The sequence below is a fragment of the Coenobita brevimanus genome, chromosome 63 (assembly GCF_032717465.1).
Source record: "Coenobita brevimanus isolate Jiangsu-jjx chromosome 63, ASM3271746v2, whole genome shotgun sequence".
Lineage (NCBI taxonomy): Eukaryota > Metazoa > Arthropoda > Malacostraca > Decapoda > Coenobitidae > Coenobita > Coenobita brevimanus.
Genome location: NC_137016.1, coordinates 27,884,926 through 27,957,014, shown reverse-complemented (window position 1 = coordinate 27,957,014; position 72,089 = coordinate 27,884,926). Strand labels below are relative to the sequence as shown.

The 72,089-nt window shown below is 43.2% G+C and overlaps 2 protein-coding genes and 1 non-coding gene across 4 annotated transcripts in view; 2 read left to right on the top strand and 1 right to left on the bottom strand.

Moving 5' to 3' along the window:
* Positions 1-7,205, bottom strand: part of PIG-N (Phosphatidylinositol glycan anchor biosynthesis class N) — a 216,271-nt gene extending 209,066 nt beyond the window's left edge. The window contains exons 1-2 of the mRNA XM_080276011.1: positions 6,991-7,205; positions 4,245-4,465 (exon numbers count right to left, since the gene is read on the bottom strand). Coding sequence (XP_080132137.1) covers positions 4,245-4,465; positions 6,991-7,205 — 436 coding nt within the window. The remainder of the gene's footprint in view (positions 1-4,244; positions 4,466-6,990) is intronic.
* Positions 7,206-12,731: 5,526 nt separating this feature from the next.
* MagR (Iron-sulfur cluster assembly 1 homolog MagR) lies at positions 12,732-67,203 on the top strand. Of its 2 annotated transcripts, none has more exons than XM_080276013.1 (4): positions 12,732-12,873; positions 31,615-31,635; positions 66,102-66,207; positions 66,368-67,203. In XM_080276013.1, the coding sequence occupies exons 1-4, from the start codon at positions 12,796-12,798 to the stop codon at positions 66,514-66,516; spliced, it is 354 nt and encodes a 117-aa protein (XP_080132139.1). In that variant the 5' UTR covers positions 12,732-12,795; the 3' UTR covers positions 66,517-67,203. The 2 variants fall into 2 exon arrangements, with proteins under 2 accessions (XP_080132139.1, XP_080132138.1); XM_080276012.1 differs by having other exon boundaries at positions 31,615-31,668.
* LOC145404531 (5S ribosomal RNA) lies at positions 39,838-39,956 on the top strand. The gene has a single exon (XR_013898188.1). It is a non-coding gene; the product is annotated as a 5S ribosomal RNA (ribosomal RNA).
* Positions 67,204-72,089: the final 4,886 nt, after the last annotated feature.

The window sequence follows — 72,089 nt, the reverse complement described above, 5'->3', positions numbered from 1 at the left end:
CTGACTAGGGTAAAAATAATCTTATTGTTTTTAATGCATCAAAGATTCAGTTTTTACACTAATCAAGCTGACAAAATCTTCCACAGGTGTACCCACTAATGTTTAATAATATTCAGCTTAATCCTGCATCATCCTTGAACATGCTCAGGGTATCATTAACTCAGGACTTATCTTGGAAAGATCATATTGCATCTCTTGTAAAATCTGCTTCTAAGAGATTAGGTGTGCTAAACCGACTCCATTTCTTTTTTACCCCTGCACAATTGTTGACTCTATGCAGGGGTTATATCTGCCCCTGTGTGGAGTACAACTCTCATGTGTGGGGAGGCTCCCCACATTCAGCTCTTCTCAATAAGGTGGAGTCAAACACTTGTAGTCTTGAAACTGAGGGCAGGGGTTACCCTTCCCTCACCCCACTCGAGGTGGAAGCTCACACCTTCAATGTAAGTGGTAATCTTGAAAGCGGGAGAGCGCACCCCTTCGTGTGGGTAGGCGCGGCAAAGAGTTGGTAACAATGATTAATTTTAAAATTCAAAATCTTAAAATAAAAAAATACATATGACAGTTTCTAAGATTCACACACAATATAATCTATTAATGATTGCAAGTCGTACCTTTTCACTTATTAAAGACTGGCATTTGTTCTTAAATACTCTGTATAGGAGTATGCATACAGGATTTGGAGATCTTGTGCCACAGGAAAAATTCTGTGTCAGACATAGCTTCAAAGAAATTCGTGCGGTCAGTAATAACCCTACGAATACGCCTTGGCTGGTCATACCGATTTTTACTATATTTCTGCCCCAAATGCTTGTTTTTGCCACTCTTCTCACCCAGAACCCCGAAATCCCACCCCCCAAGACACAGGGTGGGGGGTTAATTTGAAAACCAATAATGAACACCGAAAATAAAAGCCAAATTCGTTCAGATCACACCAAAATACACCAGAAAAATATACTGCCAAACCAAAACACAATAGTGCGGACTTGTAAAAGCTCACCAAACGCAAACATGAGACTTCGTAATTCAAACCAACTAGCTGTGCACTAGTCTGTTTAGGTAGTACTCGGCCGTTCTTTACTGTAGGAATTATTTCACGTACTAATCAAACTAATTATAAAAGTATCATGCACCATATCTGATAAACAGCTTGGCAGAAATATTGAGAAATAAAATGGAAGTGGATACAGTATCTCATCTTTGTTTTAATCTCGTCATAAATTATCCATCCCTGGAGAAGTGATGAAGTCTTTTAAAATGATAAAAATATTAAACGCTTATTTTTTCTTTACACGATGTTTTTATCTTTAAATTAAAATTCCTATCACACACACACCATAGGGCCCTTCAAATTCTACATAGTTTTCTTTGCACAAGGCTGCTATAATATGATGAAGGGGCATGCGAACGGGTGCTACAAGACCCCCCTCGGATTGCAGTACTACACTGGGGTAATCCTCTCCCGTTCACCGGGGAATGCTCTCCCTTTCGTGCGTTAAGGCTACCAAAAGATGCGGATAGGGCAGGGTGAACGCTTTCCCACAGTTTAAGACTACGGCCGAAAGGCTTTTCGTCTCATTAACTCTCCTCCTCTTACTGACTCCCTTCAACCTCTGTCTCTTCATCGCACTGTTGCATCTTTACCTCTTTTCTATCGCTAGTTCAATGGTCACTGCTCCTCTGAACTGTCTGCATGCATTCCTCCACCTCTACGACGGGCGTGTAGCACCCATCTGGCAGCAAATTCTCATCCCTTTTCTGTCCAACTCTCTAATGCAAGAATTAACTGTTACTCCCAGTCCTTCATTTATGCAACAGGTCAACTCTGGAACTGTCTCCTTCTGTTTGTATTTCTTGCTTCCTATGACCTCCAGTATTTCAAATGCAGTGTGTCCCGGCATCTCGAAATGATTGGATCTTGAATTTGGCTCTCTCTTGTATTTTGTTTTTCTCTTGGATGAAACAATAATTGCGGGCTCGCGGCCTTTGGTTCCTTCTTCCTCGCTAAAAAAAAAAAAAAAAAAAAACAGTAAGTGGTGGTCAAAAAGTCCACTCCCCCAACCTCTATATGCTCTTGCATCCATTACACACCTTCTCATCCTTTCATCCACACACACACATAATCAGTCATCGCCTTCCGTTCATTCAGTTCACCACCCACCCTTTTCATCACTCACCATGTATACCTATGGATCATTTTGTGCCTGAAGAGGGTATTGGCTATCACCAACCCCCTCCTGGCACAAAAGTCCACAAATGGGATTGTTGGATGGAAACTCAAAGATTCTGCAGATCAAATGGTGCTGCCAATTTATGATATTACAGTAAGTGCTCACTTAACACAGCCGAGTTCCCCATACACTACAAAAAGGCACATGTGGTGCCATTTATAAAGGAAGTGATAAAAAAGTCCCACTTAATTATACACCAGTATCCCTCACCAGTGAAGTTTGCAAACTGAAAAATTTATAAGAAGAATATGAGGTAATAATGACAAAAGTGCGGATTCAGGGAAGGCTCATCATATATCACAAACCTGCTGAGTTTTTACGGCAGCAGCTGATATCATACATGAAAGACTGGGCTAGATAGATTGTGTCTACCTGGATGTGAAGAAGGCATTTCATAAATGCCACACATAAGATTGCTGTGGAAATCAAGAACTACTGGAGGAGTGAATGCGAAATAGCTAAAATGAATGGAAAATTATTTACCCTAGTGGGAAGACAAAAGAAAATAGTTATAAGAGACAAATATTCTCAATGAAAGAGTGTGACTTGTGGAGTGCCACAAGGATCAGTTTTGGCTTCTTTTTTATATATGTTCATGATATGCTAGAAGGCCTAAATAGTCCTATGAAAATGTTTGCAGATGATCCACAAATTATGAAGCAAATTCAGTATGGTGACAGTTGTAAGCAGCTGCAAAATGAATTGGTTTGGAGCCTGACTTGGAAAATAGATTTTACTGGGGTGGGGGGGGAATTGCTATGTCCTGGGGAATAAATGGCAAAATGAGAAAAGTGAAGATCAGTCAAGCAAGGGAGAAGAAAGATCTAGGATTGACCATACTGGATATAATATAATATAATACAGTGTAGTCTCTTTTATCCGAATATCATGGGACTTTCAAAGTTTCATTTAATCGATTATTTTGGATAAAAGATACTGTAATAATGTGTAGGATACAAGGGAACAGTAGTGTACTCACCCATCACTCATATCTGGCGATGTCTAGCCCACCACCACTATCAGCACCCCAAAAGCCACTCAACCATCACCAAAACACTTAATACACTGTAGTAACTATGTATGTAACTGCACTTTTGTAACCGTAATAGAAACTGCCAACTTAAATAAATCTTCACTCAAATAAACTTAAATAAACCTTCACCAAAACAATTACGTAATTCACTGTGAACAATTCGAACAAAAAAAGTCTTACATTTAATTGTTTTTTCATATTTTCTGTTTCCTTATTCAATCATTTCCACACCATCCACATCGTCTCCCACATCACCCAAATCTTCCGAGGTGGTGGATGGGGGCTGCCGCAACCAACGCTTGCTCTAGTGACTAGCAGAGCAACCGTAAACTAAAGCTAGTGGCACGAAACAGGCCCGCCGTGTTTGAATTTTCAGAAAGATTTCAGATTTTTGCAGTAAACTGAAATAAGAACGTTTTAGTAAAACTTTAGGTTAAAAGAATTTCGGATAAAAGAGACACTTGACCTTCTGCCAACCCACTTGCTGACACACAGGAAAATCTATCTATCTATCTATTGCCAGACGCCATACTCCCGTTAGGATTGGCCATTTGACTTTGAGTTTTTTGTTTTACAGTGAGGGGCACTAACCCTCCACCAACCCACTTGCTGACACGTACGGAGCACGTATGGTTTGGTTATATGGTTACCACCCAGCATTGTAAATGGTTTCATGGTTTACAGGAAATCATTTGGCTTATCACTCAATGTAAAACCACTTGTAAAGGAAAGTAAAGCAATAAGAAGTGACAGGAAAGATGGGAGAAATAGGAGGAGAGGAGGGCAGACACAGAAAAAGAATGATAAAGGCTAAGGAAGAAGCAGGCAGCACTACATCAAGTGAGTGGATTATGGTCGCCGCCAGGAAAATACAACTAGGTAAATACACCCATGCAGACACACAAACAGTATACACTTTGCATCCCAGATTAAAATAAAGAAAACATGAGGCCAACACTGTTTTTACAATGTTCACCAACCTGCAGCAAACATGGGAAGGATGTCTGGGCTGCCCCAACACCAAGTATGGCGGCTCTGGTTGAAGACTGAATCAAATTCCACCGGATTTTCCTTCCAGCCACGAGCAATGGCACTGGGGTCCTCATACAGGCCAGCAATGATTGCTACGTGGCCTGGCCGTGACTCTGTTGGGACACGGGTGTGAGAAACACCCCAGGTCCCATTATGCTCGATCACAGATCTACAAGGACAAAGAATGACAGTGGTTGATGGCACTATGTAGGAACAGACAGTGGGTGACTATGAATAAAGTACAGCTGTTGCTGTTTCTCAACCCCAGTAGCTACACCTCATCGAGCAGATCTGTCAACCGCAGGTCAGCAACTGCCCTTATGGGGTTCCCCATAGGTTCCTTATACCACTGATGTTGTGTCCGAGTATTAGCGTGGCATGTGCTGTGCAGTGCTCAAGTATGTGTACTATGATGCGTGGGCCCATTCTACAAGCAGGGCACGTATCATCTGTGATCCCACCTAACCCAAATCTAAATTGGTAGCTGAGGGGGGCTGGGTGATGTTGTGCTCTAAGTCTTGCTAGGTGAACCTGATCATCTCTATTTAAGGATGCCTCTGATGGGCAGATGTCAGGGGGGTGGCTTGTAGTATAGTGTTATGGTCGAACTGTTGTACTGTCCTGCGCATTAAGTAAGTATGTATGTGTTTCTTCACTGCTAGTGTGGGAATGTCTGGAGGTGGGATATTGTTGTAAAGGGTTTGATAACGTTTGTGTGATGACTGTTTTATGTGTGTATGCGTGTTGTATGTCAGTCACATAGTCACAGGTGTCATGTATTGGTACGGTACAAGCAGCTGTATAGAACTGTGTGCCCATCATATCAAGGTAGTCTCTAACAGGGAGGACTTTAGTTTCAGGGAGCAAGTATACTGAGCGAGTGGTTTTGGTGGACCCAATGGTCATGAATAGGGCACTGTTTTTGCAAGGTGCTGTGATGAATATTAGATAGGATGGGAGCCAATACCAGGGAAGCATAGGATATATCTAAAGCACTGTTTGTAGAGTAAGAAGAGTACTGTATTTCTATTTGTTGCCCAAAGTCTGGCCCTGTAGTTTCTCTGAGTGCAAAGAGTCTGAAAATGTACCACCTCTTGATGTTTTGTGCATGAGTCACAGTTTAACTGGGCCTCTTTAAGAAGTCTTGAGTACCCATATCTGTATTTCTGAGGATATATTACAGATAATGAAACCTGTTTCTAACCCCTTCAATATAAAGCCCTTCTTATGATATCACATAATGATATTAATATGCAAAATTAATCTACCACACCTTAACCTGATAAACCTTGCCTAACCAAGCTTAAACTAAGGTGGCCTACCTGTAATTTTAATATTGCCTACTGGGTAAACGAGACATTGGACAGAGCTATAGTTTATTTGATTGACCTGTGCAACTGAGATGTATGCGGCAAGTAGGGTGTGTTTGATACGTGGCTGCTGCTTGGCCGCCGATGATGTCATTGAAGTAAATGTAGGCATGTATTGTAGTACAACATGCGGACGTAGGTGTACACTGTGGGTGGATATTATAGCGCAACATGGAGACATGGGTGTACACTGTGTGTAGATGTAGTGCAATGTGCAGATGTGCATGTACATCATGGATGGATAATTTATTTCAAACATCACTCATCGTTTTTTGAAACTTTATAATCAACTTTTTCTTTTATAACAGTAAACTTTGAACACTATATTTGACCTCTTCAGCTTCAGAAATTATTCCGTATTCAATCTGGCAGCTTGTATTGAAGGCAGTTTAAAAATATAAGCATAATTGTGTTAAAATAAGAAGAGGTGTAGATTTAAATCACAAGTGCCCAATCAGCAGCCACGATTCAAACACACCCTACTCAACCCATGCGTCTCAGCAGCAAAGGTCAATCAAATAGACTACAGAAGCTGGAAACTCCTAACAAATCAAATTAATTCTTTACCAAACAGCTGCAGCCTTCCCATATATTCTATTGAGATGAGTGTTTCACAAGTTACTTATTATTCCTGGATTACCATAGCTAGTGGGGATTTTTATAAACTTACCTCTAAAAGCTATAAATGAGGATTTAGAATGCATAAATATTCCACCACAATCTGGCAGCAGCCGGCCATATTTAACACTTATCATGTATTTTTAAATCTGAAAGCTAGATGTCAATGGCCGTCAAACACATGTGAGATTAGTTTGGACTAGATTTAGTTGATTAGGTTAAATCATTAAGTTTCCCATTGCTCTGACAAGGGATACACTGACATGTCCAGTCAGAGCAATGGTCGGTAACCAACGCAGCCAGTCGGAGATCATCAGTAAACATTACCACGGGCAACCTGGCTACTTCCTTTACCGTAATACCACAAAATAGGTATAATTTGTCTTTTTCCCATCACTTCTTGCAGCCACAATAGAACAGTTAACTATATGTGGTGCTTATGTACCAAAATTACTTACCGTACCCTGAGATTGTAAGTCTGTTATAGGTGGAATCACTGTGCCCGTTTCATAAAGAATTACCTAAGTTAATTTACTGCAATAGGTATTAAATAAAACACTGTGATGGAAAGGAAACTGAATATAGCTTAGATTCAATAATTCCACAAATAAACAATACAAATATGCAAAAGGACGTTCAATGCAAAACTGCAAAAATACACTACCGGTACTTGTGAAACAAATCAAGATTTGTTTAAGGGGCCTACCTGATAAAAGGAGCTCTGGAAGTGGTATTGGTGAGGGAGAAAAATATATCTGCCCTCAACCCGTCTGCCACAATCAGAACCAACCTAGAGGCAGCAGGTTCCATGGGGTGAACCTGGGGCGTCATACCATGGCTGATGGGCGTCCGGAAGTATATGTCAAACACGGATAAGAAGAATATCAGATGAACTATAAAGCCAACCGCAAAAAGCCACATCCTCAAAACAGTGCAAGACCGTAGCCTTGAACTAGAGAAGTGTCACCTTTCCTTCATTCCGATCAAAACATACTCGGTAGTTTCACCAACCACCGAATTCAGAATAAATAAAAAATCTTTATATCAGTATTTCTATATTCTAATTAATCATATACAAATTAACAATGTACGAGAAGTGAATTAAATTTATACACGCCGAGTACAGGTAAACTGGTACCCATGTTTTTGTCCATTATTTGTAAATATGATGGCAAAGTACAATTATCATTGAAAAATCTTTCGGGATGTCTCTGAGTGGATTTACACCCACTGGCGTACGAACATTACCAAACCATACAGCTCAGTGGACCAAACCAAACGCTATCACATGTAGTTTATACGCAACTGATTTGGCGAGCATAAAGCAACCTGAACTAATGTTCGAATGAGCATCGGTACATCGTGTTTTCTTTCAAGAGCCCATGGATGACTGATTCCAACACATGCAGCTACCTTGCCTTCCCTCATTCTATGTGAGTAAATGCAATGGGAATAGTGATGCTTGCTTTACTGCGAAGGCTCCAGGACGTAATGCTCACTGGAGCATTTGCAATCATATACTCCAATGTTCGTTGGGCTGTATATTTTGCGTTCGTTCGCAAAGATTATGAAATACCAACACCAAGGGGAGACCACAGGGAGGCGCGGAAAGGGCCCGAGCGAGACGGGCATACATCCCCCGCCACCATGCGCCCCTCTTCCCCTCAACGGAGCCCGCGGGAGGTACACCAACCCGCCGCACTACTATCTAACCAGACCAACACTCGCCAGGATCGGGGTGGGACTCGTGTAACCACAGTCCCAAGAAGGACCGCGACGACGCCCACCGTGCTCGTCAGGGAAAGGACGTCCACCATACTCTTTTCGCCTACTACCCCCGATAGAATCACGACGATGCCCACCGTGCTCATCAGGGAGAGAATGTCCACCATACTTCCCTCACCTACAGACCCAAGCAGGACCACAGCGATGCCCACTGTGTTCGTTGGGGAGGGAATGTCCACCATACTTGCCTCGCCTGCAGCCCCTCCTGGGAGCAGGACCGTGGCGACGCCCACCGTGCTCACCGAGGAGAGGATGGCCACCGTACTCCTCTCATCTGTAGTCCCAGGGCAAGGCAGAACCGTGGCAGTGCCCACCATGCCTGTTGGGGAGGGAACATCCACTGTACTTCTCTCACCTGCAGCCCCCACAGGGAGCAGGACTGCGGCAACATCCACCATGCTCACCGGGGAGAGGACGGCCACTGTCCTCCTCTCACTTGCAGTCCCAGGGTCTAGTGCAACTGCGGTGGCGCCCACTGTGCCTGCTGGGGAGGGAATGTCCATCGTTCTTCCCTCATCTGCTACCCCTGTGACACCCACCGAAGGCAACGTCCCTTGCTCGCCTCACTCCTCCAGAGGCTGAGTGGGACACCCCTCTCACTCTCCCCACACCCCAAAGGGCAGAACTAGTTCCTTATTCGGAGTTACAGCTGGAGAGGGCCAGGAGCGGTCCCATAGTGAGCCTAGGGATCCGCTCACTGCAGCCAGCGCCCCTACATCACCCATCGCTGCTGGACTCCCAGAGGAAGAGATACCACAGGCAGCCCCTGACGGTCTCTCGGCAGAGACGAGGCCGCAACCCTCAGTCACCAAGCGATGCCCCCCAGGTCTCCAAGCCAAGACCTTCCCAGACCAGCCGGCGAGCCGGCCTCCACCAAGGGTAGGTGCAAGGCAGTGCACCTACTCACCCTGTTCAGCCCCAGTCCTGACGGCTGACACATCCACCGAGGCCTCTCCAGGGAAAGGCCTTCCTCTATGCTGCCCCACAGCCCACAACGGACGATCCGGCCTACGACAGTGGTCCCATGCCCCTTCAGAAAGCGCACACCTGATGGGACCCCTCCCACACCAGGGCGACACCTGCAGCTACCCTGTCACCTGTAGTCACAACTCTTGTCCTTTGTGTCCATCATTGTGTGTATAATCTGCCCATTTGTATTGTGCCCAGTACAGTGTTTGTATGGTAATATACGTGTAAGATTGGTTGGCCTGTGTTTCTGAGCCCTGTTCCTCTGGTTGCATGCTCTAGATCCGGTCTTGAAAAGTACCCCAGAGTGGTTACTCGTACTCAGGGAGCAAGAGGTTGAGCCTTGAGTATGTTGCATAATATTAAATCCACCGTACTGTCTTCTATCAAGGTTTGTTATTTCACATTTTGTGGACGTGACTGAGCCATTTGCCTTATTTGAAATACTCTGCATTAAAGTAGTATCATAATGAACAGTCATCAGTCCACTCCTTAGACGATAGCTGCATCTTCGTCCTTGGGTTGATTCCAATTTCCAAGACTGCCAGAGGGCAGAATAGTTGTGTGATAAGTTAATGTACACAGGAGTGCTCTTATGTGCTTTGGCCATCGGAGGCTCCCCTCCATGCCGATGGTTCGATCAGCTTGCAGGAGAACCTCTCATCCTTCATACCCGGCACAAGTTTCTGGTCCTCCATCTGGATAGTCCCCATCTCACCTGGGCCCCCCACATTGACCATCTTCAATCAGCATGCCTTAGTCTCCTGACCATGAAGTGTATTACAGGAGTTTGCTGGGGTGCTGATCGAATCACTCTCCTCCGCCAGTATCTGGCCTTCATCCGCAGCAAAATCTCGTATGATACCACCCTTTACGGATCGGGTGCCCAGACCCACCTATAAAAAGTTGGATGTTGTCCAGAACACAGTACTTCGCATTGCCCTAGGTGCCTTCAAGTCCACCCCAATCACTTAGCTTCATGTGGAGTCTGGGGTGGTGCCCCTCTCCATCTACCATATGGAACTGGAATGTCGGCTGCTCCACTGCATTTCAGCCCTTCCCTCCAGCCACCTAGTCTCCTCCCTCTGCTGCCTCTCCACAGTCCTTTGTCAGCCCCCAGCTTGGCTACATGTGAGGTTACTGTATGTTATCTTTAACATCCAGGCCTGCCACACCATGTCTCTCGATCTGCCCAGGCCTGCCCCAGTGGCCCCTCTCCCCCCTTGGATGGATTTGTCTCCATATGTCTCCCCGTATCTCCCACTACCGTTCCTGAAGTCGACAGATGCAGTCTTGGCATGACAGTACTTTCACAGCATGGACTCTGAAATACCAGCACCAGGAAGGACAGCCCCAAGGGGAGCCCACAGAGAGGCACAGGAAGGGCCCAAGCCAAACGGGCATATGTCCCTTACCACCAGGCGCCCCTCTTCCCCTCAACGGAGCCTGTGAGGAGTATGCCACCCTGCCACACTATTTTGGGGCCAGACCAGCACTTGCCAGGATCAGGGTGGGATTTGCTCTTTGCCAGTCCCAGGTAGAACCGCGACGACAATCACCATCCGCATCAGGGAAAAGTCGGCCATCGTATACTTCTTACCTACCACCCCCCACAGGACCGCAGCAACGGCCACCGTCCGCGCCGGGGAAGGACCGGCCACCATCCATCCTTCACCTACAGCCTCCACTGGGAGCTGAACCACGGCGATGAACACCGTCCGCACTGGGGAGAGAACAGCCACCATCCTTCTCTCGTCTGCAGTCCCAGAGCAAGGCATAACTGCGGTGATGGCCACCATCTGCTCCAGGGAAGGATTGGCCACCATCTGTCCTTCGTGTGCCATCCCCACAGGGAGCAGAACCATGGCGACGGCCACTGTCCCCACTGGGGAGTGAATGGCCACTGTCCTTCTCTCACCTACTGTCCCAGGGTCAAGCAGAACCCCGGTGACAGCCACCGTCTGCACTGGGGAGGGATCAGCCACCATCCCTCCCTCGTCTGCTACCCCTGTGATGCCCCTCAAGGGGAACGTCCCTTGCTCGCCTCACCCCTCCAGAGGCACAGTGGGACATCCCTCTCGCTCTCCCCACAGAGCCAGCCCCTCAACAGAGTCGCAGTTGGAGCAGCCACATAGTGAGTCCGGGATCCGCTCCCTGCAGCCAGCGCCCCCACGTCACCCCTCACTGCAGGACTCCCAGAGGAAGAGACGCTGCAGGCAGCCCCTGATGGCCTCTTGACCCAAGGAGGCCACAGCCCCCAGCCACCCAGGGGCGTCCCGAGGGCTCCAGGTTGAGACCTCCCCCACCCCACTGGTGAGCAGTCCTCCTCCAGGTGCAGGGAAGAATGCCTGCTCACCATGTTCGGCCCCGTTCCTGAGGGCCAACCTACCCACCAAGGCCCCATAAGGGAAAGGCCTCCCTCTGTACCGCCCAGCAGCCCACCTCGGACGACCCAGCTCCTGACGGTGGTTCCATGTCTCCTGCGGGAAGTATGCCTGACGGGACCCCTCCCACACCAGGATGACACCTGTAGTAGCCCAGTCATCAGTATCCCAACCCGAGTCTTCCTGTCTCAGAAAGTGTGTTAATCTGCATGCTGTATTGTGTTTGGCATTGTGTATCTCTGTAGCAATATACGTATAAGGTTGGCTGCCCCGAATTTTTATGCCCTGTTCCTCTAGTTACATGCTCTAGACCCGGTCTTGAAAGGAACCCCAGATCAGTCGCTCTTGTCCAGAGAACAAGGAGTTGAGCTCGACTCGTAGCGACTCCTCTGTTTATTAGGACTCCCTGAGAATTTACACGGATGTGTCTCACTCCCCTCCATCTTCTTTTGCCTAAGCGGCCTATTTTGATCTTTCCATATGCCAGACTTGGTCGTTCAGCGGGCGGTATGATGTCCTAATGTCCTAACCGCAGAACTCATAGCCATTCTCCAGGCCCTAGAGTTTGTCCGTTGTCATATACTTTCCTCCAGCATCAACCGGAGGTTTTATACACTGACTCAAAGTCCTCACTTCTCTTCTCCTCTCAGATCGTCCTGTGACTCATGTCAGGATTATTCATGCTATTATGGAGCACCTTCTGCTCCTTGTTACTCCCTGGCACCTCCGCCTTCAATGGATTCCCTCGCATGTAGGCATCCGTGGCAGTCAGCAACAGAGCGAGCACTGACCTCCAGTACACCGGTCTATGTGACACCAGACAGTGCCACATTCCCTAATCTTGCATGCAGCGCCTTGGCATACCATACTGGAATGCAAAACTTGAGACCACCCTACCTGCCTCCCACCTGGGGCGTTTTCGCTCTGACTCATCTGAACACCCATGGGCACGCCATCCCAGTAGGGACGTTGATGTTGCCATCACTAGCGGTTGGGCCACACACAGGCCTCGGAAGTCACCTGTACCGTTTGGGTATGATGGAGCACCCTTGGTGCCAATATTGTCCTCAGGTTGAAGAAATCATAGTATTCGCACACTTTTGCGGGATCGTTTGGCACCTCTGGGAGTTTTCAATTTCTTTCTCCACACCCTCCTGGGAGGAGGTGCTGGGGACCCTTGGTTACGACAAGTCGTGCGGTGCACGTCTGATTTTATCCGAAAATCTAGGCAGCTGTCCCGTATATAACGTGAGGCCCAAAATAGTTTGCATTGGAAGGGCATTTGGCTGCGGCCCTTAAACAAGAAGAAGAAGATAGTTGTGCGACTCCGTAGCGCAGCGCTTCTGCAGAGTGCAGGCTGCTGTTTCATAACAAATATGGCGTCAGTTGCGACGGCTACTGTAAGAGCTGCTAAAGGAAGGCGATTGATACCCACCAGGGCAGCTCTTGTCCTGGTAAGAATCGTGAATGATCTGTTCAGAATGTTGAGATTGGTGTTTGTCGTCCAAGTTTTTGTTGACGCCTTCACCCAACCAAATTTTGTCTCCTGACAAGATGACCTTTTTCTTCCCTCTTGCTTTTTATTTACATGACTGAAATGTTTATTGTTGTAAATGTATAGAGAGTACATATACAACCGGAGGTAGTGGGTCTTGCCACTACAGTACATATACGGTACAATAGTAGGTAGTGGGTCTTTCAACCATAATGGGTCTTGCGACTACAGTACCTATACGGTATAAATGGGGATTTGGGTCTTGCCACAATAGTACATATGTGGTACAGCAGGAGGTAGTGGGTCTTGCCACACACACCCTTTAACAGTCAGTGGTTACAAACTTGTGCGTTCAGTGGGTTGTACAACAAAAAGAGATGGTGGGGCTTGCCACACACACCGTCAGCAAACAGGAATGTAGATGTAACAGTGGATATAGTATATACTATAAAATATAAGGAAATTCATAAGGTATATCACTTAGAAGAGAAATGGGTCCCGTCCACACAAGTGGGCAGTGCCTGATGGGCACTGCCCCGTGAGCGTATATCCCTCGCTTCTTTAGCAGTGTTACCAGATTGAGCAGTTTCTGGCGGCCATTGGTCACTACCGGGCACACTTGTTGGTCAATTTTTACATGTTGCCCTCATCTGATTTTTTCATCCAACCTGAGTGTTTCCTGTTGTTTTCGGTGTGATTCGATCGATTTTGACCTTCGTTTCTATCGCAAGTCGCTAGTTTTTGTTGAACGCGGTTGAAAGGACCGGTCCAAATCAACAAAAATCACACCAAAAACAACAGAAAACACTCAGATTGGATGCCTGTTATCACCTGAAATGTTTTATTTTGCGGTTCTTCCCTCTCCCCCAAAGAATACTGGGGGACCTGTGGGAAACCGGGGTTTTGGGTGGGGGGAAAAACGCAAAAGTGAGTGATTTCCTACTGGAACTGTTATCAAAATCAAACGAAAAACACTAAAATCCTTCAGAAGAAAATAATTTTAAGCTCCTTAGGGAGTTCATGTTTCCTAAGTGGGGGGCATTGCCCCCCAGACCCCCCAACCCTAGCTTTGCTTCCTAACCCCCCATGACATTAACCAAACCTCATCTAACCTAACCTAACCGCGTGTAAATAAGAAATAATGCATTTACTTAGCAGTTTACAGTTCCTCGTCTGCATCTGAAGAGTCGTCTGTAGCTGTAACGGCAACTGGTGATGGGCGACAGCACAACACTTTCTGATCCTCACGTAAAATGAGATTTTTGCCTTGATTCAGGTACTTTGTTCCTGTTGATGGTAAAATACCATGCGATTGCACAAAGGCTACAACTTTATCTTCTTGCTGGTAGAACTGTGAAATAGCAGTGAAGTACCGGTAATAAATTTTGCAGGCTTCCCAGTCCATGGTTGGAGACGAACTGACTTTCAAATCTTGCAGGCCCTAGCATGGGGCATTTGAAATTATACTTTGTGATTGGCTGATTCATGTGCTATGCATGCACTTTATCCACCCACACACCAACGAATGCACACAACTGTCCGACCATGGCAGGAAAACTCTCTCCCATAGAAAATTTCATTCATTCATTGCCAGACGCCATGTATCCCAAACGGGGTGGCCAATGGCTTAGAGTTAATTGTTTTACAGGGAGGGGCACTAATCCTCCACCAACCCCACTTGACACGTAGGGATGCCAACAGCATCTGGTGTTCCCAGGCAGTCACCCATCCAAGTACTAAGCAGACCCAAACCTTATCGTTTGGTGACATAATATATGTAGGATGTACGATGTTTTATATATACAGTAATATAAAACAATTTCACCCATTTAGAAACCTAACAGAATGGAGGCACCCTAGGATTATGATGTAGAATATTCAGGTGCTGTATGCAGATGTGGCTGAAACAGATCTAAATCATGACGGGTGATTGGGGTTCTTGCCTACCTAGGCAATGGTGCGTGAAGACTGAGAGGATGTGAAATATGTATCAGCGTCCCATGTGTGACATTCAAATAAGTGCTGGTGCCCTGATTAATGAGCAACACATCGGCCCAGACTATACTCAATTCAACAAGTCCGACACCATCAGGAATGACATCAATGCCTCAGATGTTGATGACCTTACAGATATGGTGCCAGACAGGGTGAAAATGGCATATAGCCTGATTGTTTGTTGTACCCAGGGGTTATGGCCTCAAAAGTGTCCTCTGAGGTACATCCAACACCCACACGGCATATAATAAACATTTGTGATAAAAGTCATAAAAATGTAAATTCCAAAGACATTATTCAATAGAAAAAAATAGTAAAAAAACAACCACATGACTGTCACACGCACGGGCCGAGTGCATGTGATGGCTGGAACGTCCCCCCTTTGTGACATCTCGCCGTTCACCTTAAGTGCCTGTTGTGGGTTCACACGGTACACCCTAGGGCCAGGGCATAGCTTTTAAGACCACTTCTTAGCGACCCCCTGGACAGATGCCCATCCCCACACAACCACCACACGCATGGCGAATCGACATCAAATTGACACAAATTGGCGGGGAGTGTGTGTGTGTGCACTATTATAAGTACCCAGCCACCCAGACTTCACACGAAGAGAGACAGTGAGAGGGAGGGAATGGGGGGGGGGACATTTACTCAAATTAGCCAGTGAAAACACCTGAAATTCAGTACACTAAATGATACGATAATGAACCATACCATGTAAGGGCTTGGCAAATTTTTACGGCCGGATACCCAATCCTGACATCAACCCTCCCCAATTTATCCGGGCTTGGGACCGGCATTGAGTTAAGCTGCCTTTCTCCTGGGATCAAACGCAACTCAATGGCTGGGTTATAGAAAATAAGAAGTGTAATAAATTGCATAACTCATCAACGGTTGATTTAAGATGTAAGTGTCATAGAAGAAAAAATGAGTAGAATTTAAAGTATAAAGTGAGTTAGCCACTTTTGTTGTCAGTGAGTTGGGTGTAAGTACGAAATAATACCACCTATCTGTGATTGTGATTGACGGAAGTAAATCGCGTGTAACTCGTTTATTATCATTTTGTGAGAGAAATGTCATAGAAGGAAAGATTCTTAGAATGACTAATTCTACTAGAAAATGTTAACGAAAAGTCGGCAATCGGATGAGGGCAACGTGTAAAATTTGACCCACTTGTTTTGTTTCACACAGCAAGCATTGCTTCAACAACGGGCAAAGGTGTAATAGATGGTTTGTCAGTGGTTTCCCTGCTTATGACTTCATCTATGCTTGTGCCCGCCAGCCACCTTCTAAATGTGTGAAATGTGATTTGGTATCAGTGTTTGCCTGTCGGGCACTGCCTGCTCATGTGGATGGGACCTAAGAAATAGTAACTGGAATCAGTTTGTTGCACAGTTCCAGGTCAGCTTTCTTCTGTGATGATTCTTCTGCAAATAAAAAATAAGTAAGGTATTGTGGGGTCTCAAATGTGGTGTTAAGGCTTTGGAGACATTAACACCAACCTAGCTTTTTCTTTTTCTGTAATGGTGAAAATAAACAATTGCATTTTAGGGATTAACCTACCCAAATGCCATATATAACCTAACCAAGGGTAGATCTGTGTCATTCGAGCCTGAGACCAATTTCCAGTCTCACCCTAAGTCATTGGCAGAATTCATCTTGACTCTGGTTTCTAATTTGAAAACATGTGACAGATCCACTTCCAGCCCTCTGATTGGCTGAATCAAAACCATAATGTGCCAGTGAAAAAAGTGTGTAACCATTATGCACCACCAAGTAACAAACATGCATTGCTTTTAATGGATGAAACATAAGCAAACCCCCAGCACATGCACACATTAGAGACCCCACAATATCTCACTTATTTTAATTTGTGGAAAGAAACATAACAGAAGAAAGTTGTCTTAGAACTGTGCAACAAATTGATTCACTGTTCTTGTCTGACATGGTGATCGGTGCTTTTCTTTAAACTTCACTGATTTCTGTTAGCATTATTTCGTAGGAAACTGGTGTTCTAGTTTTGTAAACATTTTCTAAGAAAAGTAGCACTAGGGTAGTACATAAGTATAAGCATAGTGGCACTCACTTTAGCCCGAGTTATGTGAGTCAGTAAATGATGGCAAAAAGACATCCACTGACACGTACCTTCTCTCTCTCTCTGTAATTACTGGTAATTATATACCAAGTGGGCATGGCCTTTCCATATTTTCTATTGAAGTGAGTCTTTCACAGGTTACTTGTTATTATTCCTGGATTACCACAGCTACTGGGGAGTTTTATAAACTTACCGTTGAAAGCTATAAATGAGGATTTAGATTGCGTAAAGATTTTGCTGACATCTCGCAGTAGCTGGCCATATTTACTGTTCCTAACACACATTTTTAAATTTGAAAGCTGGCTGTCAAATGCAAGTGAGGCTAGGTTGGATTAGGTTTTGTTTTGTTAGGTTGAGTTTGGCTAAATCATTATTATTCACTCATAATTTGGTTAAATCATAATTATTTTACAAGTTGCCAATATGCAGTTTAGGAATATTACCACCATAAATGCATAGTACAGTACTCATCAAAATTATTCAGCGTTGTCCGCCGGGCGCGCAATACTTATGGCCAAAAAAGAATCACCCATTTTTGGGGGTAAAAATTGAGCCACAAGTAGCCTGAGGCTTTCCGACGCCCTGGTTGGTTCCCGCCTCAGTCGCCCACGAGCTGCCTGAGAGAGAGGAACTCCGCCGCTTGTCCCTCTCAAATTGCGCCATTTTTTACTGAGTGTCCCACAGTGTTTTGGGGTTCACCACTTTGTTATGGCACCTACCCATGAACTATCGAGTGAAATCATATCCCAGATCATTACTCTAAAGGAGGCAGGCCACCAGACAAAGGAAATTAGTGAATTGGTTGGTGTGGCACGATCGACAGTGCGTCGTTGGTGTGCGTGGTTTTGGTTGGAAAACAGCGATGAAGTTCCCACAAAGAAACCGAGGTCTGGTAGGCCTAGGAAAACTTCCCCAAGGTCTGTTAATGTTTTAAAACGTGCAGTGGAGTTTAATCCTCGTGTGAGTGCAAGGAAAATTAAGGAGAGCAACCCGGAAGTGTTTGGTGAGGTGTCTGTGAGAACAGTGTCTTGTAGGGTGCATGAGCTTGGTTACACAAGTCATAGGTCTGTGAAAAAGCCTCTTCTCACCAAGAGCCAGAGAATTCGTAGACTTGCCTTTGCTAATAAATATCTAAACTGGGGTGAGGAGCAATGGTTGTCAGTGTTGTGGTCTGATGAGGCAACGTTTATTGTTACCTGTAACAGAGGAGCATGTGTGTATCGACGCAAAGGTAGTGACCCACTCGACCCACGGTATGTAGAATGCGCAGTTAAACTTCCTGATTCACTCATGGTGTGGGCTTGTTTCTCGGGTCAAGGTTAGGGGAAGCTTGTTGTGCTTCCCAAGAATGTTAGAGTGAATCAGGATGTTTACCTGGAGCTTCTGTGTGGTCATTTACCAGACTCATTCGAGCTAACAGGTGCACGAGCATTTCAGCAGGATGGTGCACCCGCTCACAAGGCCAAATTGGTCACCAATTGGCTTCATGACTGCGAGGTATCATTCATGACAGACTGGCCAGGAAATAGCCCAGACCTCAACCCGATTGAAAACCTCTGGTACCTGGTAAAGAAGAGTCTCCAAGGGAAGGACGTTAGCTCTCTGCCTAAGCTGGAAGCTGCCATTCATGACTCCTGGGACAAAATACCCCTCTAGCACCTCAGGAGCCTCGCCCTTTCACTTCCAAGACGTCTCAGGTCCGTGAAGAAACGTAAAGGCTACCCTACGAAGCACTAAAGGTAAATAAAATGCATTATTTATATGTTTTTTCAATGTTGAAAGGTTTGTTTCTTAGGAGGGACGCAGGGCGCTCAATAATTCTGACGAGCACTGTATATGACCTAAGAATGATAACAAACCAACATAATCCCATTCGGAAATTGATATTTACGGAGATAATGAATTAACTTATAATTTCCCCAAAACCATACCTTGAATCTTCACTTGGCCAGTCCGTGTAAAAAATGCATGCATTCGTACATGTGTTTCTCTTTCCTTCGACTGGACATGCGTCTGCTAGGTCTGTTTTATCCACTCATAGGCATACTTTAGGTCACATGATGGTATTCTACCAATCACTTTGAAGCACGGTCTTTGATTCCTTTTGGGTAGAAAATTCAAATGTTTCTCGCCATTTCTTCTGAAGAAGAAGGACATGATCTGGGCCTCGGGTGTAATATTGATTATTTATGCGTTAATAAGCGTTTCCAGTTGGTGTTTTTTATGCGATTTGAGTGATTTTTGCTTGTTTTCTGTCGAAAGTGCTTCATTTCAGCTCCTCATCCAGTCAGAGTTCATGATTGGAAATGAGGTAAAATAAAGTATTTCTGACAAAAATGAAGGTCATCAAATCTTGTCAAAAACTACCAGAGATAAATATTGTACAACCTGGACCATTGTATCTCTAAGGTAAGCATTCCACTGCAGCAGGTTAGGTAGGTTAGGTTTGGTTAGATCAGGTCTGTTAGGTTAGGTTAGGTTTGGTTAGATCAGGTCTGTTAGGTTAGGTTAGGTTTGGTTAGATCAGGTCTGTTTGGTTAGGGTATCCATTTGTGCAGTAAGTTTTCTGGTGGTTTTTGATGTGATTTGAGTGATTTTTTGCCTTCATTTTCTGTCGGTTAGGTTAGGTTAGCTCTGCTTGGTTAGGTTAACTGGTTGCGCAGTATATTTTTCTGGTGTTTTTTTATGCGATTTGAGTTATTTTTGCCTTCATTTTCTGTCGAAGATGCTTCATTTTACCTCCTCATCGAAAGTTCATGATTGGAAAAGAGGCAAAATGAAGCATTTCCAACAAAAATGAAGGTCAAAATCACTCAGATCTCATCAAAAACTACCAGAAAAATATACAGCACAACCTGGAGGTTGTATTGGCAACTTGTAAAAATTTACCAGTTTCTCATTTCTCTGACACGAAATACACTAACGCGTCCAGTCAGAGCAACGGTTGGTAAACAATGTGGCCAAAGTTGACTGAATTCAGTCAGTCTGAGTGATCATTGGTAAACATTGCTGTGGGTGACCTGGCCTCTTTCTTAAATACCCCCAAATAGGTATATTTAGTAATTTTCCAATCACTTCCTGCACTCACAGGGGAACAGTTAATTATCTGTGTTGCTTATGTACCAAAATTAGTTACTTTGAGAGTGTGAGTTTGTTATAACATAGGTGGAATCATCATGTGTGGTAAATAATTACTGAGACTATTTGTTAAGGCTATAAAATAATTTTTGGCATCCTTACGGTACGATACATTATGCCACACCACGCAAGGCATTCTGAATCAACTCCTGAATTACGGTGCGTGGTTGGTATCCCTGGCCCTGTGTTGCTGGTGTGTGCTGATTCGTCTGCTGATGATGAAATCCAGTGGGAGAGGGAGAGAGGTACAGGGGTACCAACCACACCATGTTTTCTCACCTTCTGTAACAGTGATCATTGCAAAGGGTATCAGAGCAAGGGATGCTGAAAATTTTTTGAGAGGGTGTACATCACTGTACATGTCCCTTTATTGGTACAGTAGTGCTTACTCTTACAGTGGCTTAAGTAGTATAGTAAACCCTCGATATGCCAAACTCCCTTTTAACAAATATAGGTTTTAACGACTGCCATGTGCTGTCCGAATGTTGTGTTCATTTAATGAATTGTGTTTGGTAAAAGAATGGACACGCAGGAAACACAGACCAGCATAGCGTCCCCCCTCTCCCACACACACACACGCCCTTCCACATCCCGCAGAACACCACGTAAGTTTACACACAAGCTAGTAAATAGAGCATTTATTGAGAAAAAAAGCCATTCAGATCTAGCTGTATGTTACTGTGTGTGAGTGTATGGCCGAACAACGCTCAGCATTTAAGGATCTTTGGTCTACAAAAGCCACAACTCCTGGGAAATTACCAAACAGCATGGTGTTCTGCTTTTGCGTCAAGGGTCTGGTACCAGTTACCTAGTCTGTTGTGTCGAGGGTTTACCGTACTTGTTGGTGACTATGGCCGAGCTACACAAGGCACAATCTATGATGGAATTATACAAAGTACATAGAGTGTATTTAGAAATATAATTTATGTAGCATTTGCTGAGAAATGTGAGTACAGTACAGTAATACAGTAAAAAAAATTAAAAACAGCTACCTGTACTTACAACTGTACACTACTGAACTGTCAAACTAGTTAATCCCATATGCAGTAATCCTGATGAAATGTGAGACAAAGAACCTGCAAGCTAGGGGTGTGTGTGGGGGGGGGGGAGAAAGCTCATTACTATGCTGTCTTAACCCCTTCAATTCACTGGCATATTTTTTACCTTTATTTCTGGCACCTCCAGACAAGTTTTTTCAGCTTAAGGGAGACATCCTAGAATAAGGGGGTTAATGAAGGCTATCAGTAACTCCTCCAGGTGCAAAAGTCTCGAGCTGAATAAAATTGTTTGAAAGGTTGTATGAATAACATGAAAAATACATCATGGGAATCAAGTGTTTAACAGAATGCATTAGAGTCCATACATAATATTATACAGTCCATGAAACCTCTCTGTCTATTGCTAGATGCCTCAATCCCATAAGGGGTGCCCACAAACAAATTGCCTCCATGTTGCTCTGTCCACTGCCACTTTACTGCCTTGACCCCAGCTCACACTCATCTCTCTCATATACCTCTCCACTCCATCCTTCCATCTCATCCTTAGTCTCCCCCTCTCTCTCCCCCCCCTCCACCTCACTCACATACACTCTGCATTAGTCTCTCACTCTCCATCCTCTTCACATGGCCAAACCACCTCAGTGTATTTTTCCTAGCACTTTCTATGACATCCACACCACAGCATTCCTTCACTTCCTCATTTGTCAGTCTCTCTCTCTCCATATAACTCCACATGCTTCTCTCAAATAACTCATTTCCACTGCTCTCACTCTTCATTTGTGCCCTTCCAACAAAGTCCAAGCTTCACTTCCATACATTTGAGGTGGGATCACAATATTATCAAGCAGTAACCTTTTCAATTCCATGCCCACTTCCTTGTTTCTTATCACTGCTTTCAAAGAACAAGTAACCTTCCCAGTTGTATCCTTTCAAGCACTTCATCCTCCAAATTTCTATCCTTACTCATCACATTACCCAAATACTTAAATGCACTCACATATTCCATTTCCTCCTCATTGAACCTCATTGTACATTCGGTGACTTCATTTCTCTTGAAGACCATAACTTTACTTCTCTTTTCATTCACCTTTAGAATCCATTTCTTACACACTCTCCCAAGCTCATTCACCAAGCCTTGCAGCTCCCCTTCGTCTTCACTTAACAACACAGTATCATCTGCAAACAACAGTACAGGGAGTTTTCACACCTGCCCTCTCTCATTAGGGCCACTCCAACATCCACTACCCTGTCTTGTATCATTTTTATTACCCCATCCATATACAGATTGAACAGCCATGGAGACTTAACACATCCCTGTTTCAATCCAACCATAGAAAAATTCACTCTGTTCACTGTCCACACGTACTGTCAATCCAACTGTCAAATAGAAAAATTCACTCAGTTCACTGTCCACACACACTGCAGCCTTAGCACCCTCATACATACTTTTCATGGCATTCAGCAACATCCCATTTACTCCATATATTCTTACCACTTTCCACAGTCCTTGTCTATCCACCAGTCATATGCTTTCTCAAGATCCATGAAGGCCACATACAACTTCTTTCCCTTCTCAAGAAGCTTTTCCACATAAGACCTAAGAATGACTATATGATCTACACAACCTCTTCCTGTCCTGAAACCTCTCTGTTCTTCTCCAACTAATTCCTCTGTTTTTCCCTAACTCTGTCAATAAGTATCCTACCATATACTCTTCCTATTACACTATGAAGACAAATGTCACCACACACTTTTTTCCCCTTTTCCTTTGTACAGGGGAATAATTATACCAGACTTCTAATCCTCCAGGACAACCTTCCTCCCAGGCCAATCTGCACGTATTCCATATCCATTCTACCACTGTCTCTCCCCCTTGTTTCGGCATTTCACTACACACTCCATCAGTTCCTGAAGCTTTTCCCATTTTAACTTTCTTCATTGCTTCCACTTCCATCGTACTGATTTCTTCCTCTTTTCTCACATCCCTCCTTCTCCCAGCCATTCCCAAGCCACTTATACAGTACCCTTGTGTCCAGTATGGTATTTTTGTCAGACAGTACTTCCATACTGGACAAACAACAGACCATATGGGAAAAATTAACAATATCAGACAAGCCTTGAAAAAGTCCCCCCCAAACTTCAACTTAACTACATTTTGACACAACTAAGATTTTACCAACCTTTATGGTGAGTGGTGATGGGCCTGGGGGGGAAGGAGGAGGGGTTTCCGAGGCTGTAGGAGGTCCTATTGACTCTCTGGAGGAGGGCCTTCAGGATCCTGAGGAGGCCTGTCTGCCTCAACCTCCCTCATAAATCCCTCATAGTCACATACTGACACATCATTGTCTTCATCATCATTGGGAAGTGCAATATTGCAATTTGACTGGCACACGTCACAAGTCACAAGGAAGGTGTACTGGACTGGTGCGGCAATACCAGGGAAACGTTTCTCGGTGTTGGCCATCTTCCCACGCGTGCACGGGTAATAATTCTGGACGCAGCACGTCAGTACTAGAGAAGAACTCCTTGGATTTGGCCCACTTTGCATGGCCGATCCGCACTGGCCCAACAAATCTGTACTACAGTCTACAGTAATAAATTTTTAAATTTTTTTGCTGACCGTCCTGGACAAGAATAGTACTGGACACAACGTGTACTGGACGCGAGGGTACTGTACTTGCATTTCTTTCATTCTCTATGAAATCAATTGTAAATGCAGTCACCGCTCACATATCACGGGAATGTTGTACCCTAAAGCTCCTGCTTTATGAAAATTCCGCGTTATAGGGCCATATGTTTACATGTTAAAGGGCTTCATGGTACCCAAGCCCACCTCAAGTTCACCGTTTGGGGCAATTTTCATTTTTTTTTCCAGGCTCTTTACCTACCCAATAAAGACTTCATTACATACAAACACTAGAGGATTTCCCACCTTGAATGAAAGAGGTTGTGGGCTTGCTGGGGGGGAAGTGCAGTGGAATTATGTGGCCAAAAAAATGAGCAAAGATCACACACAGCACGTGTTCAGCCAGGCCGAGGGGAGAGGGTAGGCTCAAGTGGGGCAAGAATGCTCAGTGGACAGTGATGACACCCCGCGCAGACACGTGACAGCCATACATCATTGGCTGATGCAACCCGTGTTATCATTATCACTGGCCGGATTATGTCTGTTCCCACTGCATTATGACCCTATTTTTATGCCTTATGACTGTTTGAACCCTAATTTGGAGCCTCTGGCCATGTTATCTCTATCGTCGCAGCGTAGTATGGCTTTCAAAAAAATGGCCAGTTTCCTCCACCTGTGTTATGTCTAGCATTTTCGCATTGTTACCATTTTTTGGCCTCAGATTTTACCTTCCGTGTTATGTGAGTTTCGTGCACTAGAATTGTGTGTTGTGCAAGTGGTGACTATAATACACTAATGCTCTGTACAGCTTAAGTTAATTTTCAGAAACAGTTCATACTGGTGGCGAAATGTTCAGGTAGCAAAACAGCTTGTTAGGGAACCAGTGTGTTGTAGGTAGTGAAACCACTAACCACAAAACCTTTGGATGGCAAAACCTGTGGATACCATTTAGAAAATGGTAAGGAGAAAAATCGCTTCTGAACCGAGTGATCTGAAATAAAATTGATCTCATCATTTATAAGTTATGAGAGTGAGAGAATACTTGAGTGCATGAAAGTGAAGTGGTTGGGTCAAAGGATAGGGAAACAAAGAACGAGATAGAGAGACAAAATATATGAGTGTGAAAGTGAGGGTGGCATGTTGTGGGAAAAGGAATAGTTTCCCACTTAGGGACAGAAACACCTGGAGTCAGTTGCAGGATGCTGCTTCAGATAGTAGGTTAGTAAGTCAGTGTCCTCATTTTCTGAGACTGGAAGTTACCACTATAGTTTTTTTTTTTTTTTTTTTTTTTTTTTTTTTTTACGTGTAAAACTCTGGGCAAGGGCTTCAGGGCCCATCCCTAAGTCCCAGTAGTCCTCCTACATCTCCAAGTGTCACCACTTTGGTGCCAACACACACCGTCCGTACTGAATACATGCTAGGGCTGTGCAGGACTGGTGTACTGGTATTAGCAGAGGTACTTTTATGACATGTCGGCAGGTCATCTGGTGGATCAGAAAAATCTGTTTTTTATGAAATTCAAATAGTTAAACTGTTCCCCGGCCCAGCCAGGATTCGAACCTGGGTCCATTAGGACTGCAGGCCACCTCTCTGCCGATTCTGCCAAAACCATTAACCCTTTGAGATTCCGATGACACGTTTCACATCATTTCAAAACCAACCTCAGGGATTCCGACGACACCTGTATGCGTCATTTTAAGATACAGTAATCCCTTAGGTATCCGGACATAATAGAGGCAAAGGCACATCCGGGTAGTGGCAACATCCGAATAGTGAACACTATTCCCCTACCATACCCACATACCACCTCCAACCTATACCTAGCCTATTTGTGCAGTACCTATGCTTAATTTGGCAGTGTTTTCCGGTCATTCAGGCATATTCGGACATCAGAACACACAGAGGAATATCCAAAGTAATGCTAAACCAAAAAAAATATATATATATAAATAAATGCAGAAAAAACACTAAAAATAAAAAACGCCCTACCAAAACACTACTGTATGTACAGTACCCCTCCCTATCTTGGCAGTGTTTTCCAGTCATTCTGCCATATTTTGACATCAAAACATATATAGGATTATCCAAAATAATTTGCGACACCAAGGAAATCTTGTGAAAAAAAAAAAAAAATGCCCATACAGCACCGTACATACAGTACCCCTCATAATTTTGGCACTGTTTTTGGGTCAGTCTACCATATTTAGACATCAAAACACATATAGGAATATCCAAAGTAATGCTGAACACCAAGAAAACCATGAAAAAAAAATGAAAACCAAAAAACACCCTACCCATACACCAGTGTACGTACAGTACCCCTCCTAATTATGGCACTGTTTTCAGGTCAGTCTGCCATATTTAGACATCAAAACACATACTGTATAGGAATATCCAAAGTAATGCTAAACACCAAGAAAACCGTGAAAAAAAAAAATTGAAAAACAGAAAACGTCTGACCTGTACACCACTGTACTGTATGTACAGTCGTGGTCATAAATAATCACCTATTCTCTGGTACCCCTTGTCTCAGGCTGGCTCCTTTATGCACTGCAAGTTGCAGTGGAGTAAGAGGGGCTGAGAGGGAGGGGCCAGAGAGAGAAGGGAAGGTGGATGGGGGTATGAGTGATGATTTGGGGGAAGAGTGAGGGAGGGAGAGTGAAATGCAAAGTGGTGGTCACATTATTTGTTTGTTTTCTTTCATTCAGGGCATGATATAAAGGAGTTAATATTCAGTAGATAACGCTGCATTACACCTTGTATAGCAGTGGCAGATCACAAGCTTTAGTTAGATGGTGATATCAAGGGCTGGTTGAGAGAAATATACTGACGTGATAGATCAGACATTAATGCAGAGCCACTGGGACTGTGTGGAACCCAATTGTCAATGCGTGGGAACCAGAGAAAGAGAGGACGCGGACCCACCTCCTTCAGCACACCAAGGATGAGTGGTAAGTGTTCAGACAAAACCAGCAAACCATTGACAACACTGTTTCTCTGGTGCCGCGAAGACAGCAAGAGGTGAGGTAGGGCACCACTGGACTAATTACAAAGGCTTTCCTGGTTGCTTTGGTTTAACTAATGTTGGTAAACACAGACATAGATATATTTTAGGAGTTTTGCCAGGATTTTGTTTCATTTTCCCTCTAAGAGATTATGGGAGATATCGTTATTATATCGACCCATGTGCATAGACATCAAACTTACTTGCCTTCTATGCACAGTTATTTTCAATATCCTTTTCATATAGAGATGCCATAAAATAGCTGACATGATACTGACTGTGTAGAGGGAGTGTATACCAAGAAGTTTATCATATTCACTGTGGACACAGCCATGTCAAAGGTTGCATATATTTTGTTCCAAAATTAATTACATGTAAGGGTAGAGGACATTTCTTGCACAAACAGTACAGAAGTCAAAGCCATCTAGATTCCATTCTCCGACCAAAGTCCAAATACACAGATAAACACAAGTATCTGACTCCACACTAATGTTTGATCTGACACATCAGTATATTTCTCGCGAGCCAGCCCTTGATATCACCACTCTAAAGTTTGTTATTTAACGCCACTATACAAGGTGTAATGCAGCATTATCTACTGTATATTAACTCCTTTATATCGTGCCCTGAATTGACAAAAAATAGGCAAATAATGAGAACACCACTTCGCATTTCATTCTCCCTCCCCTATCTACTCTCTCTCCCCTTCCTCACTCAACCCCATCACTATCACTTGTCCTCCCACCCACCTTTCCCTCTCTCTCTGGCCCATCCCTCTCAGCCCCTCTTACTGTACTGAGACTTGCCACGCATAAAGGAGCCAGCCTGAGGCACAGGGTACCAGAGGATAGGTGACAATTTATGACCACAACTGTACAGTACCCCTCCTAATTTTGGAACTGTTTTCAGTTCTGCCATATTTAGACATCAAAACACACATAGGAATATCCAAAGTAATGCTATACACACACACACACACACACACACACACACACACACACACACACACACACACACACACAAATCCGAGCTATACACGACTGTATGTACAGTATGCCTCCTAATTTTGGCACTGTTTTAAGGTCAATCTGCCATATTTAGACATCAAACCACACATAGGAATATCCAAAGTAATGTCAAACACAAAGAAAACCATGAAAAAAAAAAAAAAATCAGAAAACACCTGACCTATACACTACTGTATGTACAGTACCCCTCCTAATTTTGGCGGTTTTCTGGTCATTTTGCCATATTGAGACAGCATGGTGGAATGAAGAGGTGAGACAGGCTGTGGCACAAAAGAAGAAAGCATACAATGAATGGATAAGAAATAGGGGCGTGGAAGATGTTTAGAGGCAGAAGAGAGAGTTATGTGTAGAAAGGAAGAGAGAGGTGAAAAGATTAGTAAGAGAGAGTAAGAAGAGAGTGGATGAGGAATTTGGAAGGAATTTGAGTGTAAAGTGGAGGGACTGTAAGAAAATGTTCTGGAAATAGGTGAAGAGAGTAAGACAGGGTGGAAGTGAAGTTAGCAGGGGAGTGAAAGATAAAAATGGTAGATTACTAGTGGAAAAGGGAGAAAAAGTGAGCAAATGGAGAGAACACTTTAAGGAATTGTTGAACATAAAGGATGGAAGTAATGCAAGTATAAGTGGCTGGGGAATGGCTGGGAGAAGGAGGGAGGTGAGAAGACAGGAAGAAAGCAGTAGGATAGAAGTTGTGAATGCAATGAAGAAAGTTGATTTGGGGAAAGCCCCAGGAATTGATGGAGTGTGTGGTGAAATGCTGAAGCATGGGGGAGAGATAATAGGAGAATGGATGTGGAAGATGTGCAGATTGGCCTGGGAGGAAGGTAGAGTCCTGGAGGATTGGAAGTCAGGTATAATTATTCCCTTGCACAAAGGAAAAAGGGAAAAAGAAGTGTGAGGTAATCATAAGGGCATTTGTCTTCTTAGTATAATAGGAAAAGTGTATGGTAGGATACTTATTGACAGAATTAGAGAAAGAACAGAGGAATTAGTTGGAGAAGAACAGGGAGGTTTTAGGAAGGGAAGAGGTTGTGTAGATCAGATATTCATTCTTAGATCTTTAGTGGAAAAGTTTCTGGAGAAGGGAAAGAAGTTGTATGCAGCTTTCATGGATTTGGAGAAAGCATATGACAAGGTGGATAGACAAGGATTGTGGAAAGTATTAAGAATATATGGAGTAGTTGGAAAGTTGTTGAATGCTGTGAAGAGTATGTATGATGGTGCTAAGGCTGCAGTGCGTGTGGATGGTGAACTGAGTGAATTTTTCTCTTTGAAGGTTGGGTTGAAACAAGGATGTGTCATGTCTCCATGGTTGTTCAGTTTGTACATGGATGGGGTAATAAAAGAGGTACAAGGTAGGGTAGTGGGTGTTGGCGTGGCCCTGGTGAGAGAGGGTAGTGTTTGGAAACTCCCTGTACTGTTGTTTGCAGATCATACTGTGTTGTTGAGTGAAGATGAAGGGGACCTTCAAGGCTTGGTGGATGAGTTTGAGAGAGTGTGTAAGAAACGGAATCTAAAGGTGAATGTAGGGAAGAGTAAAGTGATGGTCTTTGAGAGAGGTGAAGTCAATGAATGTACAGCGAGGTTGGATGGTGAGGAATTGGAAAATGTGAGTATGTTTAGGTACTTGGGTAGTGTGATGAGTAAGGATGGAGGTTTGAAGGGTGAAGTGCTTGAAAGGGTACAGCAGGGAAGAAAGGTTGCTGATTCCTTGAATGCAGTGATAAGAAACAGGGGAGTGAGCATGGAAGTGAAAAAGTTACTGCATGACAGTATTGTGATACCAATTCTAACGTATGGAAGTGAAGCTTGGACGTTGTTGGAAGGACACAAGTCAAGAATGAGAGCAGTGGAAATGAGTTATTTAAGAGGAGCCTGTGGAGTCACATGGAGAGACAGGCTGACGAATGAGGATATAAAGGAGCGTTGTGGTGTGGATGTGGATGTGATAGGAAGTGTTATGAGGAACACACTGAGGTGGTTTGGCCATGTGGAGAGGATGGAGGGTGAAAGACTGACGAAGAGAGTGTATGTGAGTGAGGTGGAGGGGGGAGGAGGGAGGGGGAGGCTGAGGATGAGATAGAGGGATGGGGTGGAGAGGTATATGAGAGATGGGGATGTGAGTTGGGAGCAGGGCAGTGAAATGGCGGGGAACAGGGCGACTTGAAGGCAATTTGTTTGTGGCCACCCCAAACGGGATTGAGGCGTCTGGCAATAGATTATTAATCTGAATTAATTTCAACAAAATTTAAACAAAATTTAGTTCGCATTGTGAAATGCAAGTCTCTGTCTTCTCGACAACAAACAAGAAGAGAAACCCCCACAGACTCCCAGGCAACTGACAACGACGAAACTCTCACATATTGCGTGACTGTTCCAGTCTCCAAGAAGTAATAGAGACTGTTGTAGCCAGTGAGAGTGATTGTGTTCAGCTGGCACAGAATATGAATGAAATATCATCTTTCTTCTCGAAGGAATACAATAAGAAAATAAATGAACAACAACAAGCGCGCATCACTCGTTACCTGGGCCGACGACAGAGTGAAGATACTGCACCAGCTGAAGCTTCCCTCTCCAATGATCCTGGCCCAGTTGATGATAAACATTGCAGGCATTCCAGATGACTTTGATTTTGAAGGATTTGGCACAGATGAAGATCCACAAGAAGAAGGGACAACAGAAGCTACAGGGAGTGAGGCTTCAGGGCCCATATTTAGTTATTCTCAATATGTTTTTAAATTTAATACTTAGCTTGTCGTCTTCACTTAGCTGAGAAAAGAGCTTAAGAATATTTCACAAAGGACTTAAGTCATATTCCCAGCTAAGGTTAAGTGAAATCTTGTGACAGATTACCCAGGTATGAAACACCTCACACAGCAGAAAAATATATGGTTTTAAAAGCAATAACAACCATAATACTTAAGGAAAATATTACTAAAATTTAAGTTTATTATTCTGCTGACTCTCCTGTGATGAAATGTAATAAAATTTTATTTTCATCAATTACCTATTTTCCGATATCGAAAAAGGTGCAGACGAATCCTCAATGCCCTGTATGTAAACAGTCACGCCAACAGGCATCCATGCACCATACACCACGTGTACATCAAGCCCATTATTTTCTTATGTGAGTTTTTCTGTTTTGTATTGTTTCTTTGCTAAAATAAATTAAATTGAATCATGTTATATGCGTTTATCAAATGACATACTCTCAGTAATGTTATAATATAGGTGGAAAATCAGTCCAGTCATGCATTCCCAGAACCAATTTATTTTTTTCCCATTAGTTATTCAGTTCAGATTTGGCGAATTCCAGTTTGGCGAGGTATTTTTCGCACGTATTACTCGCCAAATGTGAGAGTTCACTGTACTTTTCTTTGAGTGACAAGCCAAACGGTTTCCAGTAGCTACACCGGGAAACCATTTACTATGCTGAGTGGTAACCATATGCCAAATTATGGGACCTGGTGGATTAGTGGGTAATTTAATGGGATTGAGCCTGTGCAGGTTTCCATATCCAAGGGGTGGTTGGGGTTTATTGCTTATGTATTGCCACTCAGGGATGAGTGAGGCTGGTCACTCTCATCTCAAATGTCAAGACCAGCTTGCCTAACCCTGGGCTTCTACACTGCTCATGGGGCAATACAGGATTAGAGGATGATGATGATGATGATAAGGATGACTTTTCTTTACAAAGTTGCTGCTGAGAATTATATTCTTCTGTTAAGAATGACTATTGTATCCATAATAAAATGTGTTTATTGTATGCTTTATATTCATTTGTAATATGAGGCTTTCTTTCCTCCCCCCCCCCCCCAGACACAGAGTGCAGTTCAGAAAGTAAGGGAATTACTTCAAAAAGAACCAGATGCCGTAAGTACAATAATGTTAAGCTTTATTATCAGTGCTAATACCTACAGCTCATTAACTGCAGTGTACAGCTAGTATCTTAAACAGATGACATCACATGCATGGCATTCAACAACGGCAGACTGCAATTTTTGTTGTTGTAGCAAAAACTAAATAAAGTTTTTGGAAGAAGTGAAGCAACATCATGCAAACCAGCTCCTTTATTTTTTGTGTACATTTATGTGCACTCACAGTAAAATTTAAATGATAAGATAATGGTTGGTATCTCAGGGATGGAAAGTGTGAAGTCAGTAAATAATTGATGTTTCATGATGGTGCCCTGCCATACCCATATAATTTACTTGGATGAAGCTGCAAATCAGATTTGACTTATAGTTCCTAAACTTTCATACAGATGCACAAACACAGATAAAACTATGGGTGGAATCTACTATAAAAGATACACCCCACACCAGGCACAGGTAAGTTACAGCAGTCACACAATTGAGACCTGCAGTGTGGTCTGCCTCAGTGGAATCTGTCAACTGCTTCTGTGCCACAGGTCTGTTCAGTCAGAACAGATCATGAAGTTGCCCAAGAGCAGCAGCATGAACTTGTAATTATAATTTTCCAGATACCTTATCGTACCATATAAAGTTCATAAAGTGTGGTAAAAGTTGGTCTCATATTAAACCTTTGCTTGATGGAACTTTCCTGAACTGAATAAATATTGTCTGGCATGAGGTAGAATAAACTTGCATGGGTTACATTCTTAACCTGTTACCACAACTGGTAATAAAATACTGATTAATTAATTTTTTAGTAGAATAAACTTGCATGGGTTACATTCTTAACCTATTACCACAACTGGTAATAAAATACTGATTAATTTTTGTCAGCAAGAATAAAATGCCTAACTGAATCCACAGCAGTGTACGAGTGAGGTGACAAAGTCATATTTAACTCCTTTGCTGTATGGCGAAGGACTGTTATGGCCACTATTTTGTGAATATAATTAGTTGAAATGAAGTCTGTTACAGAGACTACAGTGAGCTATTTGTGGGAAATATAGCAGCAAACCTGGATGACTGGAGGTCTGTTAGTTGAAATGGAAAGTATATAGTTAGTTTTTATTGTAACCAGACATGGGTTCAGTAATTATTTATCTACATAATCAAACTTTTTTCTCTCATCAGGTATAAAATATAATATTTCTAAACTTATTTTTTATGACACTCACGAATATAGAGTCTATTGTAGCGTAGCACATCACAATTTTATGGACCACTGTTTATTATTTTGGTTGAATTTTACCGCTGTACGCATATGCCTACTTATGAAAACGAAGTTTTTCTTTGTATATTTGAGGTTTCGAAGTTTTTTGAAGTTCTTTATATCGATTCCTCGTATAAATTCATTATCTCCAAATAAACCACATATACATTGTATTTTCATCCAAATTGAAATGACAAAACAGGAAACTCTCGTGCAAGACATATAACAGAGAGTGAGATTCAGTGCACTTTTGCAAAGGCCAAACTACTCAGAATCGTCAAGCTTTAGACTTCCTTTGATGCTGCATCCCTGTACGGCATCTAGCCGTAATCCGCGAGCATATTTTCACTCCAGAAGCCTTGATAGCGATGCTCCATCGCATTAATATCTTGATGGAAGTGTTCTCCCTGTTCATCAGAGATGGCTCCCAGGTTCTGCTTGAAAACTTCAAGGTGCGAATGGAGAAAATGAACTTTCGGTGACATTTGACACCCCATAGCAGCAAATGAATTGAGAAGTTTCGCAACACCATCTTCATAATCCGGTGACTTTTTGTTTCCCAGGACATTTTCACATATCCACCTGAAAGAGGTCCAGGCAGCCAGTTCCATATCGGCCATATAGATGCTGAAGTTGTGGTCTCTCAGAAGTTCCTTTGTCTATGGGCCGAAGAATATTCCTTCTTTCAGCTTAGCCTCTGTGATGCCTGGGAATTTGCATGCGACATAATAAATGTTTCAGTGTTTCTTCTTCCCAGTGTCTTCACGAACTGCATCATTAAGCCAAGCTTTATATGAAGCAGAGGAAGGAGAATGTCTCTGGGAGCAACCAGGGGCTCATTCGCGATGTTTGAAGTTCTTGGCTCGTCTGTTTGTCTAGGTGGCCATGTCAACTGCACGTAGTGCGTGAAAGTTGCACGGCTATCCCAGAGGCATAAGAAACAACAGTGTTTTGTGAAGCCTGATTGGAGTCCTATCAGCAAACCAATGACTTTCAAGTATCCACACAACTTCCATTTGTATTCTTCATATTTTATGGCATCTAAAAGGGCCGCAATGTTTTCATAGCACTCTTTCATGTGCACTGAATGTACTAAAGGCACAGAAGGTTTTATATTCCCATTGTGCAGCAATACCGCCTTCAAGCTTTTCTTCGATGAATCAATGAATAAACACCATTGAGAAGGATCATGCTCCAGTGAAAGGCAGTGGAACAATCCATCAGTGTCGTTGCAGAAACATAGTGGTCTATCAACAGAAAAATATGAAGAAAGATCTTCATTTCGTTTTCTGAAGTATAGTAAATCCTCGTTTTTCACAGCTTGGATGTTCCGCCAAAACCATGCAAAACGCGACACATCGAAGTGTGAAGTTAAGAATCAGTGGGAAAAATAGAGGAGCGTTCTGGTGGGACATGTACCTACCCTATCAGAAAGTACTGTAACATCAAACAGGCCCTACCCAAAATTAAATGAAGAGTGTATAGTAGTGCTCAAACAGCATAGCACAATAAACATTTACCTGAAAAGACATTAAAACTGTTATAAAGACCTGCAACACCGAAAATCCTTACCAGAAATAAAGTGAAGACTGGCTTGAGTGGCAAGTGAAGGTTTGTTGAGGGTGGATGGGCTAGTTCCCAGTGTCACTAACCAAGGAAAAACTGCGACTTTTCACCAGATTATTTAATTTTCGACATGAAAGTCAGTTAACTAAACCCCAGTCATTTTATGTGCCCTCTTGGTCACTAAAAGGAAGGGAGAAATTATAACAACATTATTTTACTCACTACTACAAAGAAGAGAGGCTGTAATATAGCCAAATAGAATAAAAAATTGGTGGGCTGAGTGTACCATCTCTGTGTTGGGACGGTTATTATTCTTTCCTTCCTTAAATATCGATACGCTTTATTTACATCCATTTCAGGTGTTTGTCCATCAGAACAAAATTAAATAGTGTTACGAGAAACATGTAACGATTCTTTGTTAAAAAATAGTAGCACGACATGGCTGAAGATTGTACGTTATGATCACAAACGATAACAAACTTACGTGTGTCTATGCCCAGCTGGACCTGCTGTGTATTCAAGACACAGCTGAAGATTGTACATTACGATCATAAACAATAACAAACTCACGTGTGTCTGCTGCCCTGTTGGACCTGCTGTATAAAGATCATGGAAAACTGTTGCATAGAAAAATGGACAGTGCCTAGACTGAGCATCGGTACGCATCATCTGCTGAGTGTCGGCTGCCGGCTGGGAACATCATATTGTGGGGAAATTTGCGAATTGTGAGACAACTTGGAGACTTTTTTCTTGCACGAAAAACAAGGTCGAAGTAAAGTGCGTCCAAATACGAAGACTTACCGTACGTTACTCGAACATCTTTCTCGAGCAGACATTTTTGTTTCAAATGAGATGCCAAAAGTTCAGCCTTGTCTTTTGGTAGTCCCAAATCTCAAACTGAGCCCTTCAACTCTCCTTGGGAGAACTGTTCAGGTGTCTTTTCATTGTTGGCTATAAGCTCTGCATCCTCAGTTGCTTCATCTGACTCAGTTTGGGCTACATCTTCGTCTTCATCGTCGCTGCCGGCGATGCCATCTTCTGGTGGTATTGGAATGGGAAGATCTTCATCGTTGTGCGGCACTGGTCTTATAGCGGATTTCAAACTGGGGTAAGCAATCTTGTGCTTGTCATTAACGGACAACCCGGATATGTTGACCTTGCAGAAGTAATAATCTGTAGCATGATCTTTCAGCTCTCCCCATATCATAGGAACGATGAATGGCGTTGCCTTTTTTCTCTTATTCAGCCAGTCTCTTAAGGGGGTATCACACGGTACCTGAAATCATGGTTTGCCAACGATATGGTGGTAACTGCCTATGAAACCGTGGTAGCCACTGAGGATTTCGTCAGCAAAATTGAATTCCATCCAAACCCATTCCTGCCCACAGAATCATGAACAAAACGTTTTCTCTGATAGCAGAGTGAGCTGAATGGAGAACTTAAAGAGTATACTGTAGTATTTTGTGTATTTTTTAAAATAATAATTCCCTCCTAGAGTGTGTATTACTTTCCATTATATAGATTATTAATTATGAGAGCTTAACCCGAGGTGTCCCGTCGACATATGGGTATGTTGCAACATTTTGCATTTGCCAGTCCTGTCGATGTACTGGTACATCACGCAATTGCAAGGTTCATAATTTGCACAATTTTCAATTTTCGCGCATGATTTTTCATACGTATACACGGGACACCTTCCTCTATGCCTCTACAAGATGCCAAGCAGGGACAATGCCTTACACCGCATAACCTCCCCCCCTCCTCCGCATGCCATTGTCTCGGCAATTCACCTGTTACCAGTGACATGGCCAATAAAGACATTCAGGGCCAGAGTGATTTCCCAATCGATGACAATGTGGAGGACAAAGTTTACATAGCATTAGAGGAAGAAACAGTCAGAAATGATGATCAGGTAATGTGGCAAAAAAAGGTCAGGTATGGTGATGAGTTAGTGAGTTAAACAATGCTTATAATGCCTATATTACTGTTTGAAAACCAATATACTCTCGTACTACATATAAATTCGTACCAAGTAAATAAATAAATACCTTTTATGAGTGGTGTGAAATAGTTACCCTCCCATAGAACTCGTTTTCTTTGGTGCCAGCCTGTTAGAAAACCCAGTAAGGTAAGGAGGAATTGCTAACTGGATCGAGTATTTTAAACCTCAGGTGAGCGATTTCTCTATGAATTTTCGATGTTTCTCACCAAAAGCGGGGGTTTTAGCAAAAAAAAAAAAAAAAAAAAAATCGAAAATACTTCGGGATTGGGGGGTGTCGGAGGAGCAAAATAGCTCGGGACGTAACAGGTTAAATAACCTTTTATATCGTTCACGGGTGAAATAACAATGTCGATAATTCAGTTGTTTCCGTTGGAGAGCGGATGCAGCACACCATGCCGGATGAAGGAGTATACGTCCACCGCAATTTGACTGAGGACCTACACACAGAATTGCTGTGGGATAGTTGTCTGTCTTTGCTTTGTGTTTCCACCTCTTCCAAGTGAATTTTTTGGGCAAGAAGTAACTGGCAACTCCCCTGGTGTTGGTGGGAGGTGGTGAAACACTCAGCACGTCAATGCTTGCCCAGAAGCGAGAGTGGAAGTATATGTTCCCGTTGCTCCAAGCTTGCACCTCCCTCTTTTTTCGTATGCATTACTGTTTGCCCTGTTATATTCCTAGAGTCGAGCTGTCATGCCCGGAAAGTACTGCTCAAGGGATGAGAGGGTCCGTGTCATTGCATGGAGGCAGGATAATGTCCCTATCAACATTGTTTGTGAACATAATGGATGTGCAGATTTGACCATCATGAAGATTCTTGCTGGAGCGCGTGGCTTGCCGCCTGATGTCGTACCAGAGCACAAGCATGACAGTGGAAAGAAGAGGAAAACTTTCAGAGGTGCAGATACGCTTCTGAAGAGGGAAGTAATCAAGAATCCTCGACTGACAGCAGCAGAATTAAAGAGAATGCATCCCCAGCTGTTACAAGAAGTCTCAAACTATCCAACACCACTTGCAGGAGCTGGGTTTGTCAAGCCACACCGCAGCCAAGAAACCACATCTCACTGACTGCATGAAGAAGCAGCGCATTCAGTTTGCCAAGAAGGATGCATACTGGACATCAGATGAGTGAAGAAAAGTTATGTTTTCCGATGAAAGTACATTTCAGTTGTTTCAGGTGCATTCTGCCAAGGTTCGTCGCCTTGCCTTTCATAGTCGATATGACCCTGTTTACACAGTGTTGACTGTTAAGCACCCACAATCAGTAATGGTATGGGAGTGTTTCTCAGGTGAAATGGGAAGAGGAGGCCTCTACTTTCTTCTTAAGAACTTGATGATGAATGTTGGCTGGTACATACAAGTTCTTAAAGATCATTTGTTAAACTTGTTTGCTGTTCATGAGTGCGACTTTTTCATGCACGATTCAGCTCCAAGTCACAAGTCAAGAAGGGTGACAAAATGGCTTCAGGATAATCAGAATGAGGTCCTTGACTGGCCTGGTAACAGTCTGGATCTAAATCCGATAGAAAACTGCTAGGCAGAGGTGAAGAAAATCATGGCAGAAAAGAAGACACCCAATCTGGACAACCTCAAGACTGAACTGACAAATGTTTGGTGCAAAGAAATGTCCTTAGATTACTTTAGAGATCTAAGTGATTCCATGCCAAAACACATCCAACTGGTCCTGCAACAAGGGAAACTATCTATCTATTTGCCAGACACCTCAATCCCGTTTGGGGTGGCCACAAACAAATCGCCTCCACGTCGCCCTGTCCCCCATCATTTCACTGCCCTGCTCCCAACTCACACCCCCCTCTCTCATATACCTCTCCACCCCATCCCTCCATCTCATCTTCGGCCTCCCCCTCCCTCTTCCTCCTTCCACCTCACTCACATACACTCTCATCGTCAGTCTCTCACCCTCCATCCTCTCCACATGGCCAAACCACCTCAGTGTGTTCCTCATATCGCTTCCTGTCACATCCACATCCACACCACAACACTCCTTTATATCATCATTCATCAGCCTGTCTCTCCATGTGACTCCACAGGCTCCTCTTAAATAACTCATTTCCACTGCTCTCACTCTTGACTTGTGTCCTTCCAACAACGTCCAAGCTTCACTTCCATACGTTAGAGTTGGTATCACAATACTGTCATGTAGTAACTTTTTCACTTCCATGCTCACTCCCCTGTTTCTTATCACTGCTTTCAAAGAACCAGCAACCTTTCTTCCCTGCTGTACCCTTTCAAGCACTTCACTCTCCAAACCTCCATCCTTACTCATCACACTACCCCAGTACTTAAACGTACTCACATTTTCCAATTCCTCACCATCCAACCTCCCTGTACATTCAATGACTTCACCTCTCTCAAAGACCATCACTTTACTCTTCCCTACATTCACCTTTAGATTCCGTTTCTTACACACTCTCCCAAACTCATCCACCAAGCCTTGCAGCTCCCCTTCTTCTTCACTCAAGAACACAGTATCATCTGCAAACAACATGATTTCATATTAATGAATGGCATTTCATGAACACACATTGTGATCTACTGTGATTTCTGTGTTTTTTAATACCTTGTGAGGGGAGGTCCTAAGTCAGTTTACGGTAGCTGTATCTCGCTGTTCATTCAACACTACAGATACGATGGCATCTGGACAGATAGTATGGAAAAGGGCTGCTGAAATTGCCCTCATTTAAATAATAAGTCCATTCCCTTGTCACAAAAAGGCGGCTCCACAGCTGCCTTCTCGTGGTTTTGGCTGCCGCCGCTTCATTCTCCTCCTCTTCCTTCTCAAGCGCCACCACTGCAAGAGTCAATGCAGCACTCACCCTCCCCTCAGCAAATTCAAGAAAAGCCTTGTTGTGTCTGATACCTGTGACTTGTGTAAGACGGTGGGACAGACTACGGTGTGCTTTGTTTACATTTTTGCCGACTGTTGGCGATGTTCAAGGAACGTGTGTGATAGGGTTTGTGACTGGCTCCAGCAAACTGTGATTTCAGGTACTGTGTGATACCGCCTTTAGTCCATTCAAACAAGCTGTGCATATTATATGCGATGCCCATTTTCTGTCTTGATCTGCAAGAGTACAGCCAAAGTACAGATGATAGACCTTCTTGATATTGTTCATGATGTTGCGTCGCTCTCTCTTGGAGGTGAACGAATTACAGACATAGCAGAAACAGTCGGGGCTATTTTTGGATTGCCTTGACATTTCAATATAAACAACAACAGCTGCAAAAAAGCATAAGCAGTGTTAAGAACAGGAATATATGTAAATATTGTTTTATATATATATATATATATATATATATATATATATATATATATCTCTATATATATATATGCCAACGGCCATACCACGTCGAGTACACCGCTTCCCGTCCGATCAGCGAAGTTAAGCAACGTTGGGTCTGGTTAGTACTTGGATGGGTGACCGCCAGGGAACACTAGATGCTGTTGGCATCCCTACGTGTCAAGTGGGGTTGGTGGAGGATTAGTGCCCCTCCCTGTAAAACAATTAACTCTAAGCCCTTGGCCACCCCGTGTGGGATACATGGTGTCTGGCAATGAATGAATGAGGAAAATATATATATGGTTTCAGCATGAAGGGTCACCACTCATCATAAAAACTAGACGTGATAGGAAAAAAACGGTTGGGATTTTCAGAATCAGCACTTAAAACTGTATCAAGAGCACCACAAAACTCTCATGATGATTTTTTACTGTCGACCAGTGGAATGAATTGAAATTTAACTGGAATTAACTGGGAAGATAGGTGAACTGGAAACAAACTAGAATGGAATAAAAGAGAATTTCAGATGAATTGATTTGATTCAGTGACATGAATTGATGTTATATCGGATGTAAAATGTTACTGAAAACTAAAACATACATACTTCATCTAATCCTGTGTTATGAGGAGCGTAGGAGCCCGGGGCTAGGCAAGTTGGTCCTAATATTTAAGATGAGAGTGACCAACCTCATTCATTCCTGAGTGGCATGATATGAGCAATAAACCCCAACCACCGCTTGGATATAAACTAACACAGACTCATTCTGGTTAGAGTGCCTTAATTACCCACCAAACCACCAGTTGCAAGTAATCCCTGTAATATCTGGACGTCCAATTCCCGGACACCCCAATTTATGGACATTTTGGGCCCAGGACTTCTACCCCACCACCACCACACACACACACACACACACACACACACACACACACACACACACACACACACACACACACACACACACACACACACACACACACACACACACACACACACACACAAAAACGTAATATGAACTTGGCGCATAGTGTGGACCAGCTATGTTTTGCCGCGTACTTCCGCCAACATCCGGCAGGGCGACGCTGCTTCCTTCCCATTTCCCGCCCTTCCTTCATCATGAGTGCACGCTCATCACCATGGCTGCCCACGTGTTCGTTTTTGTGGTGGTTCCCTACCTGCTGCAAGCTCTGCTGTTCCTCTCCTGCCTCTTCTTCATGTGTGCGATGATGGCCACGCCACCCGAGAAGAGGAAACGAGTGGTTCCGACTGTGGAGAAGAAGAGGGAGATATTGGACAAGGGGGATGTGGGATGGTCAGTGTCACACATCCTCTGAAGTCAACCTGGCCTGCTCTGCATTGTTTGATATCAACAGATCCCGCGACAAGCTCACCTAGTATACAGCTGACTTCGTATCGAAGACCAAATGCAACGTGGAGAGGAAGGTTATGTACCCTCCCAGGTTTGCAGAAATCGAGCGCTCCAAATTGATTTGGTATCGTGCTGCTGGTGTTCTGGTGCGTGGTACAAAGCTGAAGGCTGCTGCTGAGAAGTTCACAACGCTCCACGATGCCCCAAACTTCAAAGTGTCCGAGGGTTGGCTCTTTGCTTTCAAGTTACAGCATGGACTTAGCAACCATATGGCCCATGGCGAAGCTCTGGGTGCCAACGAGGATGGAGTAGAGGAGTTTCGGCAGAAGGTGAAGGGCTTGATCGACAGGGAGGGCCTTACTCTCGGTCAAGTCTACAGTGCTGATGAAACTGGTCTGTTCTATCGCTCGATGCCAATGAACACTAGTCGAGGAGACGGAGAAGCGTGTACCTGGCCGCAAGCTTTGCAAGCAACGGATATCTGCTTTGTGTTGTGCCAATGTTAACAGGATGCACTGGCTCAAGCCCGTTATTGTTGGCCGTGCTAAGCAGCCTCGGTGTCTTCGTGGAGTGATGGATGTCCTTCCTGTTGTGTGGTACCATTCTGTGAAGGCTTGGTTCACAACCAAGATCTTCAAAGACTGGTTTCACCAGCACTTCATCAAGGATGTCATCCATTACCAGACAAACACGCTGGGAATCCCGTGTGACCAGGTAAAGGCCCTCCTTCTTCTGGACAGTGCACCTGCGCATCCATCCGACAAGGAGTCGGTGGCTGAGAATGGCCACATTATGTGCATGTTTCTCTCACCTAATACGACTGCTCTCATCCAACCAATGGACCAAGGAGTGATCGTGGCATCGAAGAGGCTGTACCGTTGGCAGTTCTTGGACGAGGTGATGGTTGTTCTCGAGGACAAGGACGAGCGCAGGGAGGGACGGGACACGCGAGGCCAAGGGACTTTGGAAAACATTCGCTGCTGCAACATCAAGTCTGCCATCTACAACTGGGCCAGTGCATGGAGGAAAGTCTCTGTTGAGACTCTGGAAAATGGTTGGTCTCGTCTCCTCGGATCTGACGTGGTGCACGATTTTCTAGGTTTTGAGGTGGATGACTTCCATGCACGTCTTTGTGTAGCTGGCGACAGTGTTGATGTGGACGAAGTGTGTGAGTGGTTGGATGACGACGAGGGTGATCCAGGTATCAGAACATGTCTGATATCGAGATCGCATCTTCAGTTGCAGGTACAAGTACCCAGATAGAAGATTCCGACGAGGAAAGCAACGATGATGCGGACTTCTCTCAGTGTGCAATTACTGTACTTCAGCCATCCCCGAGCTGAGCGCACTCCGGTAGCACGTCGAGTTCATTCTCGACTACCTGGAACACCCAGACTACGACAGGGAAATGGGGCCCTTGGGACCTGTGGAGGAAGTCACGCTTTTAGGCAGTGCATCATCAATCGCCAGAATCATTGTTCCTGCGTCAGTCAACCATTGACAGTTTTTTCAGGCCCGTTACCCCTGCTGTGCCCAGTCCTGGCTCGACATTGCTGCTTCGCCAACACAGGACTTCACCTTCGAGCTACAGCCCAGCACATCAGCCATGGTGGAGTCACCACTGGACATGAGTTTGTGCCTCTCTTCAGAGTCGTCTGCAGTGGGTAGTCCTTCACCGCGTCCCAGCGATGTGCCCCTAGGCCACCTGCATCACCTACTCTCAGACTCTGCCAGTGAATAAACAGCAAAAACTCGCCACTGGACCACACGGGAATTTACAGTGTTGTGCAATGTAAAAAACAGTATGCAGTGTTAAGAAATTAGAATTTAGAGTGCAAAAACTTAAGTACAGAGTGCAACACTCGTTACAGGAAAGTACAATAGAGTGCAAGTGAGAAAAGAATGCACAGTGTTAAGAAATTAGAATTCAGAGTGCAAAGACTTACGTGCAGAATGCAACATTGGTTACAGGAAAGTACAATAGAGCACAAATGAGAAAAGAATACGCAGTGTTAAGAAATTAGAATTCAGAGTGCAAATGACTAAGTGCAGTGCAAGACTGTAGGTGCTTCAGGTGCACTTTTTTACTGTCAGAGTCTGAGAGGAGGCAGGTTATTCATCGTGATGCCCACGAACTTGTTGTAAGTACCCAGAGTAATGTTAAATAGTGTACAATATTTTCCATACTCACCTCTAAAACCTCATTCTCTGGTTCCTTTGCATTTGTTTCACTCTTTTATGTCCCTTATTGGTGTGACTAGGCCCTTAAATAGGTGCTATGCATGTCCAGTAGGGAGTTATGTAGGTGTTTTTCTGAGTCAGTCCATAAGTACCAGTCCAGGAGGCAGGGGCCCATATCCGGACGGGCCCAATTTCTGGACATGCCTTTGGCTGTATTACATCGGATATTGGGAAGATTACTGTATTTGGTTATATATTTGGTTACCACCCAGCATAGTGAATGGTTTCCTGGTGTACAGGAAACCGTTTGGCTTGTCACTCAGTGTAGAGTCGCCTGTAGACAGAAGAAAGAGGGAAGAAGGACATAAGAGGGAGGAAAGAAAGAAAGAAGGAAGAGAGGAAAAGGCTGCCATACAAGAGCAGCGCTACGTCGAGTGAGTGGATGGTGAGTGCCCTCACCTACCATATGATTATTATAAAACCATGTGGTGTGTCATGAAAATTAAATGAATTACCTGAACTGAAAATAAACAACACCTTAACCCACTGTCTCCAAGCATTGCCATCTGACGACATAAGATTCAGAAATATAAAACCCTATCACTTGTTTTTAGTGCTATCTTCTAATGGGGAGTACATGTTGCCTTCCACATTATAGATATACTGAATCAGATTTGTCCATTTAAATCAGTCCTTGTTGAAAGTGGATGCATTTGGCTTGAACTGCAAAATGACTGCCTAAAAGCTTACTTGTTTATTGATCTTCATTAATTATATTCCTGTCACCACTGGTGTATGATATGTGTTTTGCTATATACTGTACTGTGTTGTGGTAGTGTTTACATTGAAATGTGATTTTGTGTGTCAGATATATAGGGTACATATAATAACTGCTGCCTTATGGATGTGCTAGGCTAATACAGTATGTGTACACATCTGTTGTCGTATGAATGTGTGGCTCAATGAGGGTTGAGTCATACCAGGCTAAGAAGAATCTCTTAAGTTCATGAGCTGACTGATTAAAATTTTGAAGATGAGAATGATTAAAGACAACCAGAGACCTTTGTAGTCAGTTCTCAGCAGAGACAGATTTTTTCCATCCCAAAATGGCAACTGATAATGTTGAATATTGCATTAATCTGGAAATTAAATGTTGTCAGTCTTCTTTGAGGAAATGATGCAAGAAAGAAACTGCCTCTGTACATTAGACTTCAGGTGAGGGAAGGTAGACTTTACCTGTACTTACAGAGCCAACCAATGGAAAGTATCATGATTTACTCCTACAGAATGTTTTGAACTGCTTTGAACTGACGAATTATCTCGGTATGTAGGCCAACAAACTACTGTTTACTGTGCATCCCAGACCTGGCCTACTATCATTGTAGCAAACGAAGAGTCAAGGTGCTGTATTTGTGGGGATTTTGATAAGAATCTTCATAATTCAGTAGTCTGTGATTCTGCGTGCGAGGATAGATTTGACTCTGTAATGATGTAGATTTTATACAGTATTACATCATATGTTTTAAATTGTACGGAACAAAATAAGGTGTTTTAAGAAATTATAGCTAATGTTATGTACTAAACAGTATTCTGTAGATATCAGATTGTTAAAAAGTTATTTAAATTATAAACAGTACAAACTGCTTCTCTTTATAACTGCAATGTCTGTGGAATAAATCATGCTAATAACGTACTGTATATACCTGTAATGGGTGCAGTAAAACAAATTGCAGGTACAGTATGTGTATACTAATGATCCTTTGCATTCAGTCTCTCCTAACATTGCCATATAGTAACATGCTACATCTTTGAAACTGTTACTACAGCTTATTCTGTCTGCTCCGCAAAGAGACGAGCCTCAAGCTTTTGAAAGCTGGCAGTTGATTAGTTGTCCGAGTGCATTCTTTATTAGCAGTTTATTTTAAAATATTTTATTGTAATAGTTATAACAACAGTTTAATGATAAGGTTGCCCAAATAAAATATTATATACAGTAAAACCTTGATATAATGGACTTCAGTAGACCGGAAATTGCTTTTATCTGACTTGAGGAGCTACCGGATGAAATTCTTACACAGTACAGTAATCCCTCCAAGATTCAACATAATAGAGCCAAATGCATGTCCGAGACTTGGTTTTGCCCAGGATGTGGGAAAAAAGCCCCTGGACAGGTACTTATAGACCCCATCCCAACCTAACTATACAAAGCCACCTAAATAACTCCCTACCGGACATGCACAGCACCTATTTAAGATCCAATGCACACAAATAAGGGACAGAAACCATGAAATAAATGAAAAGGAACCAGAGAATGAGAAATTAGTGGTGAGTATGGAAAATATTTAGCAATGAACAGAGCACTTGAAGCACGTCAGTAGCCGTTACGAAGATTAACCCGCCTCCTCTCAAGCTCTGACAGTGGTGAAGGTGCACTTGAAGCACATACAGTAATCCATTGTTGCGCCGCACTTAATCCTTTGCACTGTGAATTATAATTGTTTAACACTGCACATTCTTTTCTTACATGCACCATGCCAGTTTCAGCACACCAATGTTTCACTCTGCATTTAATCCATTGCACTCTGAATTCTAATTTCCTAACACTGCACATTCTGTTGTTAACACTGCGTGACACTGTAAATTCCCATGTGGTCTAGTGGTGAGTTATTGCTGTTTATTTACAGTCAGAGCCAAAGAGTAGGTGTCGCAGGTGGCCCAGGGGCTGCTGGGACGTGGTGATGGTCTACCCACTGCAGACAACTCTGAAGTTAGCAGCAAACTCACATCTAGTGGAGAATCCCAGGGGCTGATATGCTGGGCTGTGGCTTGGAGGTAGAAGGCAGGTCTTGGAGAGGCAGTGGTGTGGAGCCAGGGCTGGGCACGGTGGGGGTCACGAGCCTGAAAAAGGTGTCAGTGGTTGATTGGCACAAGGAACGGTGATTCTGGCGATTGATGCGCTGCCTAAAAGCACGGACCTCCTCCACAACTCCCAGGGACTCCATCTCCCTGTCGCAGGCCGGGTGTTCCAGGTAGTCAAGAACAAACTTGATGCGCTCCCGGAGTGCGCTCAGCTTGGGGATGGCTGGAGTAGTGGCACGCTGAGAAGAGTCTGCATCATCGTTCCTATCCTCATTGGAATCTTCCAATACGTGTACTTGTACCTGCAACAGTACTTGTACTTGCAACAGGAGATGCGATTTCGATACCAGTCGTGATCTGATACCCAGGATTGCCCCCGTCGTCATCCAATCACTCATGCACTTCGTCCACGTCCACATCATTGCCAGCTGCGCGAAGACGCGCATGGAAGTCGTCCACCTCAAAACCTAGAAAGCCATGTACCACATTGGCTCCGAGAAGCAGACGAAACTAATCGCTTTCCAGAGTCTTGACAGGGACTTCCCTCCATGCACTGGCCCAGTTGTAGATGGGTGACTTGAGGTTGTAGCAACAAAGGTTTTCTACAGTCTGCTGGCTTGCATGTCCTGTCCCTCTCTGCGCTTGTCCTCATCCTTGAGAACAACCATCACCTCGTCCAGGAACTTAACGACGGTACAGCCTCTTCGTTGCCACTATCGCTCCTTGGTCCATTGGTTGGATGTGAGCAGTCATATTGCGACAAGAACAAGCACCTAATGCGGCCATTCTCAGCCACCAACTCCTTGTTGGATGGATGTGCAGGTGCATTGTCCAGGAGAAGGAGAGCCTTTACCTGGTTGTGTGGTATTCCCAGTGTATTCGTCTGATAGTGGATGACCTCCTTGACGAAGTGCTGGTGAAACCAATCTTTGACGATCATGGCTGTGAACCAAGCCCTCACAGAATGGTACCAAACGACAGGAAGGGCACCCATCAACCCTCGAAGGCACTGAGGCTGTTTTGCACGGCTAACAATAACAGGCTTGAGCCAGTGCATGCCATTAGCATTGGCACAACACAAAGCAGATATCCATTGCTTGGAGAGCTTGCGGCCAGGTACACTTTTGTCTCCTCTGGTAGGGTGTTCGTGGGCAACAAGTGATAGAATAGACCAGTTTCATCAGCACTGTAGACTTGACCGAGAGTAAGGCCCTCCCTGTCGATCAAGCCCTTCACCTTCTGCTGAAACTCTTCTTCTCCCTCCTCATTGGCATCCAAAGCTTCGCCATGAGCCTTACGGTTGGTAAGCCCATGTCGTAGTTTGAAAGCGAAGAGCCATCCTTCGGATGCCTTGAAGTCTGGGGAATCGTGAAGCCCTGTGAACTTCTTAGCGGCAGCCTTCAGCTCCGTGCCAAGCACCAGAACACCATAAACACGTTGTTGACGATACCAAATCAGCGTGGAGCAGTCGACATCATCAAGCCTGTGAGGGTACATAATCTTTCTCTGCACATTGCGTTTGGTCTTCGATATGCTGTCTGCCGTGTACTGGGTGAGTTTGTCCCGGGATTTCTTGATATAGAACAAGATAGAGTGGGCCAGGATGAATTCACAGAGGATGCGTGAGGTCAACCATCCCGGGTCAATTTTTACACGTTGCCCTCATTCGATTTTTTCATCCAACCAGAGTGTTTCCTGTTGTTTTTGGTGTGATTCGATCGATTTTGACCTTCGTTTCTATCGCATGTCGCTAGTTTTTGTTGAACGCCACTACCGACTTCCGGTGGAAAGGACCGGTCCAAATAAAAAAAATCACATCAAAAACAATAGAAAACTCTCAGGTTGGATGCTTATCACGTGAAACATATTTTTTTGCGGTTCTTCCCCCTCTCCCCAAGAATGCTGGGGGACCTGTGGGAAACCGGGGTTTTGGGTGGGGGAGACCCGCAAAAGTGAGTGATTCCTACTGGAACTGTTATCAAAATCAAACGAAAAACACTAAAATCCTTCGGAAGAAAATAATTTTAAGCTTCTTAGGGAGTTCGTGTTTCCTAACTGGGGGGCTTCGCTCCCCAGACCCCCCAACCCTGACCGTGCTTCCTAACTGGGGGGCTTCGCCCCTCAGACCCCCCATGACATTAGCCAAACCTCATCTAACCTAACCTAACCGGGTGTAAATAAGAAATAATGTATTTACCTAGCGGTTTATAGTTCCTCGTCTGCATCTGAAGAGTCGTCTGTAGCTGTAACGGCAACTGGTGATGGGAGACAGTGCAACACTTTCTGATCCTCACGTAAAATGAGATTTTTGCCTTGATTCAGGTACAGTACTTTGTTCCTGTTGATGGTAAAATACCATGCGATCGTGCAAAGGCTACAGCTTTATCTTCTTGCTGGTAGAACTGTGAAATAGCAGTGAAGTAATATTTTTTGCAGGCTTCCCATTCCATGGTTGGAGACGAACTGACTTTCAAATCTTGCGGGCCCTAGAGTGGGACATTTGAAATTCTACTTTGTGATTGGCTGATTCATGTGCTATGCATGCGCTTTATCCACCCACACACATAACACGCACCAACGAACACACAACTGTCCGACCATGGCAGGGAAAATCTCTCTCTCTCCCATAGAAAATAATAAGTGTAATAAATTGCATAACTCATCAACGGTTGATTTAAGACGGAAGTGTCATAGAAGAAAAAGTGCTTAGAATTGCGTAAAGTATAAGGTGAGTTAGCCACTTTTGTTGTCAGTGAGTTGGGTGTAAGTACGAAATAATACCACCTATCTGTGATTGTGATTGGTGGAAGTAAATCGCGTGTAACTCGTTTATTATCAATTTGCGAGAGAAATGTCATAGAAGAAAAGATTCTTAGAATGACCAATTGTACTAGAAAATGTTAAAGAAAAGTCGAAAATCGGATGAGGGCAACGTGTAAAATTTGACCCCATCCCGCACCCACCTTCTCCAATATCTCCCTCTTCTCCAGAGTCAGAACCACTCATTTCCTCTTCTCAGCTGGTGGGGCCATCGTCTCACACACACGAGTACGAGGCAGGAGAGGAACAGCAGGCCTGCAGTATGTTGGGCACCACCACAAAAGCGGGCATGTGGGCAGCCATAGCGACAAGCGTGCAGTCACCATGGTAGGTAGGCGGGAAATGGGGAGGATGCAGGGGTGCTCTAGTGGACATCAGAGGAACTATGCACCAAAACACAGCTGTTTATCACCACGCTGCAAGTTTAAAGTAGGGATGAACATGTTGGCTTTTTTTTTTTTTTTTTTTTTTTTTTTTTAAATATAGGTCCCAGGACCCGAGTCCAAAATGTCTGAGACTTAGGGTGTCCAGGACTTAGGCTTCCGGGTCTTAAAGGGATTACTGTATATCGGAAAAAGTCTGATAAAGCCAGGAACAGTCTGCACTGCCTGACCTCTTCAGCTGTGTTCACCACAGTAAGGTAAATAAAAGATATGTTTATCAGTGTACAGTACAGTATTATTATACAGGCAAGTCCCGGCTAACAAGCAGTCGCATAACGAGAATATGCTATTACAAAGTCTTGGAATTTGCACCACCGCCTGTTTAACGAGCAGGTAAAAATACGCACTTACAAGAATCGAGATGGGGATCGCGCCGTACCTGTCTGCCGTGTTTACCTCGGTGGCTAGGAAACGAGTCACACGCTAGTTCCGCGAGCCTCTTCCTGCCATATCTTCGTAAACATTCTTCCAGCCAAGAATGCCCAGTCAAGGTCGGTCTTGAAGCGTGCTTTTTTTTTTTTTTTTTTCTGTGTCCAGGATTACAGTATCACCATGTCTTCTAAGCATTCCATTGTGGAGGAGTTGGGCCTTTGATTCTCCCACCAGCCTCCCACAACCGCACCCTCTCATGCCTCGGAGAGAGGAAATGAGCCAGCCAAGCAGTGGTGGAGCACAGCTGGCATATGTCACGGAAGACACTTGAACCCAAATAAGACATCCATTTGCTTGTTGAATATGTTTTTCTTCCATTTTCTAATGCTGTTAGGGGTATTACCCTCTTGTATTAACCACTTATTCCAGCTTAAAATGATCAGAAGTCAGTTTTGGTGGTTTGGGGGGAGGTTGCTCAGAGGCGTTGCACCCTAACCCTGTTTTTCCCATAAGTTCTTCACTTCGTTTAATGAGAGTTCAGCTAACAAGCAAAATCCTTGCCCCCAATTAGCTTGTAAGATCGGGATGCACCTGTACAGTATATATCATATGATTATTGTAGTGAATGTATAATACAGTACAGTACAGGTATACTGTACCTCGATATACAATACCCCTAGATGCGATACCCCAGCGTAATGATGAGGGTAGAAATAACACCATACCCCTCCTACCAATGGCGAAACCCCGGTTTAACAATGTTTGTTTTTTTCTTTTTTTAAACCAATTTTGATTATATTTTAGACAGTTTGTGTTTAGGTTGATTTAGACACTGTTTTTAGACTTAAATTAATGTGTTTTAGCCATAGGTGGGGTGAACATTGTCATATTGGGGTACAGTTTGCTAAGCTTGACTTTTTCCAGACATATGACGATTTTCAGATTTTATTTGTTGGTTTTTGTGAGTTATTTACAGGTGTTAGGCTTAGGTTGGCTTATTTTACAGCTGTTAGGCCATTGAGATTAGCTTTAAACTTGTTTTTGGGCTCATTTGGGTGGGTTTTGGACTTGGTGGGGGGGGGGGAACCCAAGGTTGAAAAACACACCCCAATACTTTACATGTTAAATCTACCCCGATATACAATACCCCGCCTAACGATGGGTTTTATCAAAGCAATTGCATCGTTAAACTGAGGTACACCTCTACTGCAATAGTAGTGAAAACAGTTATTAATGTCTGATATAATCAGAAAAAGAGTGGGTTAGCAGGGGGAAGTCCTAGTGTCGCATTTGAAATTTCGCATTTTTCGGAATGGCTTGGGCCCCAATTAGTCCGTTTTAGTGAGGTTTTACTGGATAATTATTTGCATAGATAAATTTAAAAATAGGGCCATACAAAGTTTATCAGATGGCTTAGATAAGTGTGAAATTTTGAATTCTCGTGACAAATCAGAACATCTTTGTCATCATTCGGACTTCCTTTCCCACCCTAGCACGTCCATGGAAAGTTGTACGAGTACTGTACCTTGGTTTTTTCACCATGTTTAGGCAAATTCAGGTATATTATGTCATTATTGTGACATTATGTAAAATCTAACCTTGTAAAACATATAAATTCCAATGAAAAATGGCTGGTAAGCAAGGGTGAAGAAGCTGTATGTCACCATCATTTTTAAATATCCCACAACCCATACCTTGTCACAGCTCTTTTATAAGTTGGAACCAGATATTCAAAACTAAAAAGATAGAAAACTTATTGTTAACATGAAAGTAGAACACATAATGTAAACTGATGTGACAGCAAAACAGTTTCAAGTAATTTAGAATATTCGTCTGCTTAGTTAAGTGGGACATCCCACAAGCTGCTCACCCCTTCCCCTCTCCCCTTGTGTCTACCATTCTTCAAAATCAAATGAATGTTATATTTCATTGGCAGTTATACTTTTACTAAGGTAGGTTTTACCTGATTTTGCAGTAATGACAGTTTACCTTAATATGCCTAAACATGGTGAAAAAAACAAGGTACAGTACCATACTTGTGAAACTTTATGTGGACGTGTTTGATTTCTCCCGAGAATTCAAAATTTCACACGTATCTAGGTCATCTGATAAACTTTGTATGGCCCTGTTTTTAAATTAACCTTTGCAAATAACTATATATAATATTTTGTTGGAGAAGGTGGTGGCCGAATTGGTAGAGAGGCTGCCTGCAGTCCTAATGAACCCAGGATCGAATCCCGTCTGGGTCAGGGAACTGTTTAAGGATTTGAATTCCATAAAAGCAGACTTTACAGATCTACCAGAAGACCCACTGACATGTAAAAATACCCCTGTTAATACTGTACCAGTACACCAGTCTTGTATGAGACAAACCTAGCATGTATTTAATATGGATGGTGGGTGTTAGCGCTGAAGTGGTGACATGTGGAGATGTGTAGGAGGACTACTGGGCCTTGGAATAGGCCCTGAAGCCACTGCCCAGAGTCAGACACATTTAAAAAAAGAGGGTGGGGGGGGCCAAACTTATCATCAAACTGTTGTTATAACTCTTATAATAAAAATGTTTTGAAATACATCGTTAATAATGAATGCACCTGGACAACCAGTCAGCTGCCAGTTTTCAAAAGCTTAATGCTAGTCTCTTCGCAGAGCAAAACAAATAAACATGGTTAAATGATGTAACTTTTGTAACCCACTTAATATGATCTACAGAACTCTCTGTCTCTATATTGCCAGACACCTTAATCCTGTAAGGGATGGCCATAAACAAATCACCTCCATGTCGCTGTCCCCTGCCATTTCACTGTCCTCCCCCCAGCTCACACCCCCTTCTTTCATACCATACCACTCCATCCCTGCATCTCATCCTCAGCCTCCCCCTCCCCCCTTCCTCCACTTCACTCGCATACACTCTTCTTGTTAGTCTTTTGCTCTCCATCCTCTCTACATGTCCAAACCACCTTAGTGTATTTCTCCTAATGCTTTCTATCACATTCACACCACAACACTCCTTCACATCCTCATATGTCAGTCTCTCTGTCCATGCAACTCCGCATGCACCTCTCAGATAACTGATTTCCACTGCTCTCACTCTTGTGTCGTTCCAACTAGGTCCAAGCTTGACTTCCACACATCAGAGTTGGTATCACAATACCATTATGCAGCAACTTTTTTACATTCATGCTCACTTCCCTATTTCTTATCAATGCTTTAAAAAAAAGAAAAAAAAAAAAAAAAAAAAAAAAAGGCCACCTTTCTTCCTTGTTGTACCCTGTCAAGCACTTCATCCTCCAAACTTCCATCCTTAGTCATCACACAACCCACGTACTTAAATGCACTTACTTTTCCATTTCCTCAACCTCAACCTCACTGTACAGTCAGTGGCTTCATTTCTCTCGAAGACCATAACTTTACCCTCCCTACATTCACCTTTAAATTCCGTTTCTTACACACTCCCCCAAACTCATTCTTCATGCCTTGCAGTTCTACGGAACATTTTTCATTCATTCATTCATTCATTTATGGGGGAAAAAAAAAGTAAATTAAGCAGATTACAGGCTAATGAATCAAACTGCCATTTGTGTTCATGTAAATGAATTGAACTGAATTTAATTTGAATTGGAACCTATGAATATTTATGTTGCAGGAATTGACTCTAAATTGGAGTTTATAAAGTCAAATTGAACCCAGTCCGATTCTAACCATGTACAGTCAGGGAAAGTTCCACATTACCCACTGTTCGGAGCATTGGTTGTCTACGAACACTCACGAAGCATCAGCCAGACCCCACCTGTCTGGTAACTGTGAGTGGAAGGGAGGGTGGCCGGGGGTGGGAGGGTTTGGAGAGTTGCTAACGTCACAGTATCAATAGCTGATGATAATGCGTCCGACGATTTGTTAAAGTGCAAAAGCGGTATATTGTTTGTATGGTATTATGCAGTCCTCTGTGTCTGTGTACATTACTGCATATATAATACATGTTCACTGTCAAAGGTATGCTTCTTTGCCTTCGTTTTGTAATGTTCAATAGGAAATATAGTTACAAAGACCAACTGATCTTATAATTACGACTTCCCACATCATTCTTTCTAAAGGAAAACGAAAAATCTGTCAGTCGTTCATACATTTTTTTTTTTTTAATTATTATACACTACCCAAGACTCTAGGTTCGAGATGAATAATTACTAGAATAACACCGGAAATTTTTGCAGACGGATTTTTGTAGTGGGATGACAGAGGATAAATAATTAAACAAATTTATAAGAACTGATATACAAGTATATATATATATATTGCAGGAGTAGACTATAGCACCAGTCGAGCAGGGCAGTACTCCCGAGGTGGATGGAAAGCTGATGACAGGGAGTGCTGGAGCTCCCGTTTCATCAGCCCTCAGGATTAGTCCCTGACCATCCCCCTTTGCTGAACTTTTTCAGTGTCTCCGTTACACAGAGAGTAGGCCAGCATGCTCTCCAATACAAATTTCTCTAACTATCTTCACCAAACTACATGCACAGTACACACTACACTTCCTATTCAAAATTCACCAAAAATGGCGTCAATTCACCCAGCCTCGGAGTCCCCAGGGGGGGGGACCATAAATGCCCCTGCCATCTGCTCCTCTCCCGGTGACGACTCGAGGTGCCTGGAACCACTGTCTGACTCTCTTCATCTAACTTTCGCTCTGTTGAGCACCACCTCTCCTCCTCTAAACCTCACCTTCTTTTTCTAACGGAGACTCAGCTGTCTGAGGCAACTGACAGCAAACCCTTTTCTGTATCTTCCTACTTTCTCTATACTCATTTCAAAGCCAAAGGTGGCTGTTGTGTATACATACGCAACGACTTATCTTGCTCTCGTGTTCCTGAACTTGATTCTTCTGAATTCTCCACACTCTGGCTTCGGCTTTCCTGTCATTCTCTGACTAAATATATCTGTGCTGTTTACTTATCCCCTAATTCTACTGACTATCAAAAATTCTTTGACTATCTTACTTCTACAATGGAACACATTCTGTCCATTTCTCCTTTCTCTGAAATCTCCATTCTTGGAGATTTCAATGTTCACCACCACCTTTGGCTCTCCTCTCCTTTCACGGATCCACCTGGTGAACAAGCCTACATCTTTTCTATCCTTAATGACCTAGAGCAGCTTGTACAGCACCCTACCCGTATCCCTGACCGCCTTGGGGAGAGCTCCAACATACTTGACCTCTTCCTCACAACTAATCCTTCTGCTTACTCTGTTAATCTTTTCTCTCCGTTGGGCTCCTCCGATCACAACCTTATTACCTTAACCTGTCCTATCACTCCGGTACGGCCTGTGGACCCTCCAGGGAAACGTCGTCTGTGGCATTTTGGAGCTGTGGACTGGGAGGCCCTCAGGCAGTACTTCTTTGATTTTCCCTGGAATGATTATTGCTTCCATGGCCGTGAGCCATCTGAGTGTGCCTTGCGCATTACGGAGGTTATTCTCTTGGGCATGGAAGCATACACTTCTTTCTCATATCCTTTGACTAATGCAAGAAAGCCTTGGTTTAATCACGCTTGTTCTAATGCTGTCCGCAACAAGGAGAAGGCCTACAAAAGGTACCGGAGCCAACCCACCCCTGAATCACATCATCTTTACGTTTCTGCCCAGAATCGTGCTAAGTCTGTTCTTCGCTCTACTAAAAATAATTTCATCCATACTAAATGCTCTCAACCCTCCAACTTGAATTCTTCCCGCTCCTTCTGGCACCTTGCCAGAAATCTTTCTAACAACTTTACCTCATCATCCTTCCCTCCTCTTTTCTACTCTGATGGTTCTGTAGCTATTTCTTCTACTGATAAAGCAGATCCCTTCGCACAGACTTTCTCCTCCAATTCCACCTTAGACGATTCCAGTGCTGTTCCTCCATCACTTCCCCCCTCTGACTTCCTCATGGCTGACATTAAAATTTCTTCAGTTGATGTATTTTTTGCCATCACTGGCCTCAGTACTGACAAGGCATATGGGCCTGATGGGGTCCCTCCTGTTGTTCTCAAGAACTGTGCTTCTGTCCTTACACCCTGCCTAGGCAAACTATTTCGCCTTTGTCTGTCAACTTGTACCTTTCCTTCTTGCTGGAAGTTTGCTCTCATTCAGCCAGTCCCAAAGAAGGGTGACCACTCCCAACCCTCCAACTATCGTCCAATTGCTTTAACGTCCTGTATTTCAAAAGTTTTCGAGTCAATTCTTAATAGAAAAATTTTAAGGCATCTTTCCTATCACAACCTTCTTTCCGATCGTCAGTATGGGTTCCATCAGGGACGCTCCACTGGCGATCTTCTCACCTACCTTTCAGACTCCTGGTCATCCTCCTTTTGGGACTTTGGCGAAAGCTTTGCCATTGCACTTGACATCTCAAAGGCTTTCGATCGAGTCTGGCATAAATCTTAAGTTTCCAAACTGCCCTCCTACAGTTTCTATCCTTCTATCTGTGCCTTCATCGCTAGCTTCCTTTCTGGTCGTTCTATAGCCGCTGTTGTAGACGGCCATCGTTCTTCTCCTAAATCTATCAACAGTGGTGTTCCTCAGGGCTCTGTCCTATCACCAACTCTCTTCCTTTTATTCATCAATGATCTTCTAAGCTGTACATCTAACCCTATCCACTCATATGCTGATGACTCCACCCTTCACCTTTCCATTCGGTTCCCGCAACACCCATCTCAACAGTTACTTCAAGAAACAAGGGATGAGGCTATGGCACACCTAATATCTGACTTGGCTCATATCTCTGACTGGGGTAAAAATAATATGGTTGTCTTTAATGCATCTAAGACTCAGTTCTTACACCTATCAACCCGACAAAATCTTCCACAGGTATACCCACTAATGTTTAATAATATTCAGCTTAATCCTGCATCATCCTTGAACATGCTTGGGGTTTCATTTACTCGGGACTTATCTTGGAAAGATCATATTACATCTCTTGTAAAATCTGCTTCCAAGAGATTGGGTGTGCTAAGCCGACTCCACTCTTTCTTTACCCCTGCACAATTGTTGACTCTATACAGGGGTTTTATCCGCCCCTGTGTGGAGTACAACTCTCATGTGTGGGAAGGCTCCCCACATACAGCTCTTCTCAATAGGGTGGAGTCAAAGGCTTTTCGTCTCATTAACTCTCCTCCTCTTACCGACTCCCTTCAACCTCTGTCTCTTCGCCGCACTGTTGCATCTTTATCTCTTTTCTATCGCTACTTTAATGGTCACTGCTCCTCTGAACTGTCTGCTTGCATTCCTCCACCTCTACGACGGACGCGTAGCACCTGTCTGGCAGCAAACTCTCATCCCTTTTCTATCCAACTCTCTAATGCAAGAGTTAACCGTTACTCCCAGTCTTTCATTTATGCAACAGGTCAGCTCTGGAACTGTCTCCCTCTGTCTGTATTTCCTGCTGCCTATGATCTCCAGTCTTTCAAACGTAGTGTGTCCAGGCATCTCAAAATGATCGGATCTTGAATTTGGCTCTCTATTGTATTTTGTTTTTCTCTTGGAGGGAACTGTTACTGCGGGCTCATGGCCTTTAGTTCCTTCTTCCTCGCATAAAATATATATATATATATATATATATATATATATATATATCATCATCATCATCATCATCAGCCGTTGAGGTCCACTGCAGGACCGGCCTATCCCCACCGAAGCAGGGACGATACAGCCAATGTATACCTAGTGGCTTAGGCTGTCTGGTAGAGATTGTATGTAGGGTAAGAAGTGCTTATGGGTGTGATTGTAGTGTTGTAGTGGCTTTGGATGTATGTGTAGTCTGTGAACCAAGTGTAATCGGCCCGCCTTAAGCCGACTGGGTGCAAGCGTACTAGTATGCGACACTGGTTCAACCACAGCACCCCTTGTGTCCGCCAAAGTGGTCAGTGGCTTGGTGAACGCTTTCCAAAGTTTTTACAACTCTGGTGGGGAGGCGAACCCCCGCCCACCACCGTGTGAGATGCACACTCTACCACTGTACCACAGAGGTTCATATATATATATATATACAGTAATCACTCTAATATCCGGACGCCCAATAACCGAACATCCCCACTACCCGGACCTTATCGTCCTGGGATCCAACATTCCCAAAATGGTCCGAAAACCCAAAAAAAATTTTAAAAAAATCGATTTTTTGCCGTCCGTAATTTGAACTTGTCGCGCACGCCGTGGGAGAGCATTGTTTTGGTTCGTCATTCCTCCGACGTCCAATAGAGCGCCGCTGCATCCTCCCCACTTCCCGCCTGTCTCTCACCGCGACTGGACCTACGCTCTTCGTAATTGCTGCCCACGGGCTCGCTTTTGTGGTGGTGCTGTACTTGCTGCAAGGCCTCCTGCTGCTCTCAGCCCTCCTCTTAGTGTGTGTGATGATGGCCCTGCCACCTGAGAAAAGGAAGAGAGTGGTGTTGACTCTGGAAAAGAAGAGGGAGATATTGGAGAAAGTTGATGCGGGTTGGTCTTCTTCACGCATTCTCCGCGAGTTTAACCTGGCCCGGTCGACTTTTTTCGATATCAAACGTTCCCGAGACAAACTCATGCAGTACACGGCTGACTTCTCGTCGAAAAGCAAACGCAAGGTGGAAAGGAAGGTTATGTTTACCCCCAAGTTTGCAGAATCGACCGATCCACATTGATTTGGTACCGACAGCAATGTGCAGCTGGTGTGATGGTACGTGGAACGGAGCTGAAGGCTGCTGCTGAGAAGTTTGCAAGGCTTCACGACGCCCTAGACTTCAAGGCATCCGAGGGTTGGCTCTTCGTGTTCAAGTTGCGACATGGCTTTACTAACCGTAAAGCACATGGCGAAGCATTGGACGCTAACGAGGATGGAGTTGACGAGTTTCGGCACAAGGTGAAAGGCTTGATCGACAGGGAGGGCCTCACTCTCGGTCAAGTCTATAACGCAGACGAAACTGGCCTATTCTATCACTCGCTGCCAATGAACACTCTAGCCGATGAGACGGAGAAGCGTGTACCTGGCTGCAAGCTTTCTAAGGAACGGATATCTGCTTTGTGTTGTGCCAGTGCTAACGGCATGCACCGGCTTAAGCCCGTTGTTGTTGGCCGTGCAAAGCAGCCTCGGTGCCTTCGTGGGGTGATGGATGTCCTTCCTGTCGTATGGTACCATTCTTTGAAAGCATGGTTCACAGCTGTGATTTTCAAAGACTGGTTTCACCGTCACTTCGTCAAGGAGGTCATCCAGTACCAGACGAAGACACTGGGAATCCCTCACGACCAGGTAAAGGCTCTCCTTCTGCTCGACAATGCACCTGCCCACCCGTGCGACAAGGACTTGGTTGCTGAGAATGGCCGTATTAGGTGCATGTTTCTGCCACCTAATACGACTGCTCTCATTCAACCCATGGACCAAGGAGTGATCGTGGCAACAAAGCGCCTGTACCGTCGGAAGTTCCTGGACGAGGTGATGGTTGTTCTCGAGGACGAGGACGAGCGCAGGGAAGGACATGACACTCGAGGCAAGCGGACTTTGGAAAACCTTCGCCGCTACAACATCAAGTCTGCGCTGTACAACTGGGCTAGTGCATGGAAGGAAGTCCCTGTGAAAACTCTTGAAAATGGTTGGTCTCGTCTGCTTCTCGGAACAGATGTGGAGTACGATTTTCTGGGCTTTGACGTGGATGACTTTCATGCACGGCTACGTACGCACGGCGACATTGTTGATGTGGACGATGTACGTGAGTGGTTGGACGACGACGAGGGCGATCCTGGGTATCAGACGTTGTCTGATATCGAGATCGCGTCTTCGGTTGCTGGTGTCAGTCCCGAACTTGAAGAGTCCGACGACGAAGGCGACAATGATGCGGACTCCTCTCAGCAGGACACTACTTCAGCCATCCCCAAGCTGAGCGCACTCCGGGAACATCTAGAGTTCATCCTAGACTACCTGGAACACCCGGACTGCGACAGGGAGATGGGGCCCTTGGGACTCGTGGAGGAAGTGCGTGCTTTCCGGCAGCGCATCATCAATCGCCAGAATCATTGGTCCTTGCGTCAGTCAACGATTGACAGTTTTTTCAGGCCTGTGACCCCTGCTGTGCCAAGCCCTGGCTCCACTCCGTTGCTTCCCCAAGACAGGCCCTCGTGCTCCGAGCCACAGCCCAGCACATCAGCTACAGTGGAGTCACCGCTCAATGTGAGTTTGCGGCTTTTGTCAGACTCTTCTGTAGTCGGTACGCCATCACCACGACCCAGTGATGCACCCCTTGGTCGCCTGCCAGTGATACTCTCGGACTCTGACAGTGAATAAACAGCAAGAACTTCTCCACTAGACCACACGGGAATTTTGAGTGTTGTGCAGTGAAAAAAAACGGTGTGTTGTGTTAAGGTTTTCGAAATGAGAGAAAAGACTCAGTGGAAACAAAATTTAACGTAACTAACCTTCTTTGTTTTGGATTTGGAAAATAAAAAAAAATTGGGAAAAGTTTATGTGCAACACAAAATTAAAATGGAACATTATTTGGACTAAAGTGAACACTGTGAAGAGAATGGACTTCTGTGTGTTATTGACTAAGTTCAGTGCAAGACTTCAGGAAGAGTGTACTGCAAGTGCTTCAGGAAATCGTTCTTACTGTCAGAGTCCGAGAGGAGGCGGTTATTCATCGAGGTGGCCAGGGACTTGCTGTAAGTAGCCAGAATGTTTCATATTGTACTTTTTTCCATACTATACTTACCAGAATGTTTCATACTGTACTTTTTTCCATACTATACTTACCTCATGCATGTGCAGTAGGAATGTGTTTTTCAGAGTTAGGCTAGGTTAGGGTCCATAAGCACCAGAATGTTTATTAATGTATGAACATACTTCTAAACCCTCATTTTATGTTTCTTTTGCATTTATTTCAGTCATTTATGTGCCTTATTGGTGTGATTTGGGTCTTAAATAGGTGCTATGCATGTCCAGAGGGAGTTGTATAGGTGTTTCTCTGAGTTAGGGTCCATAAGTACAAGTCCATAAGCTGGGGCCCAATATCCGGACGAAACCAATAACCGAACCTACCGATGGCTCTATTGATCCGGATATTGGAGGGATTACTTTATATATTATAGATATAGATAGATAGTGGCTTTGTTTTCAAATCAACACAAAATATGAATATATCTTATATTGTTACTAGTATCTCCTGGGGAAATGTCTCATGTTAAAGTCGACAGGGAATGAAAGCATTCAAACGTCTGTCCAAATCCAGCAAACTTCCATGACATTCCTGACAGAACTAACTCTACAGACTTCTACGTATTATTATTTATTTTTTTTTTTAAATAAAATGCTAGCACCATAATTATCATATATCCTGACTAAATTAACTCAAACACCATCCCAGTCGTAAACTGCAGACTTACACGTGATTCCCAACTTAACACCAAACCCTCCCCTGCCCCCAATCCCCCGCCTCCCCCTCCTTCACAATTACAGTTACCAGACACCTGAGGTCTGGCTGCCACTTCACATTCACCCGTCTCACACCAATGCTTTGCAAGGTGGGTAATGCGGAACTTTCCCTGACTGTACAAAGTGATTGGTGATAAAGTTGAGTATAATAATGGTCTTGGGATAAGGCTACCGAGTATTACAGGGGAACTTTAACCCCTCCGTGGCCGCCGGCATTGAATGACGTTTAGCCAATAAATGGCCGCAGGCTTCGTTTAAGCGCGGCCTATTAAAAAACTGCAAAAATTTTTGGGAAGTGAACGAACGTTCTGAACATCTTCAGACTGACATACACTACACTCCCATACACCCCATCAAACAGTTCAGAGCCTGCTGTTGTGGTGAGTGGATTTTCGATTTTTTCGCTCCTGGCCATGCCTAAACAAGCACAACTACACCCGTTATCTTGACCCAGGCAGAACACAGCCACCTGTTTATGATTATGAAGTACAGTAAAACCACACTAATTGGGGCCTAAGCCAGTCCGAAAAAAGCAAAAGTCCGATAAAAGCGACATCAGGACTCCCCCCTTGACTTCTCCTTTTGTTATGCACAGAGGCTTGCTTGCCATTCATGCATTTATTCTCTCTCTCTTTCTCTCTCTCTCCCTACACTGGGCACTTCTATTTTACTTCACATATTTTTTGACTTCGTCATCACCTTCATCTTCACCTTCCCATTCATTTTTACCTTCTCTTTCAGTTCACTCTGACTTTCACATTCACTTTCATATTCTCTTCCATGCTCATTTCATATTCACCTTCACCTTCACACTCACTTTCACTATCACTCATTTTGAATTTTCCTTTCACCTTCACTTGCAACCTTACTTTCACATTTTCCTATACAATTATTCACTCACCTTCATTTTTGCCCTCCCTTCTTTTACTATCACATTCACCTCCACTACACTCACACCTTCACTTTCACTTTCAACTTTTTTTTCACCTTCAACTTTCACCTTCATCTTCACTTTTACATTCATTTTCACCTTCACTTTCACCTTCATTTTCTCCTTGGCCTTTACTTTCACCTTCACTTTCACCATCTTCACTTTTACATTCATTTTCACCTTCACTTTCACCTTCATTTTCATTCATTTTCACCTTCACATTCACCCTCACTTTCACTTGACTTCATTTTCACCTTCACCTTCATTTTCATTCATTTTCTTCTTCACTTTCACCCTCACTTTCAGCTTCACTTTCACTTTTGACTTCATTTTCACCTTCACCTTCATGTTTACTTTCACCTTCATGTTTACTTTCACCTTCATCTTCACTTTCACATTCACTTTTACTTTCACCTTCTCTTTCACCCTCACTTTCACCTTCTACTTTCACCTTCACTTTCACTTTCCACCTTCACTTTCACTTCTACTTTTGCCTTCACTTTTACCATCACCTTCACTTTCACACTACCTTCACTTTCACCTTCACAATGCCTTAACTAACCTTCACTTTTTCATTCACTTTCACCTCTCCTGGAGACAGAGAGAAAAAAAAAAAATTTGGTTTTACACCAGCTATCCCCGAAGGGCTAAGGGGTTGCCCCAGAATAGAGGACTTTTGGACTGGAGTGTGTAGCATTTTATGACCGGATGCCATTCCTGATGTCTACCAATGACCCTTGGGTGGATTCAATCCTCCGACCCTTCGGTCAGAGCGGAGCGCCCTAACCCACTGAGCCACGGCTGCTAGTAGAGAACCCTCAATTTTACTCTCATTTTCAGTTATTTTCATTTTCAGTTTTACCTTTCTCTCTCTCTCTCACCGGAGAGGGATGGGGAGGAAGGGAAGGTATGGAGGAGGAGAGAGAGAGGAGGAACCGATGTTATGGTATCTCCTCCGCTTGTTTGTTTATTCATTTATTTCAAGAGAGGACTGCTTCTGGCTTTATTGGACTTTTCCTGACGCATAAGAATTTAGTCCACTTGGCTCCTCGAGTCCGATAAAAGCGAATTCCGCTATATTGAAGTCCGTTATATCGAAGTTTTACTGTAATACAGGCACAAACAAAAGAGACGTGATAATAAGTGAAAAATACAGTTTTATCTTGGTATCTTTACCTATTTGCTCCGGTTTGCTGTAATGGTTTGGATCATTAGAGGCACTGCAACTTGTAGAAAACTGTGAAGACTTTCAGGAAGTGAACGAAAATCTGGGACATGAGACTGACCTTGACATCACCCTCTCACATATCATCTGTCAGTTCACCACCTGCTGTTGTGACGAGCAGATGTACAATTTTTTCGCTCGTGGCCATGCCCATTATCTCGACCCAGATAGAAAATACAGTCTTTTTCCTCCCTTGCCAAACACAGACAACCACCCTGTTTACGAGGCAGCAATATGTATTGCAAAAATAACAGGGTAAAATGATAACGATAACATAAAATGACAGAGAAAGATGAACATGTTATTACGGAAAAAATACGTTTTCCCTCGTCTGTAAACGTATTTACTTCTGCTTTGTCTCTATATTCGTAATAATTAGACTTATCCTTAGTTCTGAAACTGCATTACAATTCTATTTTTAGCCATGTTTGTGGTGTGGGTGCTCGAAGTTGCAACTCAACTTCCATATTTCTAATCGGATCTGACCCTTCAATTTGTTCTCCCGTGGCAGAGCCTAGCATCGGAGGACGTGCAATTTTCTCATTTAGGACTGAAAATTCAACCCTTTTGTTCCCTTTTCCAAGCATGGGCACAACGGTAATGTAAAAAATAACTCAAAACTACCATAAACAAATTTTATATCAAAAAGGTGAAAAAGTATTCATAACTTTTTTTTTTTCTAGCCATTCCAAACATATTATGTACTGAAATAATTCGATATCATCATATCTCATATATGCGCAACATTTCAGCACCATTTGCATTGTTTTGGGAGGTATAAAAAAAACAAAAAAAAACACCACCTGCCTAGTTGCGTTGCGGCAGCGCCCCTGGGCGGCGACATCGGTTGCCAACATTTCTGCAACTTCTGCGCTCCATTGTAAGCCACAGAATGCGTCTAGGAAGCTGGGATTTGCATTGTTAGGTGCATCTGAACTTTCTCTTCAATATTGCAAGAAAAAAAAAATCAATTTATGAAACTTCAAAAAATGGCCCAGGCATCTGCGTGGCGTGCACGGAAAATTCAGGGCCTTCGGCCACGGAGGGGTAATGGAAGAATAGCTGTGAAGGTAAAACATGTCAGAATGTTTAGTGAGTGTTGAACAAGATGGTTTCTGGAGTGGTTGCGACAGGTAGTAGAGGAACCTTGTGAAAATGACTGCTAGATAATTATGGCTTTCACCAGACTGAAAGAGCATATGATATGGTGGACTGGGTGGGACTGTGGAAGTTGAACACAAGAAACAATTCAGTATGTTCAATGGTAATTATATAGGGGGAGGTGGTGGTTGAATCAGTAGAGAGGTGGCCTGTAGTCCTAATGGATCCAGGTTCGAATCCCAGGTGGGACAGGGAACGGTTTAAGGATTTGAATTTCATTAAGCAGCCTTTACTGATCTACCAGAAAACCCGCCAACATGCTGTAAAAGTATCCATCCAAATACCAGTACATCATGAGACAGCCCTAGCTTGTACTTGATGTGCACAGTGTGTGTTAGTGCTGAAGTGGTGACATGTGGAGGTGTATGGTATGTGAGAGGACTACTAGGCCTAGGAAACAGGACATGAAGCCTGTGCCCAAAGTCACACACACACACACACACACACACACACACACACACACACACACACACACACACACACACGCATGCAGGCATGCACACACACAACAACAAATGCCCATCAACCAGATGTGGCCTGTAAGGGTTCAAGTCTGAAGGATACTTTGGGTTTACTGCTTACATAATGCCACTCAGGGACAAGTGACTGGTTGTATCATTTATAGAGGCTTCAGCATTCTTGCATGTGTCAGCTTTGGTCACCTAATGGCAGCTGCTGCCCATGCTGCTCAATCTCTGACATCCTTTTTCAGTCCCCGTTATCCCTGAGGTAACACTATGACCTCATCCTAGGTCTTCAGCCTGCCTTTCACAACCCTTCCCCCAGTGTTCACACTTCAGGTTCATAATATCGGACTTTGTGTTCTTGATTACACTGGATTCAGTGTTATTCCTGTTAACAGCAGATTTGCAAGACAAAACTGAAGAGGCATTATCCCAGTCTATACAGTGATTCTCATCTCTCATATGTACAAAGAAAGGATTGGATAATGTCTTGTCCTACACTGTCCACACCCAGTTGCCATCCCCCATCCCTTCAACATGATCAAACCATCGCAGCCTACCCCTTGTCATCACAGCAATACATTGAAGTCCCATCCTTCCTCTCAACTCAATTGTAAACCTAGCCCCCCCAGGCCTCGCATTCAAGGACACACTACACATCCATTTAATCATTACCATATCTGTGCTTTTGGGCCTATGAATATCCTTTTCCATTACTGCCCAGGTCTTACTATCATACAGCATTATACTACATGCTGCACACACAGATCCCTTAGCATGGAGGGAAAGACCTCTCAATGTTAGGAGAAACAACAGCTCTCGGAACTTAACCATTCCTTACCCTAGCCACAGAGCTCACACATACCATGTCCAGCAAGTTAAAAAACTCCTCGACACACTCAAGAGATTCTCCAGCATGATCAGTGATTTGTTTTTTAATTTCTGGAATTAAATGCTTAACCCCAGTCCCCTACTGGTATTTTCCTGATAGAGCATTAAAGGACTGAATGTTTAATGGAAGCTTCTTTGAATAGTATTTTTAATTGAAAAGTTTTGTTCTCTCCCAGATTGGCTTGAAGATTGGTGTACGACAGAGAGGCTGTAATGGATTAAGCTACACACTGGATTATGCTAAAGAAAAAAGTAAACTTGATGAGGAGGTAATGCAGGATGGTGAGTATTAGAAGTTAAACTAGGTTTTAAGCAAATCATAACTTCTGCCTCCAATAATTTTGGGGTATTTGTTTGTTTTTTGTACTGAAATAAATCATAATATGAATGGAAGCTCTTTTCTGCAGTTTATTAATGTTTACTTTGGCTCTGGCTGTTGCAGGAGTTCGGGTTATTATTGACAAGAAGGCACAGCTGACTCTTCTTGGGACAGAGATGGACTATGTCAGTACTAAATTAGCCTCAGAATTTGTGTTCAATAATCCTAATATTAAGGGAACTTGTGGGTGTGGTGAAAGTTTCTCTATATAATATGATCTAATTATTTTTTTTAGTTTAGTTGTATATCATAAACAGTAAAGAACTGCATACTTAATCTAGTAAGTGCTTCATAGTCTAAGGAAATATAGCCTGTACAGTTTATTTTAATTATTATTATTATTTTTTTTTTTTTAAGGGTACTTAAGTATTTGAGACAAAGTTGTAACTGGCAGTAGCAATTTATATTTAGGCCCAGATTTATCTGTTTTACTTGAATCCAGAGTTTTGTTCATCATCATCATTGTCATCTTGATCATCCTGATCATGTGCTGTTGAGAAACTGCTTGTATCTGAAAACATTGGCAAACCAGATACTTTCCCTGAATTGGCAAAAATGTTCCAAAGTACAAGCAATTAACTTGTAAATAAAGGTAGCCATGTGCTGACTCATGTGTTCATATCTTGACCAGCAACGTGAAGTTTGTTTCCCATCTCTGACATGCACTTTTTCATTCACTGTATGCCATCTGCTTCCCAGTAAATGTTTACCACAGGGTCAGGTATAAAAAACTAATACGGGTACACCTGCCAGAGACTTTTTTAACCAAGCCCATGGCTTCTACATTACTGATGAGACAATAGAGAATTGGATGAATGGAGTATTTGTTTTTGGTATTGGTATTCATATAAATCCTGATGTTTATGAGTAAAAAAAAAAAAAAAAAAAAAAAAAAAAAAGTGAAGACCAGTTTTGAAGCATCTCTGAAGATTAATGCCCAGCTGTATACCTTTATATTTTCTCTTTATATTTATGTAGCTAATGTAATGTATCTTGACTACCTAATATAATTATGTATAATGCAGCAGTTATAGTACTACTGTATTGGTTGCTAAACGGGAAACAGAGGTCTTTCATATTTATATTCCAAATTCTTGTCAGTATCTAAATGGCACTTTATTCAAAATACTGTACGGTAATACTTGAGGTTGACTAGAGTTGAATGCTGGCAGGCAATATGATTAAAATACAAGTGATATTTGAAATTATATATTATAGACAGTGTCATGTACTTTTTGCAACTGATACATCAAAGGTAAGGTCAGAGCACAACACAATATTATATGTGTACATTTGGTAAGTATTCTCAGGTATTAGTTTGATACCCAGTGTTTGTTCCACTGTAACATTAAATCATATGTTTGTGATGCAGTTACCAATCTAAAAAATATTTAAGATATTCTGTTTGGTTTGGTTTTGAGCAGTACATGAAACAAAGAAAAAGTAAAGGAATAGGTTGACCCAGTGCTGTTGTATTGTTACTTTTAAAAATGCAGTAGGTTATAGAGTCTGAACTATGATTACTTCTCCTTTATTCTTAAAGGTATTCTTCTTACCCATGATCAGTTTAGTCATAACCATACTCTCAGAAATTAGAAGATAATTATACTGTTGGTAACCCAACAGATAATACAGTACTAACCAACAGGAAATAATGCATTTCAGCTGAATTGCAAGTATTTTTTCTTTTGGATGATTTTTAGCAACAAAGTGTCAGTAGTTAAGGCTTCATGTATATACTGTACAGAAAGAATGAATTCTAAGTAATATATAAGTTTATTTTATCCTCATCATGTACTGTATCAATAAGCCATTTCTTTATTAAGTTGTAAAACCTCTATAAGACTTCAACAAAAGCAGTGAATATAAAAACATGATCATCTCCATAACAGTGTATGATGCATTTCATTTCTCCTGGATCTTAATTCACATGCACAACAGTAGTTACGACTGTCCAAAAAAATGCTCAAACATAATAATCCACGAATACTATGAATGTGTTTAGTGAATATTAAAATTCATCTTAACCTTGTTTCTCATGTATAAATGGGGTGGGAGAATCTAAGAGCATGCCGCACTGATTTCTTTCAAGATATTATGCAAAGCAGAACGAAAAATCTAGTTACAGTTGACCAGTTTACCCCCTCTAATGTCGTAGGATGCATGAGACTGTTTACAATATCTCTAAGTTGGTACAGTGTATATGGACGGCTAAGTGGTTGTAGTTAATCACTCCTATCCAATTTCAGTCATCTGTACTGGAGCATAGGGAATATGTGAGAAGTATTGTCTCTCTTGTCCACTGGGACGCTGTCAAAAGGGCTACAAATTCCACAGTCATTATGACCCATAACACTATAATACATCATACTCCCCATACAACTGTACTAAAAAATAAAAAATAAAAACAAAAAAAAAATAAAAAAAGTAAATATTGTTGCCTACCAATCTCCCTTTAATCCATACTTATCTAAAAACTGCTCTGTAGTGATGGAAAAGTTATTACTGAGAGTGACCCTGAAAAGGTGTCCAGTATCTTGGCTTGTGGTAGGTTCCTGTGTTGGTGAACATCCAGTTCTCCGTGCCACCTCATTAACTGCCATAACTACAACAAATATAACAAGTTCAATTAGAAAATATGCTGTTGTTCTCAATAATACAATAATATAAAACATATCACACAAAAAATTATGTAAAGACACATGATACAGTAGTAGCTTTACTTGGTTTAAAATTTATATTACAATGTAGGACATACCTGGTGATTTTTCAGCAATAGCAGCCAACTGAGAATCTGTGAGGTATTTGGCAGAGATGGTATCAGGGTGATAGTGGGTGCTTACAGCACTCTGATACAGTGATACCATATTGTGGTATCCTGGCAGATACATGCTGTCCACTACAGACCTGGAATGATAATCGTATAGAGTTCAACACAAATAGTTATAAGCATCACTGAGCCAGAGGCTAGAGAATGAGCAGTGAGAATTATAGCGTCTGCAAAAATGTCTGAGGGCATAAATCAACTAAAAACTAAATATTTTAGTAATGTGCATGGCCATCATGTGCCTTTAGAACATCGTGTATGCATTGTGATATGGAATCGCAAGTTTTTGCCATAATCATGTGAAATGCTAGCTCAGAGTACATGTGTTTGGGTCAGTTACAATTATAATTACTTGTCCTATTACTCAATTACAATTACCAGGAAGGAAATGCTAAGTACAATAACAATTACTCAGTTTTAATAATATATTTCCATATTACGTGGAGAGTGTGAGTGCATTCAAGTACTTGGGTAGTGTGATGAGTAAGGATGGAACTTTGGGGGATGAAGTGCATGAAAGGGTACAGCAGGGAAGGAAGATTGTTGGATCACTGAAAGCAGTGATGAGAAATTGGGAGGTGAGTATGGAAGTTAAGAAGTCACTGCATGACAGTATTGTGATCCCTACCCTGACGTATGGAAGCGAGGCGTGGACCTTGCAAGAGGGGAATAAGTCAAGAGTGAGAGCAGTGGAAATGAGTTACTTGAGAGGAGCATCTGGAGTGACATGGAGGGACAGGCTGACCAATGAAGAAGTAAAGGAACGTTGTGGGGTGGATGTGGATGTGGTTGAGAAGATTAGGAAAAATACATTGAGGTGGTTTGGACATGTGGAGAGAATGGAGAATGAAAGACTGACTAAGAGGGTGTATGTAGGTGAGGTAGAGGGAGGGGTAGACCAAGGATGAGGTGGAGGGATGGAGTTGATAGGTATATGAGGGAGGGGGGGGGTGAGTTGGGGGGAGGGTAGTCAAATGGTGGGTGACAGAGCGACTTGGAGGCGTTTTGTCTGCGGCCATCCTTTGTGAGATTAGGGCTTCAGGCTATAAATAAATAGATAGACAATTACAGCAAAGTTAGAGTTCAGTTATATATTTCAATCACCTTTTTTTTTTTTATAGCATAAACTGAACTAATCACTAATACATGAAAAAAAAAAAAACACATATATATATATATATATATATATATATATATATATATTTCAATCACCTTTTTTTTTTTTTTATAGCATAAACTGAACTAATCACTGATATCTGAAAAAACACACATAATATATATATATATATATATATCATCATCAGCCGTTTGAGTATTCACTGCAGGACCGGCCTATCCCGACCGAAGTCGGGACGATACAGCCAATGTATCTCTACCAAGTGGCTTAGGCTGTCTAGTAGAGATTGTATGTAGGGTGAGAAGTGCTTGTTAGTGTAATTGTCATGTTGGAGTGGCTTTGGATGTGTGTGTAGTCTGTGAACCAAATGTAATCGGCCCGCGCAAGCCGACTGGGTGCAAGCATACTTTATAGTAAGCAACACTGGTTCAACCACAGCACCCCTGGTGTCCGCCAATGTAGTACGAGGCCGAGTGAACACTCCCAAAGTTTATTACCCTGGCAGAGCGCGAACCCTGGCTCACCCGTGTATGAAATGCACATGCTACCACTGTACCACAGAGGCTTCATATATATATATATATATATATATATATATATATAATACAGCTACCATAAACTGACTTAGGACCTCCTCCCACAAGGTATTAAAAAACACAGAAATCATAGTACACTCGTATCATAGTATATCACAATGTTTGTTCATGAAACGCCATTCATTAATATGAAATCACGTTTCCCTTGTTTTTCAGGACCGGTTGGATACGTTTTGGCATGGAATCACTTAGATCTCTAAAGTAATCTAAGGACATTTCTTTGCACCAAACATTTGTCAGTTCTGTCTTGATGTTGTCCAGATTGGGTGTCTTCTTCTCTTCCATGATTTTCTTCATCTTTGCCCAGCAGTTTTCTATCGGATTTCGATCAGGACTGTTGCCAGGCCAGTCGAGGACTTCAATCTGATTATCCTGAAGCCATTTTGTCACCTTCTTGACTTGTGACATGGAACTGAATTGTGCATGAAAAAGTCACACCCATGAATAGCAAAAAAGTGTAACAAATGATCTTTATGACCTTGAATGTACCGGCCACCATTCATCACCAAGTTCTTAGGAATAAAGTAGAAGCCTCCCCTTCCCATTTCACCTGAGAAACACCCCCATACCATTACTGACTGTGGGTGCTTAACAGTCGGCACCATGTAAGCAGGGTAACATCGACTACGGGAGGCAGGGCGACAAACCTTGGCAGAACGCACCTGGAACACTTGAAATGTGCTTTCATCGAAAAACATAGCTTTTCTCCACTCATCTGATATCCAGTGTGCATACTTCTTGGCAAACTGAATGCATTGCTTCTTCATGCAGTCAGTGAGAAGCGATTTCTTGACTGAGGTGTGGCTTGGCAAACCCAGCTCCTTCTGCAAGCGGTGTTGGATAGTTCGAATTGAGACATCTTGTAACAGCTAGGGATGCATTCTCTTCAATTCTGCTGCTGTCAGTTGAGGATTCTTGATTATTTCCCTTTTCAGAAGCGTATCTGTACCTCTGGAAGTCGTCCTTTTCTTTCCACTGCCATGCTTGTGCTCTGGTCACATCAGGTGGCAGGCCATGCGCTGTAGCAAGAATCTTCATGATGGTTGAATCTGTGCATCCAGTATGTTCACAAATCGTGTTGATAGGGACATTATCCTGCCTTCATGCAATGATACGGACCCTCTCATCCCCTGAGCAGTACTTTCCAGGCAGGATAACTCGGTCTAGGAAAATACAGGGCAAACAGTAATGCATACAAAAAACGAGGGAGGTGCAAGCTCGGAGCAACGGGAACATAAGACTCCC

Excerpts from the sequence above, each read along its gene's own strand:
- MagR (XM_080276012.1), top strand. The coding sequence starts at position 12,796 with ATGGCGTCAGTTGCGACGGCTACTGTAAGAGCTGCTAAAGGAAGGCGA. Across the intron at positions 12,874-31,614 it reads CCAGGGCAGCTCTTGTCCTG|ACACAGAGTGCAGTTCAGAA; the intron begins GTAAGAATCGTG and ends CCCCCCCCCCAG. Across the intron at positions 31,669-66,101 it reads TTCAAAAAGAACCAGATGCC|ATTGGCTTGAAGATTGGTGT; the intron begins GTAAGTACAATA and ends GTTCTCTCCCAG.